A 72,089-nucleotide genomic window follows, 5' to 3' on the forward strand; every position below is an offset into this window, starting at 1 on the left:
CTTTTTGGAAAAAGTAACCCATCTGGCCTCACTATTCCAACTTCCTGACCTCAACTCATGTATGCTGGGTACAAGCTATCTTCCCCCTAATGCCTCCTAGATAAGTAATTAGTGACATCGTCGTCATGAATTTCAAGGGCCTTCTTTAGTCCCCTAAACACATTCTTAAATATATCTTCAGCACTTAACATTTGAACATCTTAACTTTCTTTTCTCTGGAATTTGGAGATCTGCACTACCCAAAGTCTCTTTCTAATCTCTTTTACTCTTTCTCTGGATCCTCATATTCTTTCCACTGCAAAGCTTACCCCTCCCCCCCACACACATCCACATAGAATATTTTGTGTTCTATCTCCACCACTTCTCCTCTGGCCAACTTATTCAACCTCACAGCTGCAGCTAGCATCTCCTCATCAGTGTTAGGTTTTTTAGGCACAATAAAAAGGCGAGAGAGACCGGTGCTCTGAAAAGAATTTTAACACGGTCTTCTCTCAGGGATAGGGGCTGGACCACTCCTGGAGACCTCCATCGCTGGAAAGAAAAATGCCCTTCCTTTTAAGGTTTACATCTTGTGGGTGGGGCTATGCGTGGAAACTCCACCCCTCTCGCGATATCACCTGTCTCTCCATATCGCCCAACAGAGTCTCCTCCTTTTCTAAGGTCCCGCCCCTGCGGGGAGGGACCCAACCTGTCAATCAGCAGACTCCCAGACCTACCTCTCTCATCCTGACCGCTCTCCCAATCTCCGTTTCTCTTCCCTAATGCTCTCAAGACTCCTTTACCTGGTGCTTCCACTATGCTTCCAAAGTAACATGTTAAAAAGGAAATTAATATTTTCTTCCAGACCCACGGCTTGCCTGGTGTTTTCTGGTTTTGTATATAGGAGCTCTATTATCTCAGCTCTTGAGAGTCAAATCTACAATATCATCTTTGACTGATTCCTCTTGCCAGCCTACAACCCAAACACACATCTAACCACCCAAATATATCCAACCAGTCTTCTCATTTCTCTTTATACTGCCAAACTATTGTTGCTATTATATTTCAAAAATGGGAGAAATGATATAGAAGACTATTCAGAGAAAAAAAAATTTTTTTTTTTTTTTTTGCGGTACTGGGGAGGGAACCCAGGGGCATTTTACCTCTGAGCTACGACCCTAGCCCTCTTTTTTTATTCTTTATTTTGAAACAGGGTCTCATTGAGTTGCAAAGGACCTCACTAAGTAACTGAGGCTGTCCTCGAACCGTGATCCTACTGTCTCAGCCTCCCAAATGCTGCAGTTACAAGCACGTGCCACCACACACGGTTGAAAATTTTTAAATGTTTAATATGAAGCTTGAACAATCCCTGAAGGACAGGTAGAGTTCAGGCAAGTCCAAAAGGAATGGGATGAAATCTGGCAGGAAAATCAAGAAAAAAAGGTCTTGATGCAGGAATAACCATAGCTGAGTGTGAATACAAGGAGAATTCATTTGATTGAAATCAAGTGTATAAATTACCCTCCAAACATTGCTCCTTGGTGAACCATGCTTCCGGGAAGTCACACCATATAAGCCAACTTATTGAATTATCAGTTGACATGGTGACACCCCCCCCCCTTTTTTTTTTTACAGAATATAATGGAAGCGACATTCCATAACTTCCAAGGCTCGGACAGAAGATGCCTCCCAGTTTCCTCTTCACTTCCCTGGAACACTGTCTCTGGAAGCTTAACAGAAAATCTGATTGCCTGGATGGAGATTTTCATAACTTGAATTAATCGCTCTCACATTGGCACATCCACTGTATGTTGTCACTCTTCAGTGATGCCACATAGCATTAAGTGGCCGACGTTGGTTTGTACCTTCACTAGTACTATACTCAGTGCCTCTGACTACCTGGTCCATAGTAGGGTCCTATTACATTTTTCCCCTTTAATTAACAGTAGAGATAGAAACATAAGAAGGCTTGAAACAAACAACTTCATAAAGGAAAACACACAGGCCTTTATGATTGACTAAGTTTGAAGAACAAAGACTATAGAAGGATCAAAATGAGATGCTGAAGTTTCACATGTGGGTGACCAGAAGAACATTAGTGTACTAAAAGACTCAACAAAAAAAATATCAGGATTCTGGACATAGTGGAAGAATTTTGGAAAGGGGAGATATGAATATATTGAATTGAAAAAATGGCAAGTCACCCAGATAGGAGTATCTAGAGTTAGATATGTATATAAGGCCAACATTGAGTTCACAAAACAGGAATCAACCTTTAGTTGTAGCACTTATATAAAAATGATAATAGTACCTCCGTGATTAAAAGGTCTTCTTGAGGGATGGTTCACAGAGAAAAGAGAAGGCTTATCTTTAGGGACTGAGTGTAAAGAGCTTGAATGAGAGTAGATAGAGAGAAGTTGAACTAGTCCTCAGAGTTAGTAAGATAACCACTAGTAAGCCCAGAGAAACCAACTACAGCTGCCGCAATGCCCTGCAAAATAATGCATGTACAAATCTAGGTTCAAATTTAAGAGTCTGCCTTTCTCCCCTGCTTTTCCCACCTCTATTAATAACACCATCATTCATTTAGCATTCCAGAAAAATTTGGGAGTCATTCCCAATACTTCTCTTAATCCTGATATTCTCACAATTTCTATAAAACTATCCCTAAAATAATTCTCATCCTTTTTCTCTTATTCAATCTACTGCTACACTGCCACATAGTATAACTGTTTTTTACCAACTGACTTCAATACCAGTTTCTAGGATCCATCCTTCCCCCTCTCAGAATAATTGTTCTAAAACACAAATCCAACCACAAGCATGCCCTACTGAAAATTCCTCCATAATTCTCTATTGCTTACCTTTGTCCTCTGTGATACGTTGTGCTTGCTTTTCACTACTTTTGCGACTCTTTACCATTCAGAAGCCCATGTTCAAATCATGGGAAATTATATGCGGGTATTTCAAACACAACATGCCTGAAAGAGAACTCACCATTTTTAGAAGCCATTGAATCCTCTTCTGCTAGGATTCTCTGTCTCAGAAATGTTGAGTACAGCAGAGGTGAACCCTGAAAGTCATATCTGACGCCTCCTTTGTCCTAATTCACACATCCCAAGCCCACCAAATTTTCTTTATCCCCAAGGTCATCGCTCTAAACCCTGCCACAGTTCATCTCTCCCCTGGAAGTCACTTAAGTTCCACTTGCCCACCTCCATATCATTATCTAGACCACAGACAAAATAATCTTTTCAAACACAAATCTGAACAGGGCTAGAGAGAGGGTGAGAGTTAATATTTGCGTTAGAATTTAACACACCTCGGTGAATTCTCATTGCTGTTAGGATAAATCCCTCGGCCTGCTTTTTAAAGCCTTCCCTGATTGTCCTCTAAGTGACCTGAAGCCCACCTCTAAGGGCCTGGCTGCCCTGTCTTCACCCAGCTCCCTTCCCTTTCCCAGTTAGCGCCCGTTTGTCATGGACTCAATGTTTGTGTTCCAAAATTCATATATTTAAGCACTAAAACCCCAATAGGATGGAATTTAGAAGTGAGATGTTTGAAAGGCAATTTGATACGGGCAAGGAAGGTAACTTAGAGGTAGAATACCCCTGTATGGTGGAGAGAGGGGTATGACTCCTCTTGGGGTACCACTTTCATATTCTCAGGCAAAGTGAGATGCCTAATTTCTATTTTCCCATGGAAAGATCTCAATTGCTAATCTTTTCCCATTGTTTATCTCTCATGCATCCCCACTAAATTATGAGCAACTTGAAAGCAATTATCATAAGCATCCTTCTATCCTCCGTGTCTATGATTCAATACATGTTTGCTGAAAAAATAAATAAACTATTCTTTTATTGAGGAGGACATACTCTGTTCCATGTTTGAGAAATGGCACTATTCTAACTATTCAGTGTTTTCAGATTTTCATTGGCATATTTGAAAGATATTATAAATACACAAGAAAAATATTTCATTTTAAAAAGAAATGTAAAAAATAAAAGTCTGAATATAGTCATTTTGCATTAGGAACATGCCTCAGTTAATTGTAAGACCATTCTGTTAGTTGCTTATTTTTCCCAAAGTACATATTTAGCCCATTCTTAAAAAAAAAAAAAAAGCCAGGTATAGTGGCACACACCAGTAATCCCAGTACTCTGGAAGCTAAAACAGGAGGATCACAGGTTCAAGGCCAGCCTCAATCACTTAGCAAGACCCTGTTTCAAAATAAAAAACGTTAAAGGGCTAAGGGCGTAGATTAGAGGTAGAATGCCTCTGGGTTCAACCCCCAGGATCCCTCTCTCACCTCACCCCCCAAAAACCCCACACCATAGGTAGTGGATATCCCTTAATATTCTTTGAGAAACCATCTAAAATATTAAAGACCATACAATTTTAAGTTGTGCCATGAGTCTGCACGATTCTCTTTTGAACAGTCTTTTCTTCTATTTGTAATTCTAATTATCACTGCCATTCTCTGGCTTCACTCTCTGCCAGTATTCTGGAGATGAAGACTATAGGAGGTAAATATTAAAGTTCCAAGAACTGGTGAACTCTTTTATTTCAGACTTCTGCCATTGACTGGTCACAAGACATTGATGGAACCACTTATGTCTCTGGAATAACTCCATTATGCCTCACATGAAGTGTGGCAATCAGGACTGTAAAAATAGAGTAAATGGTCTCTTAAATCCCTTCCCTCTTCCCGCTCCTGCCATGGGCTTTTATTGTTGCTGAAGCTTTATCCAGGCAATTCAGCTTTAAGAACATTTTATATTACTAGAGACAATTATAGATTGCTGACATTGATTTGCCATATTTTTACTAGTCTCTCTCATAGGTCGTGTGCTTCCTTTTATTAAAAAACTTTTTTCAAGTGAAATTTGCAAAACAGAAACTATTTTATATTAAGAATAGATCTCTCATGAACCATAGTGATTTACGTCATGTGAATTAGGTATCTTAGAGTGCAGCTGACCATCTAATGCCTAAATTTCAGTGGCCTTTTTTACATTTACACTATTGTACAGCCATCATTTTATCTAGGACCAGAACGTTTATATCATCCTAAAAGGAGACTGTGTGCCCGTTTAGCAGTCATTCCCCCATTGTCTTCTCCCCCTAGCACCTGACCACGTTTTTTTGTCTTTATAGATTTATCTGTTTCAGATATTTTATATAAGTGGAATTACTCAGTATCTTAGCTCTTGTGTCTAGCTTCCTTCACATAGCTTAATATTGTCAAGGTTAACCCATGTCCCCATGTCATGGCATGTACTCCTTCCTGTTTGTGGCTGGTGTATGACATCTACCACATTTCATCCATCCATTCACCTGTTGAGGGACATGGGTTGTTTCCACCTTTGTCTATTGTGAATAGTGCTATAGACGGCATGGCAACATGGCAGCTTAAGAATTGGGATCGTTCTTGAGATCCTCAGTGACTGGGCTCATCAAAAATCTGATGGGCATAATAATATAAATTAATGAATGTTTGAAGCTAAATTCATACACATTTACACACACACACACACACACACACACACACACACACACACCTGCTTCTCTTTCTGTCTTCTTCACCCCTAGTAATGATATCAACACCACTTAGTAGCCCAAGTCAAAATCTCACCTTCCTTTTTGGTACTTAACTCAGTCCTGTCAATTCTAACTTCGACCTATGTATCCCATAGGTCCCCTTCTCTCTTTTCACTGCTGGGGCCTGAGACTAGTCCTCCTCATCTTGAACCTACACTAGTTAAGTACCTTCCTAAGTGACTGGCCAGTCTCTGGGTTCTTTCCGCTGATGCTTGGTTATCTTAGTGAAGCATAAATCAGATAATATCGTTCTCCTTCATGAAACCCTCCAGTGGCCATCCAGGGACTATCCATTAAAGGAAGACTCCTTAATATGGCACAAGATACCCTTCACAATTTCTCTCTGTCACAATGAGAGCCTTGTTTTCCAACTGCTCTTTAATTAGACCTCAACTACTAACTGAATATGTATTGCTCTTCCCCAATTATACTTTTTTTCCTGCTGTTATTCAATAAAAAATGTGAAACGAGTGCCGACTTTTACTCCAAATGTACTAGATTCCAGAGACACAGTGGTTACTAAGCTAGACAAGGTCCCAGCCCTCATGAGGCTTACTTTATAGAGTAGTGGCTAAACTAATATTTGAAGTAGATAGTTCTTTGTTATGGGGTCTGTCCTATGTATTGTAGGTTGTATAATGGTATCCCTTGCCTCAGTTCCTGTGCCCAGTCATGACTATCAAGTGTCTCCAGATAGCCAGGTATGATGGTGCATGCTTGTCATCGTAGTATTTGAGAGCCTGAGACAGAATGATAGTAGGTTTGAGGACAGCCTCAGCAATGTAGAAAGATTCTCAGCAATGTAGCAAGACCCTGTTTAAAGACACAAAAAAAAATACAAAAGGGTTGGGGGGTGTATCTCAAATGTACCTAGTGGTGCATGCACACACACGTACGCACACGTGCGCACGCACACACACACACACGCACACGCACGCACACACACTCCAGATATTGCTAAATGTCCCCCAGGGGACAAAAGCACCTTAGGCTCAGAACCAGCGTTCTAGAGAGAGATTATTACCACATCAATTATTTAAGTACAAATTATGATAAACGTCACCTCCCTGCCACACATATGGTACCATCTTCCTAGAGTTTCCTTTTCCTTTCTGCCTCGTGAGCCTCCAGACTGAGTTCCAATATGCCCTATTCGTGGAAGCTTCCTCGACTTGCCCAAGCAGAACCAGGTAGTTCTTCCTCTTCTATCCTGCGCACAGACTTCTTTAGACATCATTAATACATTGTTCACTCACCATCATGAATACAAAAATCTCTTTGTTTCAAAAGGCTAATGCATTATTCTCTCAGGCAAAGTATTCCTCTCCATTAGTGAATCGCCCTGACTTCAAATTTTAGTAAACAAGGCATTGCAGCAGATGCAAATTTAGTTTCATACACTTTTTCCCAAACACAAGAATTTCGGTTCCAGTATATAAGAATTATGAGTCACTCCTGTTGGGGATAATTAGAAAGAGAGGAAATTGGGTGTTGGGAATAAAAAAGTGAAGTAAAGCAGATGGTGTAGCAGTAACTAAGGTTTTTGCCTTGAGGCTTTAGGAAACAAGGGGATCTGAGGAGACGTGAGTGAGGACCTGAAAATGGCACTCCCGCAGCTGCAAGAAGGGGAGTGGTGTTTGTGCAAGAGGAGCCCGATGGCATGTGCTGTGGGGAGCTGTCTCGGGGGACAGAAGATGCGGGAGTCCACAATCCCAAATCGTGAAATCCGAAAGGCATTGCACATTAGGATGGAGAAGCAGAAACAGGGGAAAGAGCGTCTCGTATGCATAGCATCTTCAGCAAGCAAAGTGAATTTATGGGGATTTCGTTGAAATAGCAGGAGAAAAAGACCCTGAGAAATGTCTATTGAACAAGAGGTGTTAAATGGAAAGCAATTGTGCCAAGGCCATTATTAGTCATTTAAGACATGAAAAATGTTACTGATGCTTTCTTTAGCATGCTGTCTTGGTGGCTCTATTTTAGAGATGATCCAAAAAAATTTGTATAAGAGTTTAAATTTAATCTCTTTATAACTTTATTTTCCTCCCTAAAAATCTTAAGTCTATCAAACTGCAGATGTCTCCTTATCCTCATAATTGGGAGAATCTACTACATGTGTAACAATCTCCTGCGATCGGAATCTCTATCTTATCTCCTTATTTATCCCCATTGTTATATCTGGCACATCATAAAAACTCCATCATTGTTCACTGAACATACGACTTAAGCCAAATGTAGGGAAGGGAACTGGCAAAACTCCTCCTTACCTCTCAGATGGAGATTCTGAAAGAAAATTGGAGATTGGGAGCAGGCATAGCAGAAATGAACTCAGCTGCAGGCAACAGCTGGAAGTTAGAAGCAGGGAAAGCAACTAGACAATAAGCCAGGATGCCATCAGAGGGACCTGCGACGACAGACGCAGGTGCTACAGCACGTGCTAGAATATGGAGCCCTGGAGAAGCCCTATTGGTGATCCAGGCAGGGGGGTCTGCATCAGCCATGGACATGAGCACAGAGGCATGGCACTGAGGTTTAGGGGATTACAGCTTCCAGGGTGTAAAGAATGCTCAGTAAAAGGAGGTTTGCTAACACTGGGCTTTGCACAGGCAATCGTAGGTTTGCTGACAGAATGAACAAACAAAGGAATGAATGAAAGGATTGGTTTTTACCAATCATAGAGGAATCAGGTGCATTTGCCAAGAGTGAAGCTCAACTGCAAGGAGACAAAGAGAAAATATGTTCAGAATAGGTGTATAATTTATTCTGGGGATCAAAAAATATGAAGCTCACACCAAAGAACAGGGCCACATAGTCAAATACGATAAATGATATTTAGAAAATGCTAGAACTAGAGCTTTTTAATTCACCCACGTACCACAGGGCCATTTCCAGAGTCCAGGCAGAGCTGTATGCAGGCACACATCAACGGCCACAGCTGTAAAACAAGGTCACTGTCAAAAAGTCAGCAGGGACTCGCGGGCATCAACAATGACTCCAGTGACTATTTTAGTGCAGCACCTTGCACATTCTGAAGTTCCAAATAGGAGGATCTTTTCTTTTATCCTCATGGGTGCTTCAGAATAAATTTATTTATTTATTTATTTATTTATTTATTTATTAGTTTGTTTATTAGTTTATTTGTTTATTTATTTATTTATTGTGGTACGGGGGATGGAACCCAAGGGCATTGTACCTCCAAGCTACACCCCAGCTCTGCTTTTTTCCTCTTTTTATTCTTGAAACAGGGTCTCACTGAGTCGCAAAGGGCCTCGCTAAGTAGCTGAGGCTGGCTTTGAACCTACACGATCCTCCTGTCTCAGCCTCCCAAGCACTGGGATCACAAGCGTGCGCCACCACGCCCGGCTGAAAGTCTTTTTTTAAGCTAGATGTTTTTGGTTTGGGCTTTGGTTTTTGCACTGAGGATTGAACCCAGGGTGTTGTGTAAAGTGAGCACTTTACCTCAGAGCTACATCCAAGCTCAGAAAGTCCATGTTTGAAGGTTCTGAAATGCCATTTTTATTCTTGTACCAAAACATGACATGAAAACTACAGGGAATAAAAGCACATGCCTGTGATGTCAAAATGTAAATAAAGTGTTTCAAAACATCATCTGTTCTTTCAGAGCATTTTTTTAGAATGAGTAATGAATTTGCAGTCAACCAATCTTTTCTTGCCTCCCCTGAGATGTTTAATTCCTGAGGTCCAAGGGACGGCCACAGGAAGAAGCTGATGGCCCCATAGAGGAACCGAGGCTCTGTCCAGATCCCACAAGTACCAGGTTCTAACCATCAGTCCAGTCATTCTTGGCTTTCTTTAAGAGTTAATACATGCTCTTTTGCATACATTTTCAAATAACTTTAAGTGTGTTATTCAAACAACTTTAAATAAAAGTTGAAATCAACAACAACAAAAAAGATTAAAATGGTCTTCCTCACATGTTATGAATATTGCTAGCAAAGAACAATAGACTTCCAGAATGTCCAGCTACCCATTCCTAAAGCCAAGGAGAATCCAGAAAAAAAGTTAGAGATGGGGAGAGAGGGAGAAAGGGAAAATATTAGCCAAAGGGTAGAAAGTTTCAGGTAGACAGGAAGAATATGTTCTAAAAATCCACTGCACAGCATAATTAATAATAATGTATTATCTATTTTTAAAATAACTAACAGAGAAGATTTGAAATGTACTCAACACACAGAAATGAAAAATATTCTAGATGATGGATATGTTAATTAGTCTGGCTTTTTACCCCATAAAATAAAATTCAGTGTGTGTGTGTGTGTGTGTGTGTGTGTGTGTGTGTGTGTGTGTGTTCTTACTGACGATTAAACCCAGGGACATCCTACCTCTGACTGATAACCTCCAAAATCTTTATATACTTTTTTGAAACAGGATCTTGCTATGCTGATAAGCATCTCATTACATTGCTAAGGCTTGTATTAAACCTGTGATCCTCCTGTCTCAGCCTGCCAAGTACTAGGATTCCAGGCATGCCCCACCATAGCCAGCTAGGAGTTGTGTGTGTGTGTGTGTGTGTGTGTGTGTGTGTGTGTGTGTGTGTTACTAGGGGTAGAACCCAGAGGCTTTTCTATCTCCAAGCTGTACTCCCAGACCAATTTATAGTTTATTTGGAAACAGGGTGTCACTAAGTTGCTGAGAGCCTCACTAAGTAGCTGAGGCTGGCTTTGAACCTGTGCGATCCTCCTGTCTCAGCCTCCCAAGTGCTGGGATTACAAGCATGCACCACCACGCCCGGCATTAGGAGTTATCTTAACTGGATTCTCCCACTTTCCATCTTTTCCTGCCAAATCTATTCTCCATGATGCTGTCAGAACCATTTATCTCACGTCAACTTTAGTCATAACAGTCACTCTAGAAGTTTTCAAGTAGACGGATCAGAATCACCTGATAATCTGGATGATATTTGAATTATCTTCCAACTCAAAAATTTTATGACTCTATAATGAATCAAATTGGCTTTTTCTTATTCTTCACACTTTGTTATTCATAAATTTTCTTTAATAAAATGTTTGTGAGATATAAGGAAATAATTAGAAGGTACTTTGGGGAGAACTGACTAAAATATATTCATATCATTCAGCTAAATTTTATGTATTGATTGTCACTCTATCAATACAATTTTTAATGCATTGGTTAAATAGTAAATCATTATTGAAGAAAAAACTAGTATCTACATTCACATTCTTCATTCTCCAGTTATGGCATGTCCAATTAGTCTTTGTTTATTGGGTAAATATTTTTTGAGCATCTTTTGCAGGATTTAGGAATAGAGGTGTGAATAAAATAGGCAATTTCTCGGCTATTAAAGGCCTCTAATTCAAGTGAAGTTAGCCAATAAACAATTAACCCCTTTAATTAATTAATTAGCAATTAGACTAGTGATAGATATTAAATATTAGGAGGAAGTCTACAGGATTTTTAAAGCATACAACAGAGAAACACCCCCATTCTAAGATATCTTCACCACAGATAGCCTTCACCTTTCTAAGCCCCAGTTTTTTTCCTTGTAAAACTGAAAATGATAAAGCATACCACTCTAAGAATTAGATAATGATCGTCATTGGTTTGAGATCATTTGTGTAAAATTTCTACCACAGTTCTTTGTCTCTATTGTAAGTAACTGTGATGTCACATTAACTAACAGGATAATTAGCCCTACAACTAGAGAATACCAAAGGCCAAAATTAAATGATAAACTTTAATGATTTCATTAGTAATATTACTAACTTAATTTTCTGGTTATTTTTAAATGAAATATAAAGTAGATTAACTCTACATGTGGTATCACATAGAACTGAGTCTATTAAACCTTCTTCTATATGTAAGCTATGAACCAAAAGGTGTGTACCTCAATTCACTCCCATAAGTGAATGACCAACACCCAGCCTTCTTCTTGCAACTAAAGTAAAAGTCTTACTTTTTTCAGCTGCTTGAAAAGAATTTTTAAAAAATACGAGTCTGGAAACCAAGCCAGGCAAAGTTCTAATAAGCCGGAGTGGACTTTTGGAATGCATCAGCATTCTGGAGCTCTTCCATTTGGATTGGGAACTGGCTGGAAAAAACACAATCAAGGTCTTCTCAAAGAAACAGGTGAAATTAATTGAAGGCTGAAATGTGTGCACACCCAATACATCCCTCTGAGTTATGGGGCTTGGAATAGTCAATAACAAGATGCCACAAAACAACCATTTCCATACCCTCTGTACACAAGAATACTCACAATCATGCATAAGTAAAGAAGTAGGTGTCTATTTCATATTTCTAAACTTGAAAAATGGGGCACTGAAGATTAATCGGGGATTCATAAAAGATGAGATAAATTGACTCTGTCTACACATTTTAAAGGGACCTTATGGAAAAAAATTGATCCTTCACTACCAAGTTGAAAAAAATCTATACACACTTAAATGTTCTTTGCCTCAATACTAAAAAGCAAATGAGGAGAGATATAGCATAAGCAAACTGAAGAATGTTTCCGTAGAAGGCTTTAAAATGTGGCTTAGTGTTAAGCAGCTGCTTTGTGTGATCTTGTTTACACCTGCACAGTTCTCTTGCATATTAATCCCAACATTATCCTTAAACTATACCCAGCTCTCCCCCAATTACCCTCTCCCCCTCTCCCTCTCCCTCTCCCTCTCCCTCTCCCTTTCTCTCTCTCTCTCTCTCTCTCTCTCTCTCTCTCTCTCTCTCTCTCTCTCTCTCTCTTTCTCTCTCTACTTTCTTACTCTTGGACTCCATTCCACTGACACCTCTCATGTCCCCAGGGTCCCCAGTGATCTCCAAGGTGCTAATTTATATAATCCTTTCAGCCCTTCCTTAACCTCCTAGAAAAAGATGAAACTTTTCAGCACTCAAAAATTTAAGCCCTCCTCTCCATCCAGTCTATCCTCTCTCTCACTGTTGATGTAGACACAATGGGGTTTACTTCCCTCTCTGGCTGCTCTCTCTCAGTCACCTTGAGGATTTCTCTTCTCTCCATTCTTTACATGCTGAATTTCATCAGGGTTTTGTCCTAAGCTTTATTTTTTATTATGTCCACACACATACACACATACACTCTGGGAAATTCATTCACTCCCATGACACCAGCAATCTGATTGATTCTTTTACCAATAAATCAAAACCAGATATAAATTGGGTTCTTCAGGTCTAAATAGTATCTGTGAGCCCTGTGCATTTGGATGATCCATAATCATAGGAAACTGCACAGGAAATCGACCTCTTTACCCTCCCTCCTCTTACCCCCTCCTCCAGTGTGCCCCAACTAAATGGATGGCACGTCCAGCCAGCCAATTGCCCAAGACAGAACCTGGGGCTATGCCTGGGGTCCTCCTTCTCCCTCAGCTTCCACAAGCAAACATCAGAGTATTTTTTTCACCTCTAAAATATTACTAAAGCTCTCTAACTTCTCAAGAACTCTCCCACCACTCTCTTAGCTCAGTCCACCATCATTTTCCCTTGGAATTACTATATAATTGCTTTCCCCATCTCTTCTGTGTTTTCTTGGTAATCATGGCTCCAGATTACAGCCAAAGCCATCTTTTAAAAAGCACTCTCTGATTGCATGCTCTCCCCACTTAAAATCATCCAAACAATCACATGGCCCAGTTGGGAAAACACAGACAGCAGAATCCTGCTTAAAAGGTGCTTTTTAATCTGGCCCCCACTAAATCCACCAGTGTTCTCTTTGTCTCCTGACATATATATACATATATATATATATATATATATATATATATATATATATATATATATATATATATATATGGTTCCATTTAAATCATCAATGTGGACTGAATATCTTGCTTGATATGATCTAGAACAGGCATCTGCATGCCTTTGAAACAAATGACAGAAAGGATTCAGCCCTTAAACTTGATCAGCTACCACCTTAACTATTAGAAAGTGCCTTTGTAGCCCCTGTTTGAGCAATAGCTCGACTAGGACTGGAACTGGACCCAGGTAGCATGGTATCGGTGCTATTCTCAGAGTGGATCCTCAAAGTGCATCCTCAGTGAAGGCTTAAAAGGAGACATCAGGCAGATGTGTAGCTTTGACCAAAGAAGGGAGGATAAGCAAGAGATGACATGACCTTCTCTGCATTCTTTATCAGACTTGGAACTATTTTCTTGTAATACCTACAAGGTATCATCCAGTTTGTTTTCTACAAACTGGTTGGAAACTGAAAAGATTGTCTTTTTTCTCATCAGAGAGGATGGGACTAGGAATCCAGGTCTTAACTGTCTAGTAGTAAAGTTGCTGAAGTCTTTGATGGCCTCTGCTTCCCTTCCTCCACCCGGCACACTCATCCCAGCCTCCTGCCCTCCCCCCCCACACCATTACTCCTCTGTCTTCCTACTCAGTTGCTGCTTCTTCTTCACTCCTCCCTCCTCCATACCATCCAGACCAGAGCCAGGATGCTCAGTTCAGGCTTCGGGTCAGCTCTCCACCCCCATCCACACAAACATGTCTTCTTATATTTGGAGACACGAAATATATAAGAGAGATCTAGATATAGGCAGTCAAGAATTATTCCTTTAAAACAAATACCTAATGAATAATCGTCTCAATAAGTAAGCAGCAAAGAAAGAGTCATACTTATATATAAAAGCAGTTGGCATTTGGAATCTATCTCCCACTTTAAAAAAGAAAAAATTCCCTTTCTGTTTTCTCTGGTTTCATTGTTCCATTTAGGTCCAGGGCCTCCCACCAAATGCTGACTACTGCCGGCTTCTAGCCCTGCCACATCAGCAGGGAGGGAGCATTTGGTATTTGCATCCATTTCCAGGAATGCTTTTCAACTTATCAGTTCACTCTGCTTTTAGAGATGGTTTGTTTCTCCGTTCATAGAAGTGTGCTTGAACTTCTATTTCTCTAATTTTCAAAAACTAGTGGAGGACATCTTTTTTCTCTTTCTTTTTTCTTTCTTTTACTAAAGGTAAAGTCACACTTTCAAAAAATGTTCTACATTTTAAACTATGTTGACATAAACAACAAAACCCACAATTAAACAGGTAAGATCTTAGGTAGCCTGTTACGAACCCATCTGGCCAACTTGTCTCCCAGAGCATTACCAGATAACGTCCCTGAAGGGCATTTGGAGGGCTTCTATCATAAATCCATTTTCTTACAGAGCTGAATCATTGTGTGCAGAATTAATCTCTGACTTTCAGCAATATAGGGCAAATGTACAAATAATGTTCTGCAAAAGCAATTCAGCACAGTGGCAAAAAATAATAACTCATCTTCTGATTAATGCAGAAAAAATATTTGGCTATGTAATACTGAAGTTTTGGGGCTTTTTTCCCCCCTGATAAAAGTGCTTTCCACTCTTAAGGTTTTGAGTTAGTTCCATAACAGCAGTACTTTGGGAAAAGGGTAAAAATGTTCTTAGAATATACAATTCAACCTCGGCTCTTTTGTTGATGCTGCTAGAACCTAAAAAACTTCAAACGCTGTTGCCTAGTTAGGGACAAATCTGATGTAGACTCCTTCTTGTAAAAACCCTCCTCGGACTGACCACACACCTTCAAATGCTCTCACTCCAAGTTATTTCAAAAGCTCTTCTTTCGTTGTATCCTAAGTCAGTGCCTTAAAGAATAAGTTTATTGTAGTTTTTAGTTGTTTTTTTTTTTATTTCTATTAGCCTTCATTTGTCTTCAGAGTTTAGAAAGAACAGAAAGAGTTTAAGAATAATCTCCAGGCCCTCTGCTCTACAGCAGTTGCTGATGGGGTTAACTTAAACAGAAATTCCTCCTTCCAGCAAAGCAAGAAGTGGGGGTGGTGACAGAAAGAAAAGAGAAGATTCCCAAGGAACCCACTGCTTTCTGTTTCGTGGAGACAGAATTGACCTAAAGATTCGCCTTTTATGATGACTTGGGAAACAGAAAAGACTCTGAACCCATTCATCGTTTTCTCATTAGGAATGCTTGACAGGCAGAGAAGCCCAAGAACCATCACCTACCACACCCCAGTCCTGCAATGACATCCCAGGAGGACCTGGAAGAGAGCCCTGTGCCTTTACAGTTCTCATGAGCCTTGGCCTCCCACCTGCAATGCCACCTGCAAGTGTCACGGTCTCTTCTCACCCTCTCCCTGGGGATCAGTAGAGAGATGTATAGATACAAGAGAAGGCTGAGAATCAGGGAGAGAGTTAGCATCCATCTCGGTGGTGGAGGGGATACAGCTTGGGGTGTTGCCAGGGGAGAATATGCATACCCCAATCTTCAACTGTCTTCTAGCCGGGCTAGGTGTTTTGAACTCCATAGGGAGAGGAGCCAGAATGAGGGTCGAGAAGGCTTGTGTGTTCGCTGTGTGAGAGGTGATGAGTGAATGGACCACCAGCCCAAGAGGGATGGTGGCTCCCTGGAGGGCATCTGGGCAAGGCTCACATCGGACCTGGTAAATCCAGAGTTCTCGGAGACACCTGGGAATCTGAAGAGGTCTGGGGAGAACGGGGATTCTCCAGAACAACCTCAGAACAGAGAGACTAAGGAAATGAGGCCCTTGGTCTCCACGTCAGCTGTGGGCGGGTTTTTTTTTTTTTTTTTTTTTTTCTTTTTTCAGAAGCAGATAATCGCCAAAGGTCCTGAATCAGCCTCAGAGGTTTAGAATTAACCTCAGCAAAGGCAAGCCAGGAGGCCCAAGGTCTTCCCAGATGGCTTGGTCCAGTCTAGGATGCGCAAAGCCCATCCTCCTTCATGCCACCCCTCGCCCGCTGCCCACGCCCCAGCAGTAGGCCCTTCCCCATCCTTTCATGCAGGAGAGAAAGACTGCTGGAAAACTGGGCACACAGGCGCCCCAAAGCCAGAAAAAAAAGCTGAATCGGGGAGGAGGTGGTGGGGCAGGGTGGAGGCGGCCCGAGGGCGTCCTCCAGCTGTGCCACGCTGTCGAGTCTCTCTGCCTCCTCCCCCACCCTCCGCTCCTGCCCAGCCCCCTTGGCCCTGCAGGTGGCCCTCGGGACACCAGGTGGGGCAGGACTGGACAGCTCCTGCCTTGATCTCCGGGCTTCGGTGCCTCTACTGCTACCTGGCTGCCCTGAGACCCGCAAACGCTTTACTAGGTCAGTGTCTGCAAAGAGCTCCGACGTGTTCAAAAGTGTTTCCAAACTTGGAAAGGGCGGGGAAAGGCCGGGGGGATGGGGAGGGCGGAGGTATGCAGACAGCGAGTCAGAGTTTCCCCTCGAAAGCCTCAAAAGTGTCCACGTCCTCAAAAAGAATGGAACCAATTTAAGAAGCCAGCCCCGTGGCCACGTCCCTCCACCACCCCACCCCCCGCGCTCCCTCCCCTGCGCCCCCGCAGTCTCCTCCCAGTGTGGCGGCCTGGGCCCCCAGCCCCAGCTCTCCCATTGGTGGAGACGCTTTTGGAGGCACTCTCGGGCCAGGGAAACTTTTGTCGTATAAATAGGGCAGATCCCGGCTTTATTATTTTAGCATCAAGGCGGCAGGAGGTTTCGGCTAAGTTGGAGGTACTAGCCGCGACTGCATGCCTGCTCTCGCCAGGTGAGACCTCCGCCGGTGACCCAGGGGTTCTGCAACGCAAGGAGTCTGCATGTCTAAGTGGTAGACATGCTCAGCTTTGTGGATACGCGGACTCTGTTGCTGCTTGCAGTGACTTCATGCCTAGCAACTTGTCAATGTAAGTGCTGTCGGTTGGTTCGGGGAGTTGGGGGAGAGAGGTTAGGTGGGTGGGCACTTCGGTCGGGAAAAGGAAAACCTAAACCCCAGACCCAGGCACAGAGGGACGGCTCTCTATCTTGTGGAGAGATGCTGGAATTGATGAGACTTGGAAAGTACTTTAAAAATGAAAACACGAAAGACTCAACTTTCGCCCAAAGTTAGGGAACTTTTTCTCTTAACAGAATGAGACAGTTAACTTAACCCGGATCCTCAGGTTAGTGGAGCTCCCCGGGAGCAGAAGGTCTTTTCCCTAGGGACGAGCTACTAACAACTGATTTGGTGAAAGAAGTCCAGGACCTCCACCCATCAGTCTTCAAAACCAAACTCACAGCCACCCTGTAAAACTAGAGCCTGCTTTAGAGAGCTTTTAAACTCAGCAATACGAAGGCACCCCCTAAAGTTTTATCCTCTGGGATTCCTGAGGTTGGTCTGGATGATGGTGGTGGTGGTGGTGGTGGTGGTGGTGGTCCTGCGGACGATGAGAAGGCGCCCTCTGGAGGGAGGACGAGGAATGCACAGGGGACTAGGCCTTAAGCTAATGGAATCCCAGTTAAGGACTCCACCAGATTTGTATAGAATGATGATTGACATTTCTGGTTGGAGACATTAACTATGGCTACTCAACCTACTCTGGGAAGGATGCTACTTGGGGAGGATACCTTCTGAAAAGCAAAATTAGTGAGGTCGCCATCTCGTTATCTGATGATGGAACTGATACCGTACTTCACTAAGGTCTTCCCTACCTTGGGTGGAGCCTTAGGGTTACCTCCTCAATATGTTCCCAGTGATAATCAGACATTGCGAACACAGCCCATTGGGAAATATCAACCTTGACCTGAGACTCAAGAGACAAGGTCTCTTCCCAGAAGTCTGTCAGTAGTAATACCGTGTGACCTGGGTTCGTCAAACTGGACCTTGCCTAAAGTGTGGGATGAAAATTAAGTGGACTCCAAGGCCACTTTACAGTTCTAGGTCTTATGACCAGACTTTCCTGTCATGATGAAATGATGGAAATTAGTCCATTTTCATCTTTAAAATGGCTGCCTAATTTACTAGATAAAGATGACTGAATGTGGGGGCGGGCATTAGGGGTGTTTGGCCACACCCAACACCTCAAAAACTTGCTCCACCTACATGCCACGGTGTCTACTGCTGCATAATTGCTGGATGTGTGCGTGTATTTTCCCTTCATCTACTTTCAGTACACGCACGGTGGATACTAAAGAGTGATTTCTTTGAACAAATTCATATTACCAAGTTTATATTTTATAAGATCTGAAAGTGGAAGGGGAGAGTTGACTCTTAAAGAAAAACATAGAATACAGACCTGAGGACATTTGAAGGTACAAATGGCAACTCACCTTCTGAACCGCCACCACAGTCTAGAATAAAGTTGACCAAGCCCACATCCCTCCAAAGGCTCACATCTGAGTAATTTAAAGGCAAGTTTCCAACTGCTCAAAGGGCTTCCATTAAGTCAGGTATAATTATTCTGCCTGCCGATGAACACAATGAAGTAAACATATCATTTTTCTAATTTAACAGTAATTCTCATAAATTGTCCCAAAATGCCATTGCTGGAGGTGGTCCACCCTACTGAATTGTGACTGTTACAACAGATGTTCTTATTCCAAATGACACACTTGTTGGCCACCCAATTAAAACAATTTTTAGGGGTGATTCATCCTATTGCAAGCTTGGCCACACTATCCCCTATGAACCTATAATTTTTATACTGTAGAAAAGAAAGTCGGTTTTTAAGGACTTACAGCAATTATGGCAAAGGGAAGGATATTGCTTTAGTTTTTTCCCATTATTTTCAAGATCTTTAATCCACAGTTTTTCCATTTATACAAAGCAATCCTTTCTCAGGAACAAAAGTGATACATGCTGGTAAAATGACCTTGCCTATTTTGAGCAAGCTAATTTCAAACAAAAATTCAGATGACTGAATTAATCTATTTTCTTAGTTACTAATGTGCAAATTAGACCTTTTGAAAAAAGGCATTAAGAATGGGACCCGCTCAGTGCACTAAGTAACTTGAGTGTTTTATTAAAAACAAAGTCTGCTTTAAGTAACATACTTTCCTGAATTTTCCCTGTTTTAGACTTTTAAGTATTAAAAATGATCTAAATCATAAATTATATTCTCATCAATCTACTGGTCTTGTCCTACAGTCAGTGATACATCTGTGCAATTTCCAGCTTAATTGCTAAGCATTAGAAATATCCTTCAGACACATTAATATTTCACAGCATTTATAAAACAGTAAATAATTAACAATTTAATTCAAAATATATTTACATATTAATACAGCAAACAAATCACCCTGCTGATCCCTGCCATATTTTTGACCTGCATAATTTCCAAGTCATTAGAATATTCTTAATAAAAATATATAATTGGTCCTTTAATTAGGCAACTCAATTTTATAAACCTGTGTATCTATTTAGTAATTACTATTATTGGTCAATGAAATTATACTAATAATTATTTCTTACTTTTCCCTTTCCTCTACAGCTATACAATCGGTAAGTAAAATTATTTTTTGAAAAAAAAATCTACACTTTGATTTCTTTGGTCTCAGTGATATCTTTTCTAGGAAAAGGAGAGTACATCAGTATTAACCAACCCGGCTCCCCCCCCCCCCAAAAAAAAATCAGGGAACATTATGGGAGTCAAGCTTTCTGGCTGCCAGAGAAAGTTTGCCCAACCCATTTTCCAAAATGGGTGGTGCTACAAATAGGTCTAGCCTCATAAAATACCCATAAGAAATAGTAAATAACCCAGTAGAAGTTTGGGTTTTAGCATCAGCTACTACAGAACACAAGACTTCCCTGAACCAGAGAATCATTTGCAAAAGTATTCTGAACAGATTCCTAGCTTGTAAATTGAACTTGCAGCTTGATTGCAGATAAGTGTATTATTTGGTTTTTTATATATTTAATTTATTGGTAAAATTAAGCATTGTATCTAGAGATATTAAATTTAAGATAATAGTAAGTGGGTAGTATAATGAAATCTGTAGGTATATTTGAGGGTTGTTTCTAATATATATATATATATATATATATATGCATATATAAATTCTCCTCATAATAATATTTTGCTTTTTTTCTAGGAAACTGCAAGAAAGGTAAGAATCCAACACTTCTCCCTAAGTATCTGAAATGATCAGAGATAACTTACACTTTAATTTAAACTAAAGAAAAAAAGACTCAAAATTTTGAGCACATGACTATGTATTAGTTAAATCATTAAATAAAGTAGCATTGATGCTTAAGGTAACACAGTTTTATTATCTTCCAAAATTATCTGTGTTATATATACTGGTGATTTACATTCTACAGGAAAAAGAAAGACTTGTTTTTTTCTGAATATAGGATGCATATTATGTGAATTATAGGTGAAAGATGAAAATTTAATTTAAAGGCCTTTGACTATATAAATATGCTCTTAAAGAAATAATGAAATGGTCATTTTATCTACAGTAATAATTTTACTAAAAATACCATGCATAATATTGGCTTAATGACTGGAGACTATAGCAGCCTCCGGTCTTCTAGTTTTAAAAAATTACATATAATTATATTAAATATAATATACTTTTATCTATTGTATTGTGCCAATCTTTTAGCTATTATTTAGTGCCAATCTTTTAGCTATTATTTAGCTATTATTATTTTAGCATTGTGTTTAGATCAATCTTGCCAAGTAATTAGCATCAAGAATGGTTGTTTGTTCGCTGGAAATTCTGTACTGCCTATCTTTCTTGTAGGGCCCAACCGGAGATAGAGGACCACGTGGAGAAAGGGTATGTAATTTTTGAACTGTTAAAAGGTTTTGGCCCATATTTGAATAACTACCTATCAAAAACTAAAGAAGACTAACAATTTGTAAGATTATTATGTTTCCAGATAATTGTACCACCCATCTTTTAAAGAGATAATGCCCTACGAAAGAGTTGAATGAGTATTATTACGTGTAATCAATATTTTTAGGCCAAGATTATCTTTTAAAAAGAAAAAAAATTATTATAGAGAGCCATATTCTTTGCATGGTCTTTCTTTGTTTTTAATTGACCTGTCTCACACACACACACACACACACACACACACACACACACACACAGTGGAAATGTATTACACATTATCATGCAGCCCTCTTTTTTTAAACATGTTTTGTTTGCTTCTTTAGTAAAATCTCTTGTATATCTTGGGAATAATAATGAAACAGTAGTCAATAGCATGTTTCTCTACCTGAATTTATACATGCACAAGCAAAGCTTACATTTTATTTGTGACATTCTTAGATCGCCCTGAATTGCTTATTAGACATTTTTATCTACATAGATTTGCCATACTTGAATTATATGACATATTTCTTGATATGTAAATATCTATATTTCATAGCTATCAGAAAGTGCAGATTTCTGTGTGTTTTACTCAAATACTTTATTAGGGGTAGAATTATATTAGTTGATACAACCTTTACAACTTACATAGTGTTCATGGTAGGAAATCTGCAGGATTTGTGATAAAATGACCTTATCGATTAATCTGCTATTCACATTTCACCTACCAAACTGACTGAATACTTTCATCAAAGTCAGAAACCAATCATCAACCAACCTGCTGGTCACGGGAGCATACATTTTAGCTATAATTTCTAGCTTTCTTTGAATCCTGGAGCTCCATTATGAACTAATATTCCATAGCTGAAACATTCCTCTAGGAAAACTGCCCTTTGAGGTCGTCATACATCAGTTGCTAAAGCTTCTTCTAAAATAGACCTGTGTCGCCGGGCGTGGTGGTGCACGCTTGTAATCCCCGCGCTTGGGAGGCAGAGACAGGAGGATCGCGCAGGTTGGAAGCCAGCCGCGCACGCTGGCTTAGGAGACCCTGTTTCCAAAAATGAAAATGTAAAAATAGGTCTGGGAATGTAGCCCGGAGGTAGAAGGGCTTCCAGGAACCCCAGTACCACCAAAATAAATAAATAAATAAATAAATAAATAAATAAATAAATAAATAAATAAATAAATAAAATAGACCTGTGTCATAAACGAGTTTCAATCAATGATAAGGATGGCATATTAAATTTCTACCCTTCGTGCACATCGAAAAGCCTGAAAAACTGATTTTACCAACATTTATTCTTAGGTCTCCTTTTCGCACACAGTATAGGTTTTTACAGGACTCTTATACCTCTTCCCTAATTCACTTTGTGCATGACAGGGTCCACCAGGCCCCCCAGGCAGAGATGGTGAAGATGGTCCCAATGGCCCTCCCGGTCCACCTGGCCCTCCTGGTCCCCCTGGCCTTGGTGGGGTAAGGTGTCTTAAGCATTTTTAATTTTTATCTAACTTTACTTTCTTCTGCCTCTGTTGAAGGAAGGCTCATTGTAAAATTTATTTTAGCAGTTAAGGAGAAAATCTTCTATTTGAAAATTAGTATATTTTACTTCATTTCTTTGGTTTCTTCGATCGAGTTTCTGCTTTGCCTTTTCTTTTTGTGAGCTCTTGTCAATTACAGACTGAGCCTTGTGTTCACTGAGGGTAGCTGTGGCCATCAGTACCATTATTTAATTTGGGGATTTAATATCTTTTATCAGTAAGGCACAAATAAGAGGTGTCGCTTTATTAAAGAGTTTGATTAGATTGAATTACATAAGTGAAATCCCTGATCTTCAGCAATTTCACAAACATCCTACCCTTTTCATTCTCCTTGGCTTGAAGTCTGCTGAACCAACATTCAAAAGTGGTTTTTAGGTTTAATTTGCTTGAAACTAATTTGAGAAAAGTACATTTCCCTTTTTCATTAATATCTTCTTTTAACTTTATGTCTTTAACAATGGTATGAGTGCCAAATGGCCTCACTGCAGGAAGGAAAACATATTTGCTTAATTGGTTAGCACTATGAATCAGAAGCCTGATTCTAATACCCAACTGTATGCCAGTAAAATAAAACCTTTCTCCCCCAAAGATCTTATTATGATTGCTTATCTACCGAGTGCATTAAAAAGCACCTTCTTTAATAGAGCTACCACTCTAAGAGAGATCTTTAACAGTAAAGTTATTACTGTGAACTATTTTATAAAAGTTTAATCTTCCAAGGGGCATTTTAATTTAATTTTCCTCTAAACTTGAAAACTCTTTATATCCTTTCTGAAACTCCAGAAAGAAAAAGGTCTCTTAGTCATTTTGTAGAGTTCTGTGGGCAAAGGCAACAGGTGAAAAGGCAAAGTTATCCCCTTGATCTCTGCTTACTTTATCAGAGGCTCTGGATGGCTTTAAACGTTTTGGAAGCTTCCCTTCCCTCCTGCAGAGGTGGGGATTGGAGGTGGAGGAACCAAGATTCAACAGGGTAGGAGAGTCTGAAAAGCAAGATAGGGAAGCTCTGCACTACAGGCTAGCTGTAGACTATATTCTAAACATATTTCTCCTGAATTTTTAGGAGTTTAGCTCAGTATTGAATTCTGAACTAACTATATCAAAACTCTGCTCTCTTTTAAATACAGTAGAAAAACCTTTACAAGAAGAGTGGGGAAATGGTCAGTAAAAATTCATAGATACATCTATATATGTGTGTGTGTGTGTGTGTGTGTGTATAATTTTCTGTGCTTTTTTTTTAAAACTCGTCTAGATCTTTGCTGCTCAGTATGATGGAAAAGGAGTTGGAGGTGGCCCTGGACCAATGGTATGCTTATCTCTTTTTATGTTAGACAAAATATATCTACATAGAGAATCTGTCATGTTAAATTTTATGATACCATTATTTAGCTACTTAAGTTAGCACTCACTACTTTATTTAGCTACTTAGGTTAGCACTCACTACTTAGCTCAGATAAAAAAAAAAGATCTCTTTCTGTATCCAAATGTATCAAAACCTAAGCCTAGATTATGAATTTTAATTTTCTCTACAGACATGCCTCTTTCAGATAGGCCAGACATTTATGTCCAAGAAACAATGTTTGACGTTAGTAACCATAACTTGGGTAAATCAGTGTCATCAAATCATTTAACATTGAACAGAATATTAAGCGACACTTAGAAATATACGACTTTTTTTTTTTTAAGTTCCCTGCACTTGTTGGAAAAGATCAACACATTCTAGGCCAAACCCTTCATTTTATAACTGGAGCGTTTAGGCCTTTTTCCCAAAGCCATGCAGGTAGTTAATGACTTGACTTGAACTACCAGGCAAGATGCCTGATATTCTACAACATCATGGTCCGCATATCTAATCCTTACACGAAATGTTCATTTAGTCACAAATATTTATCAGGTGCCTTCTGTATTACGTATTTGGAGAGATATCAGTGACTGAGTATGACACATTCGGACACTTTCTCAAGGGGTTAACAACATGATAAATGTTCCTAGCTGAATACAGTGATGTATGCCTATAACCCCAGTATTTGAGAGGCGGAGGCAGGAGGGTTGCAGGTTTGAGGCCAGCTTCAGCAACTCTGTGAGACCGTTTCAAAATGAAAAATAAAAAGGGCTGAGGGTATAGCTCAGTCGTAGAATGTCTTTAGGTTTAATCCCCAGCACCACACACATACAAAGAAACGTTGCTTTCTTTCCATTTTAATAAAAACTCCCTTTTTTAGTCTATTGGTTATAGACCAATATAGAAGAGAATTTGAGTAAGAATTAGCATTATCCCACTTGGCACAAATGTTCAGAAACATATCGTGTGAGTAACGATTTATAAAAATTCCCTATGTACTTATGATAATGATGCACAAATGAAGCCTCTACCAAACATTAGTGAGGTGTGCTAGGAAAAACACTGATGTGTTTGTGCAAAATGTAATATATATATATAAGAGGGGGACATTACCGGCAATAAAAACACTAAGTTGATGAAGCACTAGAGAATTTAATACACATCCGCATGCTATTTGGTGATTCTAATTACTTGTTTCTGAAGATATTTATGTACCCAAAGTCAACATGGTCTTTAAAATATAAATCTTACCTGGGCCGTGCATTCTGGGCTCTCTATTCAAAAGATATTCTACCAGAGCTAATGGTTCAAAATACACTCATGTACTATAAGGGCATGATAATATTTTCTCTAAATTAAAACTCTCACTTGAGAAATAATGTACCTTTAATTGATGATTTCCAATTTCCTGATTTTTCCCTGGTAATTTAAAATGTTCATATCTCAAATGAAAAAGTAGAGAGTTTCCTGTGGGTTTGTTTATATTGGATATTTGAAATTAGCTGTTTCTGCTAATGCTGGACATTAATTAATTCTAAATCAGTACCTATTTCTCAAAAAGAAACAAAATAAAGCTCTAGTGAATATCATTTTTAAAAAAAAGTACGTATAAGCTGGGATAATTAATTTTCCAGCTGGGATTTCAGACCACCCTGTCTTTGGAAAATATCTCTGTGGGGGTAAGGGAGGCATAAAGCTAAGTATTTTACTTTTAAATATCAGTAAAATATAATTTAATCTTACACATCCACACACACGCATAGACATACGTAATCAACAGATATGTATTTCACAAATAGGGAAGATAGGCAGCAATAAAGTATTAAAAAGAATTTTCTATGTTGGAAAATCAATAACTATGAAACCCCACAGGGTTCTTTTCTGAATTAATGAGTAATCATAGTTTGTCTCACAGCCTCCACAAAATAAACTACTTCTAATGTAAATGAAATTGTTTCAAATACATGGAGAAATGAATAAGTATAATTAAAAATTCATGGCATCGAAGGAAATTACTTTAATGTATACCTACAAGTTATTTTTGTTGAAAAGTGATAGCTTCTGTTAATGTTGAAGCAATTTCAAGAACCAAATAAATATTTTTTGCAGTTCAAATGATGTGCATTTCAAATTAGATCTCTAATATTTCACTATAGGTGTTAATTCAGTGGGGTAGACTTGACTGCATAGTCTCCATGTTGATGGGTCGTGACCAAATTATTTAAGACATGCACTAGGAATATTTTCAGCAGTATGAGGAGCAGGCTTCACAGATGAGCTTATGCACACACACATTGATCACTGCATAGGAGAGTCAAGAATGTATATTTAACTCACAAACCAAGCATACTGTTTCACCTTCCTTTTGTGTTACAGAATAAAAAATAAAAGGGAGAACATATGCTGTCATTAGGCCATTTTTCCAATAGTAATATCATGATAGACTCTTCCAGTAGGCTGTTTCAGTAATACTTCTCCTTTACCCTTCATTACATCTACTTTTGTTTGACATTTTCATCAGTCACCAACAGCCCTTAAAGGAGCTATAAGGTTAAACCCAACCTCCCTCTAATCAGTAAGAAGGACTTTTGATCCTTTTCAATTTATGCCCCTTGTGGCAACAAAAATATCAATTTCTTAGCTGAGTATGACATGAGAAAATGACATACAGTCAAAGGAATTCAAATGAAATACTTTGTCAGCTACATAGAAGGCAACCGCATATTCTGTGCTTGTGCAAAGACTGGTGCATTTTATTGCATTAAAACAATATCATTGTGCCCCACTATGCACAATTGGAAGGAAGTACTGATCATCAATCCAGTTCTCATTGAGTTTTGCTAATTTGAGTTGGAAGAAAAGGTGAATTAAAAGAGAGAAATAGTGGGAGGGGGTAACCTGGGCTCTTAAACGTGTCCTTGAGAAGGACAAAAACTATGAAATGCACCCAGGACAGCCCTATTCACCTGGCCATCACAAAATGTCTATGGCACAATAGTGCTGTATCTCACCCATCTTATATAAGCCCCAACAAAGTCCATGACAATTTACCAATACTAACCATGTCTGTCCTCTTTACAGGGCTTAATGGGACCAAGAGGCCCTCCAGGTGCAGCTGGAGCACCTGTAAGTACCAAATGCTTATCATTTATCTGATGTAAAGTGAAAAAAGAGAAAACGTAAATATAAGGGCTTGGAATGGGACATATATCTATTTGTTTCTCTATTAGGGCCCTCAAGGTTTCCAAGGACCTGCTGGTGAACCTGGCGAACCTGGCCAAACTGTGAGTATGTTTTTCTCCCTTTGTGATAAAAGCATCTTTAAGGAAGTTTATGAATATAGCCTTAACTAAATGGTGTGTCTTCCATTTTCTTAGGGTCCTGCAGGTGCTCGTGGTCCACCTGGTGCTCCTGGCAAGGCTGGTGAGGATGTAAGTGTCGACTCTTAAGCATTTCCACACAACCATTTAAATGCTCCTGCCTCTACACGAATTCTTAGATCCAACAGAAGTACTCTGCCCCAAGCTGGCATAACTCTCCCCATGTGGGAAATATTATTTTAATAAAATATTAATTAACTTGCTTGTATTTAGAGAAACATAATTGTTAATTAAATATGTATTTGAGCCCACATTTTTATGTGATATCCTCTCCCTTTCTGTGGTGAAAACCAAGGTGCCCTCACTTTTGTCTGACAGTTTACCAAGTCAAGGTTGACCCTGTGATACTTTCATGTTTTAGGGTCACCCTGGAAAACCTGGAAGACCTGGTGAGAGAGGAGTTGTTGGACCACAGGTGAGGCTTCTTAGAACCATGTAATGTTCTCAACGTCAGAGGGCTCTCAGAAGATAGTTGTCAAAGCAAGCATCCAAGCCTTTGTCTAAATGGCCCATAGATTTTACTCATACGTGTAACACGGTTAAGGAACCTAGCAAAGAATACCTATGTTTTTGCTAATGCATATAATGTAATATTAATGACAGCAAGCCTACTATAAGTAAACTGTTTTTTTACAAGTACCATAGTCTTACTTATTCACATTAAAGCACTTCATCTGTGGCTCTGTGCTTAAAAACATACAAGTCTTTGATTCCAAGCTTGAACTTTGATGAGGAGAACTACTTTGGGAGGAAGAAATGGTTTTTCTTTTATTTATGACCAAATGGAATTCACCTTCTTCTGTATGTCTTTCTAAGGGTGCTCGTGGTTTCCCTGGAACTCCTGGACTTCCTGGCTTCAAGGGGGTTAGGGTGAGTCCATTCTATTCATTCCCAGATGAGAGAAAATGCTGATTATCTTTTGGGGAAAAAATGCAACTGGATCTAAATGTCTTGCTTCTATATTCCTGGAGTTTGCTAAAGGGGAGGGAGAGTTGAATTGAGTTCAAAAGTAAGATTGCTTGGACGTAGAGTTGGTGTGGTTTTTTTCCAGCTTGTTCATCGTTCCCAAAAACAATATTGCTACAAAAAAATTTATAGAATATGTATTATTTTGTAGATATTTAAACCATCTGAAAAATCATAATATTATTAAAGATGGCAAGCATGTGAGGAGAGCATCTAGTCCAGTACCCTTCCCTTCTCAAGTGCAAAGAGGTCAGATGACATACCTGAGGCAGCTCACCTGGAGATAGGATGCTAGCATCCATGCTACCGAAGCCATCCCAGGATTTGCCCAGGAGATATCAATTACAAAGATAGAGAATTTTGATTTGACCAAGCACTAAAATGGAACAGCATTTTAATAATAAGAGTTGCCTTTCAGGGACACAACGGTATGGATGGATTGAAGGGACAGCCCGGTGCTCAAGGTGTGAAGGTAAATACTGACTTAGAAGCATAGTTTTTAAGCAACTGACTAAAACTCCCCATCACCTCGAAAGAAAAGTATTTTTAATAAAACTACCCATATTTTTAAAGCATTTTGCTTCCTCTTCTATATTTCAAATCCCTGAACATCACGGCCTATTAGATTCTGTGACAAAAGGCCAACTCTTAATATTTATTTAACTTAATGTCTATTCAACAATTGATACAAAAATGTCAATAGCTTCTACTTCCATTTCCTTTCCTCCTCTTATCTTCTTAATCAATCTCTGCAGCCAAAATAAAAGTAAATAAACATAGAATCAGATAGCAGAGCACTATGTGTTATTTTTAAACTGTAAATTCTCCTTTGCCATGCACTAATTAGATAGGTACATTCATGTCACAATACACTTTTCAACCTCTTTCCTGTGATTTATCTTTGCACACTCAAAAAAATTTTAATTAGGTAATTAAAGTCTCAGAAGTGTGTTATCTCTTGGCTAGGCTCTTCTCTGACAGCGTTTTCAACTATAAAATGTTCTCTTTCCTATTAAGGAGATAATGTGATATTAAAGTGAATACCAACGTAATTACAAATTAATGAGTAACGAATACTAGCGGGACTAGAAATGAACATGAATATGGAGAATCTGTTCTAACTTTCCAGCTGCCACACAAATGGATAAGGTCAAGCTCATTCTCCCAAGGGCCCAATATAACAGCTCAGACTACTGATCACAGCATCATAAAGCCATAGAGCTTCAAGGAGCTTTGTAGGCTTCCTAATTCTGCAGATGTGGGAAACTGAGGCTTCCCAAAAGCTGGTGACTTATCCAGAGTCACACATCTAGTGGTGAGAAGGGCATAGGCTAGAAATCCTGATGCCCATCCAGTGTTTATTCCCAAAGAATATACTTGACATAGAATCCTATGCAGGTCCTAAATGGTCTCAGAAACCATGTTTCTTCTATATCTCAATCAGATTATCTTGAAGAAAATGTCATTTATGTGGGCCGTGGTATTTAATCACCCCACTACTACAACTGCCGCCAGGGATATTACTCAGGATAGGAATATAGATTGGAAATAAAAATGACAGCTTCCCCCAAATATTATGAAGCTTCAAATTGTTATGCATGCTTTATGAAAATGATAAGTGAATGTTCAAAATAACTTTAAAGAGAGTAAATATGATTATACTGAAAGCAAATTTATCATTTGCCATCTCTTTTTATAATGTCATTTGTAACATATAAACCTAAGTGTTGTCCAGAATGGAGAGAGGAAATTGGAGACAGGAGATAGTCAAATAGCCATATCTCTGGAGTACCTTGACATATGGTATATTTAAGTAAAAGATCTTATTTTAGTAAATTTTTAAAATTTGTGTGTGTGGAATAATTGAGAAACTATATATAAGAAATACTATGAAATATATGAATGCTTCAAAATGAAATGATGGGTAAAATGCACAATCAGAAAATATTGCCTGTGTATATAATACTACATGTATGTATGTATAGCCAAAATTTCAATCTTTCTTCTGCATTTAGGGTGAACCTGGTGCCCCAGGTGAAAATGGAACTCCAGGTCAAGCAGTAAGTATTGATTATTGTAAATCTCAATGGGTACACTCTTTGCAAGCTAGAACTTCATTGATGTGTTTGCTAATTACTATTTCCCTTGGCATTGTATTCTTTGATATTTCTCTAATAGCTTTCTGCATACTTAATTAAAATCCACTGCCTTTTAGTTGGTATTAGAACAAGACCTATTTATTTTTAGTGCATTCTTGCGCATGTTGGAAATTGGATACAGAAAATGATGCCTGTGCCTTTTTAAAATTAGCTTTCTGGATTTGATTGAAAATGTTCCCGCTTCTAGGGTGCCCGTGGGCTTCCTGGTGAGAGAGGACGTGTCGGTTCCCCTGGCCCAGCTGTAAGTGTCCCATGTTTGTTTTTGTAGTTCCCACAAGTCTTCTACTGACTGCTGTTGACTTCCCACTTGACTCTCCCCCTTTATGTTATTTGCAGGGTGCCCGTGGCAGTGACGGCAGTGTCGGTCCCGTGGGTCCTGCTGTAAGTTTTATTTAGCACTGGAAAATTTGGAACGGTTGTGAGTGTGGGGTGAGAGATAACTTCCTCCTGACTTTCCTATGAAATAACTTCATTTCAGATGCTTTACTCTTTGTTCTGTGAGGTCTTTTGAAAGTTCCACATGTAAGTCATACAGGCTACTTATAAGTACCTGAGGCTAGTGATAATTCAGGAAAATCGACCCTATCACTGGACACCTTGAATGTCTTCCCTGGATAAGAACCTAATATCAATAGACTAGTAGCAGTTTTGTTGTGGTGGTGGTTTTGGTTTTGGCTTTAGTTTGCCAGGATCAAATAAGATCAAGACGCTTCTGTTATTCTGTTGTTGCTTTTCTAAGTGGAGGAAATTTCTTACCCCCTTCTGCTTTGATTCCAGGGTCCCATTGGGTCTGCTGGCCCTCCAGGCTTCCCAGGTGCCCCCGGTCCTAAGGTAAAAACACTAGTGACAGTGTCAGCTACTTTATAAACTTTTTACTATGATGTGAAAGATTAGAACTGTGTTTGTTTGCAGAGAGATCACTACAGAACAGTTACCTGAATTTGTCCCTCCCTTCAAAATGGGCATAAGATGATGAGCTTTCTCACTGCAAATGTCAAATTGTTCATTTTTCTACACTTGCACACTAGATGCTAGCAATATGCAAATTCACACCATGGGGCTGCTATGTGATATACTCCCAGACCAATCAGAACTGACTGGAAATCAAAGCCCACCACAGAGTCAGAGGTAGAGAGACAGAAGGGAGGAATAACATTTAAAGTAGCAGAACTAGGCTAAGAAAGCTGGAAATAAATCCTGGTTTTTGTGGCAACCACACAGATAAGGAAAATAGTTGCAATTCTGTACATATTTCCTAAACCTTGGAAACTTCTAATAACAGAAATACGCTCTTTCATTCTGTGCCGGCTAATGATTCAGCGCCATCTTCTCTTTTAGGGTGAACTTGGACCTGTGGGTAACCCTGGTCCTTCCGGTCCCGCGGGTCCTCGTGGTGAAGTGGGTCTCCCAGGTCTTTCTGGCCCTGTTGGACCTCCTGTAAGTAGCCGATGTCATTAATCTTATCGAATAGAAGAATGCAAGGGGGGAAAATTAAAAAGAAGAAGAACAGAAATATTCCAATTAAAGAATATTCTTCTCCTTTCCTTTCCTTACAGGGTAACCCTGGAGCCAACGGCCTGGCTGGTGCCAAGGGCGCTGCTGTGAGTAATCCCCTGGAGTCCAAATGTGTTGCTGTGATTTTATGGATGTTTAGTGAGGGCCATCTATGCGGCCCATCCCCTCCTGATGGACCCTTTGTTCTTCCCAGGGCCTACCCGGTGTTGCTGGGGCTCCCGGCCTCCCTGGCCCCCGAGGCCTCCCTGGCCCTGTCGGCGCTGCTGGTGCTAGCGGTGCCAGAGGCCTTGTCGTAAGTGCTCATAACTGTGTTTTCCTCATCCTGCAATACTAGTTCTTTTGTCATTTCATCACTTTCTAGACTTTTCCTTGTAGTTTTATTTCCCCTTTTTTTCTTCATTAGAAATTTCAGTTTGTAGTTTTCATGTCACTATAACTATAACTATATATATATATACATATACATATATGTTAGTAGTTCTCATATGTATATATGTGAGAACTATGTGTGTGTATATATAACACTCAGTTATACACACACACACACACACACACACACACACATTCCTTTCTTCTTACAGGCACACATTCCTCCTGCTGAGAAACATATGCAAAAATAAATGAGGCAAAGTTCTACATTCTCAATCTTATCCTTTTACCCTTGCCTGTATGCCTTTTAAATATACAGTGGGAGCATTCCTTAGATAACTGGAGCTTCTCTTTACCTCAACCCATAAATACTCCAAGACATTCATCTGCTAGAGAGTTTTGACAAATGTTTGCATCTGACCACTGTTTTGATTTGGATCCTAGGGTGAGCCTGGCCCCGCTGGCTCCAAGGGAGAGAGCGGTAACAAGGGTGAGCCTGTAAGTCGTTTTTATCATCACAATTTGGTCAAGTTATTATCTTTGTGATTCATTTCTATAGCTGGATATGCTTTTTTAATATTCTTTTTCTACTCCCTTTTCTCGTTCTTTTCATTACACAGGGCTCTGCTGGGGCCCAAGGTCCTCCTGGTCCTAGCGGTGAAGAAGGAAAGAGAGGCTCCAATGGTGAACCTGGATCTGCTGGCCCCGCCGGACCTCCTGGCCTGAGAGTAAGTTCCACGTGATCCAGACACCCGACACACCAGAGGCAGATGATCACACCCCGTCACTGGGAATCGGTCAGAATTACTGAGTGCATTTTCTAGACGAAAGAAGCATGTGCTTTCCATCTGTTTTATTAAATCAGTGACTCTAAATTTGGTATGTTATGAAATTGGTCTGGAAACACTGTTGACCTACTTTTGCAGGAGGCTTATGCACACATTCCTTTGGGGTCTGGGTAAAGCTATTTGGCTGGGTTTGTGTCGAGACTTCCCCCCATGGTACCATGTTTTTATAAACTCTGCTTTATCAGATTTAAGGGCTTTCTCTAATTCCTTTCTATTGCCTGCACTTTCTTGTAGGGAAGCCCTGGTTCTCGTGGTCTTCCTGGCGCTGACGGAAGAGCTGGAGTCATGGTAAGTTGTCTGTCACTCAATTCCTGGGAAGGAATCCGTGCTTCTGTTGGTAAGTGTGTCACCAGGTCTAGCTCCTCCCTCACCCTTTCTTCTTAACAGGGCCCTCCGGGTAATCGTGGTGCAAGTGGCCCTGCTGGTGTGCGAGGCCCCAACGGAGATTCTGGTCGCCCTGGAGAGCCTGGTCTCATGGGACCTCGAGTAAGTTTCAGAATGATTCTGAACAGGTCGCTCCTGGAATTGCCTTCTTCTCTAAAGGGTTGGTTAATGTTGAAGATAACAATAAAACCATCTAAAGTAAATTGGTTGGCAGATGTGCTGACAGGTGCCTTTTTAATTTAACTTTATCAATGCCCTGTAGATATGTTTATGTATTTAGTTAGTTCATAAATTTCCTATTTATTAATTGATGCAATGGCTTGATCTATTCTTTGGAAGAATAGATCTACTTTAATTTATCCAAATTAGGTTGGTTCTCCTATCAGCATGAATCTTTTATCTTAATTTGTAAGTTTTATATAAGGTGTTCATGAAATGTATTAGGGCTATACATTATTAGTTTATTAGATTCATAAGTGAGATCATTTTTCCAGCAATCACAAAGTACTTTAATGTATTCAGCATCACACTGGCTATGGACAAATGACCTTTAGATCTGTAGACACTCTAATCCATAGCAATAGAGTAATTTTTTTGGCTCCATTATGTCTTATGGTTGAATATCAACTGTGATTGTACCATAAACAAGTAATAGGAACACCAAATATAGCAATAAAAAAATTCACTTTGAAAATTGCTTCAAAGTATTAGTTTTCCTGTTATGAGGTAAATAGCATGATACATTTTGCCCATATAGCCTGTTGCTTAACAGTTTCTTGTGGTATCTGTAAAAAGATTGTCCTACTAAAATTCAACAAAGGAAAAGGGCACACACAAAAAAATAGAAATTTCAGAGCTCTTTTCGCATGTCCCAGCTATTGGCTAACATCCCTAAAGACTTTCCATAGACAACAAAGAAAACGTGGGGTGAAAAGTGCTTTCGTGAATCTTCAGTTAATTTGAGCCTCAAGTATGTGACTTAAAGTGCCAACGTGAAAGCACCCTCATTTGTATTGTAGGGTCTTCCGGGTTCCCCTGGAAATGTTGGCCCAGCTGGCAAAGAAGGTCCTGTGGTACGTACTGCTCATCTTCCATTCTGTTTTCAAGGACACTTACTGCACCCTTATCAAGTCTATTTTGTGGCTTATTTATACATTGAAAAAATATCAGCCGCCTACCTCATCTGGGAATGCAAAGCAATACTTTGTAATTATGGAGTCCAAATGAATGCAGGGCTTAAAGCAGAGAAAGAGACAAGGAAAATATGACAGGAAAATTGGAAAAGGTGATAAGGGGATGGAAAGAGAGGGGAGAGGACAATGGGATACATAGGAGACTGAATTGGCTTTGTGTGTACCAACATCCTATTTAGCAAAGGAAAATGGACTCCTAACTTTTTGACGCCTTATACAAGAAGCTCTGCACAAACCAAAAACTATTGTTTCATCCCAGGCAGCACCATAAGCTTCAGATTTGGAGGCCACGTTGATGCTGAGTAAACTTTAAATAATCTCTGGTTTCAGGGCCTCCCTGGTATCGACGGCAGGCCTGGACCAATTGGCCCAGCTGGAGCAAGAGGTGAAGCTGGTAACATCGGCTTCCCTGGACCCAAAGGCCCCACCGTAAGATCACAATTTCTTCCACAATACTGTTTTGCTACATTTCACCAAAACTCGAGTATCTCCTGCTCATCGATTTAGATAACCTAAGCGGGAGGGGGTCTTTGCACCTTGGAAAACTTCAGGGCCCTTGCCACAGTCAGAGTGTACCCTAGTGTGACCTCACGTGCACCCCTCTCTGAGTCACTGCCTCTGCACACACAGGTGCCCTTTACTGTATGCAGAGCTGCGTGATGATAGGTTATGCCTTGAATAAAAGAATTCAAGGACCGGGAATCTCAGAAACACACATGAGAAAGCAAAAAAAAACTAACATTAAACATATAACTTGACTGTTTTTTTGTTTTGTTTTTCATTGTTATCATAGGGTGACCCTGGCAAAAACGGCGATAAAGGTCATCCTGGTCTTGCTGGTAATCGGGTAGGTGCTAACTTCTGTACAGATCTATTCACGTAGAATTCACCCAAGAAGCATGCACCCTTTGAGGTGATCTGATATCTTTCTGTCATCCTCTTTCCAAGATGGCATTTCCCAAGGGTTTATTTTACCATGGTGACATGTCTCTTTGTCTCTAACTATACATATGAGGCAATGAGTTATTACAAATTAGAATATATGTTAAGTCAAAGATACTTACAGAAGCATTTGGTCTTTATTTTATTCATGTTGTGATTAAGAATGTGAATATTGAGCAGTATTCTCTGTCCTTTATAAATTGCCTTCCGTCTATGGACTTCCATTGAACCATATCAAAAGCTTGTAGGAAGCAGTCAGGCCTTGGCAAAATACCCAAAGTGAGTTTAGTTCATGCTAAAATGGCAAATTTGGTTTGGGGAACTAACTTTAAAGATGCTCTGAGGCATTTTAAAGTGCCTGGCTTACACGTAACCATCAACCTTTCTGTTGAACATTTTTAGGGTGCTCCAGGTCCTGATGGAAACAATGGTGCTCAGGGACCTCCCGGGCCACAGGTGAGTATTTCTCCCAGTCCTGTGCTTTTCTGTACTAGAGTGTTCCTTCCAGAACGAACATCTTCATTTTCTAGTCCACAAGTTAGATAGCTAGACTGCAATTGTGGCAGGTATTTCTATTTATGCTGTCCATCTTGTTACTCTTAGGGTGTCCAAGGTGGCAAAGGTGAACAAGGTCCTGCCGGTCCTCCAGGCTTCCAGGTGAGTCAACAAAATCATTCAGTGTTCTTCCTTTGACCAGAAATATCCACTCTGACTCAGTGTCCCCATCACCCCACCACACAGAACATGGCTTTAAAGCAAATACTTCATTGTTTCAAAACAATTTGTGTGGAATGCTTGGGTAACATGTAGCATTAGTGCTCTTGTTAATATTAGGTAGTCTTTCCCCAACCCAGTTATTAGCAAATTTCCTGAATATTAACATTAAATTGAGATTTGCATTTCTCTTCGTTTAGGGTCTGCCTGGCCCCTCCGGTACAGCTGGTGAAGTTGGAAAACCAGGAGAAAGGGTGAGTAAAATAAGTGAGGGCAAATGCAGCCTAAACTCGAGAGTTTCCTTCTGCTTAATGCCCCACTGTAGCACAATTACAATATGTAAAAGGAAATTTCATATATCATCTGTTAATGACAGTGTTCTGCCTACGTTGCTACTGAGGGAGAGAATGAAACAAGTTACTGATATTAGCTCAAATTACTTTGTTTTATGGATTGAATGAAACATCACATTATGAAAGTAAAATCGATCAAGTGAATATTTCATGTAATAGCCTCACTTTTTGTTTTGTTCTTGGTAATGTTAAAATACAAATTATTTCCTTCCCCATAGTGAGAACATAAATGCACTGATTTTTCATCAAACTAGACCCTGAAAAATTGCTTTTAATGTTTTTCTTGGCATTCAGACATGACGCTGCTATCCACAATCAGAGCATGAGTTCTGAGTCATTTTCTCTGTAATTGTGATGAATGCGCCTCAATTTAGTTACATTCTGTGGCCCGGTCTCCTTTGTCAACAGTGGGGCACATTAAGGAGACAGCTGGTCAGTAATAAAAGAGATACACTTGGGTATACAATTAACTAGGTAATGTACAGAATATGATAATTTCTATTAAGAAGGCAGTCTGTTACATAGCTAAAAATAGGTGGTGTCTGATAGTTGTTCATTATTATTTATTGTATTATCAAAGGAGATAGTGTGCTTTCTTACCTTTTAAAGACAATAAAGTAAATTGTAGAAAATTTAAATGTTCCAATACCAGATCCTATCCTGGGATAGATGCATCTTTGATATCAGTGGAATTCTCTTCTGTATTTTTCCATAGACCACTGAGCGTTCTGTTGTACTTATCAGCCGGTACACTTAAGCTTTCATATAGGTGGAGCCTGCACGGCTTTAGTCTGCTCTTTCAGACTTGAAATGCCATCATCACACATGAGCTTAGAACTCAAACATGCATTCCGTGCTTTACTTATCCCTGTGTTTTTCCTAGGGTCTCCCTGGTGAATTTGGTCTCCCTGGTCCTGCTGGTCCAAGAGTAAGTGTTACTTGATAACTCTCATAAACTTCTGGCAAGGCCTTTTTGAAAAGAAAAAGTACTTTCTTTTAAAGCCACAGATGACCTTCCTTACAGCCATCTTCTGTTGTCAAACGTGGTCTGTAGAGAACACTAGATCTCTAAGTTGACAGTGGGGTGTTTTTGTAAATCTAGTTCATATTTTCTATTTAATAAGCACATGGTTATAAGAAACAAATGAACTAATATGCATATTAGAGTCAGTGATTTATATAGACAAGCATGATATATTTATAATAGTAGCTCAAGCTGAGCCAAGGAAAAGTAATACCTCACTAAGATCTAACATCAGTTTTTCCAACATGTGTTGGACATGTGTTAATGTTTAAAACCCAAAGCTGAAGTTATGAACTAATTTCATACAGAAAAATACAAGATTGAGTTTTTCTTTGTTATTAGCATAAGTGAAATGATTATTTTGCCACTGAGGTATTTCATTATGTTGGTAGTTATCATATACCTAGGAAGACCAAAGTTGGTGTCAAAAAATCATAGTACCATAGAACCAAAATATAACAAGGTCATTGAATATGGTTGCAATGTGTATCTGTGTGGTAAATATTCTGAGCCATAAAATCCAGTGTTATCCTGATACTTAGATGCAAATTAGGAGATATTATATAGATACTAATACACACATATACACATATGTCCTCTGTTTAAAATTATAACTGCTACATTATTATTTCATGAGGTTGTAAAAAGGGCAACAGAGATATAAGAATACAATCTTATCTCTACCTAACATTACTCTCCAACTAAAATGTCACCATGTTTCCTTTGACTTCTTTGCATAACTGGCATCTTTTTTTTAACCTATGGATCTATCACAGAATAAGCCAAAACATAGGAATTAACCCCAAAAGTTGATTACTCTATTCTAGAAGCAGTAAACCTTGAAATTGTAGTCCCAGGACTTAGAACCAAAGGTGACTTTAGAAATTATCTCATCACATCCCTTTATTTTACTAGTGGGGAAATTAGAAACAAAATTTTTAAATTTGTTTAAAAGTAACAAAATGAATGTGGGTTGCGGTGTGCAAAGCCACATCTCTGAGAGTGACATCTTGCAATTGCTGTTTTCCAGGGAGAGCGCGGTCCCCCAGGCGAGAGCGGTGCTGTTGGTCCTGCTGGTCCTATTGGAAGCCGTGGTCCTTCCGGACCCCCAGGGCCTGATGGAAACAAGGTAAAGTTTCATGTTTTAGAGATATATAGACATGGCCCAGAGTATTCAAGAATTAAATAGGCCCTTTATAATAGAAGAATAATCTTTTCAGATTTTTACTTATTTCCAGTTCTGCGATGATTTCTACCTCAGTAAAAAAAAAAAAAAAAAAAAATAAGAATCTGATTACAGTGGGCCCAAATTATTCCAAAAGAAAAATGAGGTGGGGATTTATGCTTGTGTTTGAATCTAGAACCATCCTCTATATTTGGACATTGTTTTCAGAAAACAAGCTTTCATCTTTTCAACATCCCACCCATAAATAAAAATTTTGAAAAGTGGTTGAATTGTATTAAGAGAACGTATAATGAGGAATATTAGCTGGAAACCACATTCACCACCAACAAAAGTTTTGAAAATTTGTGTTTCAACGTAGAATCTGTAGTTTAGATTTTAAAATAGATGAAATTAGACATGTTTGGAAACAGATTATTTTAAACAGATTAAGAAGAATGTAGCTCACATTGCTTCTGATTCTTATCTTGAGGGGAAAACGTTTAGAGTAGTTGCAGAAAGCTATTTTCATATGCAGAAAGATAATATAGGGGAAATGAAAACACGGTAAGAGGGAGAGGAAGAAATAAGAAAGGAAATACAGTTGTGTAAGATGATACTTTTACAGGGATCTATTCTTGTCAGAAGCTAGTCAACAGGATTTAAGTGCGTAGACTTGTAGGATTTTATACAAAAATGAAAGCTATAGTCTCCACTCTTTAGGAGAGTAAAGTACAAACACCTCCCCCAGTTGATGAGCTCTCTTTTCATGTTTCCTGCCTGGGCTAAGACACTTATCTTTGAAAAAGGTTTGTGGACAAACCTTTTTCCCCGCCTGCTTCCCATTGTTCTATCCTCTCCTTTCCCATGCCCATCTTCCTAAGAGGATTGGGAGCAGGTTACAGAAGAATCGCAGCCACCCACTCCCAACCACTCTCTTCTCTGTAGTCATTGTGTCATTAATAGCATCTCCCTGTTATCCTCTCCCTCCTTTCAATAGCCCTCCTTTGTGTCTCTAAGCAGGCAAGAATACTATCTATTAAATGTTTAAATTGGAATTCTTCAAGAGTTTGATGCTTCATTTTCTTCTGTTGCCCCTGCAGTAATTGATTTCACATGTGTTTGATTCAAGGGTGAAGCCGGCGCAGTGGGTGCTCCCGGCTCCGCTGGTGCATCTGGTCCTGGTGGACTCCCAGGAGAGAGGGGTGCTGCTGGCATACCTGGAGGCAAAGGAGAAAAGGTACCCTCTCAACCCTGGACCTTATTACGTACTATTGGATGAACTCTGGCGAAGAAGGTGGCACAAGGGTGCCCAATTTGTTACAATTCTTGGCAGGCGGTCTGGTAGCATTTTGGTATCTATCTATATACATTTCCCTCTGCCACCTAGCACCTACTCATTTCTAAACTCACTAATCTGGCAAAATTCCTTGCTACCATGGAATTTCCGCAAACAGATGGTGTTGAGTAATACATGAGGCTCATTTTAATGCCACTAACAATAATGCCTCATCCTGCCCTAATTAATGGGAAGAAGCTCTATTGAACAGCTGTCAACCGTGCTGCTGAATTAGTTATGCCATAAGAGTGATCAGGCCCCGCAGCCCATTGTGATGTTGTCTTACGATGCTGTCCACATGAATTTGTACCTTGCTTGATTATGCGTCAAAAGGGTGTATGGAAATTAGGGGAAAAAATGTTCAACAATAATCTGAAAAGGGTTTTAAATTGTGTTCTTTTTTTCCCCTTGTTCAACATCCTAATCAATGATAGGGAAATAAAAAATTACTAAAAATTTTAAATAATGCAAGGTATCCGAGTATATTAAAAAAAAACTTTGGATTAATTTTGATTCAAAAATTCAGTCAAAAACAAAAAAAAAAATTGTTCTTGCTTTGTATTTTCAGGGTGAAACCGGTCTCAGAGGTGAAATTGGTAACCCTGGCAGAGATGGTGCTCGTGTGAGTAGAAGTTTGTTTGTGTGTCTGTACTTAGATTTTTGTTCTTTAACATTTCACTCCATTTGATTTGAGAAAGCTTCCAAAATAGCCCTACCAAAAGGGGGGATTCGAGTTTAACAAAATTTTATTCCATTCCTTCCCAGATCCATCACTGAAAATATAATTTTACATGTTCCCAAAGAAAAATTCAATAGGACATACTCCTTTGAAAATCACATCCTGAGTTTTCTTTCTTAGAGTTAAATATACCAACCTCAAACTACAGACCAAAATCTCTAGGCTCAATAGAATGTTAAATGGGTGTTAGAAGTGATAACAGGGATTTAAAAAATAATTCTCTTACATTTTAAAAACCAGAACCCTTAACAATATCTTACAGTTATTCACATGTGCCCTAGGACTTTAGCTAAGAACAACCCCAAAGAGTTGTTGCTAAATCCATTGGATACCAAAGACAATCGAATAAAGGCATAAATACCCAGTCTAGGGTATCAGCATTATGGCAGTTCCAAACCATGGTCTGCCTTGGTTGTTTTTGTTTTGGTTTTTTTGTTTTTCCACCTGTCTCTAGAAGCTTATAGCTCAGTGGAGCAGATTCCATTGTCAGCTTCCCCTTGAACGATAGGGTTCTGAAAGTTTCAAACAAGACTATTCCTCTGCTACTCTCCAGGAATTTTACAAGAGCAGAGTTCAGAGCTCCCAAATCCCTAGCCTGCCCTTGACCCCCACATTTGTATAACCTATGTTACTGGAGTTGTCTCCTCCTGAGAGTGACTTCTAAGTATCCTTGTAACTGAAATGTGTCAGAGGCCCTCTGGATGCCCAGCCAGAGCATTCAATAGACGTGTTCAGTCTCTGTACAGACACAGCAGCAGGAATGACACATTCACTTTGGATGATGCAGTGTTATTAATAGGACATGCTTCCTTTTGGTCCTAGGGTGCTCCTGGTGCTGTAGGTGCCCCTGGTCCTGCTGGAGCCACCGGTGACAGGGTAAGCATGCAATTTCACTGACTTGTAACTCTCTGAGCTGACAGCACTATCTAAAATGTCCTGTTGGCCCTCATCCCAAAGAGCACCAGCAATTCATTTTTATGGTTTGGTATAAAGCCCACTTATTTAAAAACTTAGCTATCTGTTGTGACAGGGCAACAGGAAACAAATGCTGTGTATTTAAAGTTCTTTTTCCCTTTCTATGGATGTGCCAGCTATCTGATCTATATTTTAATCCCTATCATTTGGCTTAAAGACTTTCCTTGTTGCCCATTAACAATATCCTAATGCACTAAACCTTCTCAAAGCCTTCAATTGTAAAAAAAAATCAATAAAATACATATCATGCCCATTTCATATCGAACAGTCCACTTAAAATAAACCTTATTTATTGTATTGCAAAGATTGCAGCAAATAGATCAGCCTCATGTCCATCTAAAAATTAAAATGTTCTCCTGGTATTGTGGGTTCTGATTTATTGTGTTTTTGCAAGTGTACAACCAATACCACTTCAGCCCTTAAAATGTATACAGCATTAAGTAGAGTAAGACTCCACTTCATTTTACTCTGCGAGATGTATGTCAGTTCTCTCTCCCAAGGCAACTGTAAACTCTGACCATAGCCCACCATCTACTGCTGTCCTCTTTCCTGCCCTCTTCTTGAAGCATTCATAAGATGTACTTTAACAAACGCACATTTGGTCTCATTACAGGGCGAAGCTGGTTCTGCTGGTCCTGCTGGCCCAACTGGCCCTCGGGGTAGCCCTGTAAGTAGAAATCTGGGTCCTTTGGACACTCACACCTCACAACTTTTAGACATTTATAAAACTAGGATTGCTAAGATATCTTTAAATTCCTCTTCCCAACTAGGGTGAACGTGGAGAGGTTGGTCCTGCTGGGCCCAATGGATTCGCTGGTCCTGCTGTGAGTATCATATCATGAAGGTTAATCAAGAAATATCCCAAATTGGGAGGTAGAGTGAATCAGATACCAGAGCTGTAACTGTTTCTTTCCAACAGGGTGCTGCTGGTCAACCTGGTGCTAAAGGAGAGAGAGGAACCAAAGGGCCTAAGGGTGAAAACGGTGTTGTTGGCCCCTCTGGCCCTGTGGGAGCTGCTGGCCCATCTGTAAGTTGAATTCACTTTTAGCAAACACAGCCTATGCAGTCACCCATGAAATGTTATAGTTCAACATACATCAAGTGCCAACTATACACCAGGGAATATACCAGAATTTAAAAAGAAAAAGAGTTAGCTTTTATAAAGTTTTGTCAATATTGTCTTCTTTTTATCCTTTGATAACCCGAGGGTAGCAATTACTGCAGTAAGAACATTTATTCACATGACATAGATAATCATATTTTAATTTATGAATTTTCATCTAAAGATATGGAAAAGATCCTTTTGGGGGGAAAAGATGAACATATATGAGAATTTTGTGATTTCATTCAATCTTTTTGTTTGCATTTAGGGTCCAAATGGTCCCCCTGGTCCTGCAGGAAGCCGTGGAGATGGAGGCCCCCCTGTGAGTATCTACAGTAGACTCTGATGACTTTTCTTCTTCAGAACTTCTTGGGGATAACTAAAAAATTTTAGCATTTTTGGCAAATATGAACTCTGATGAGGAGACGCTTGCAACTCAACTGCATTCTAGCCAGAACAAGTCTGATAGTGAAGTTAAGATCAGTTCCTTGGGACATTAACCACACCTGGAACTCAGTACAGGATATGTTATGACCACCTTACTGGAAGAAGTAACCAACGTTATGGTGAAGGGGGAGGAATATTTCTTTAACATCCTTTATCCTTTTGTTGAGATCTCCCTTCTTCTGCCTGGCCAAGTCCTTCCCCTTTGCATCCAGTATTATCACACTGGCCTTCTAGAGACCCAGACCTCCTACAAGTGAACTCTTCAGACTCTTTCTCTCCCTAGACAATGCTAAAGGCTGTTGTACCTTCCTCTATAAATAAGATCCCTTATTAAGGTCCATTTCCTTAGCACCTAGCCAGGTGGTTATGACAGTTGCTAACGTCTACCCATTGATGTATAATAATGACAGACTGTCTTATATTCTTGCTCTTGCAATCATTAGATAAGATGTTAGTATTTCAAAACAGATGATCAAAACCCCATGCAAAGTATGAGCATTGCAACTTGTGGCCTGCTTAAAAGGAAGATCCACAAAGGGGGGCTTTCAGGGTTAAATCAGACCATCTGAGGCCACCTACTACCTAATCTTTGGGCCATCCCTAGTGGCATCAACATCTTCCAAAGGAAAAGTTCATCCAATCCAAATTTCTGGATTTGTTTTGACTGTGAAATTTTAATATGCTTGGTTTATAGGGTATGACTGGTTTCCCTGGTGCTGCTGGACGAACTGGTCCCCCTGGACCCTCTGTAAGTAAATCACCCCAAGCAGGTGTCTTCATTTATACTCACTAAATACCTGGTATCTGGTAGAAAACTTGAAGAAACTCCATAAAAACATATTACTAATATTTGCTATTACTTTCCTGATGCAAAAATCAGTTTTTCTGAACCATTAAAGCAAAACTGTCACAAATTATATTTTTTAATGTCAGTTTAAAAGGTTTTTATTCATGCAAACACCAGTCCCCTTTTGGGGGCATGATCTCTTTGTTAAAAAAAATAAAAAAGAACACTTTTAGTCACATATCAGATATTTCTATATCTAATTACCCTTTATGGCTAACATTCTGCCTCCGTTGTTAAGGTATAATTGTTCCTGAATTTAAAGGTGATTTGGCCTCTAATTTAATTCTGATTCAGACTCTCCTGTCAGGACTCAAGAGAATTTAATTAATTACTGAGGATTAAGTCTTCCAGTTAAGGTTTCAGGGGGAAAAATAGCAAAGATGTTGATTTCTTGGAATCTTTTTACAGGTTCATAACAGAAAAATCTTCATTCCCTGTAGGCATTTAATTAAACCAGAGTTGAGAGCATATGTGATTCCTCCATTATGAACAGAATGCCCATATTGGGTTTCCCCAAAAAGAAGTAGCCTTAATTTTCCAAAAACCTCAAGACCCATTCATTTATGACTAACTCTTATCACTCCACATAATTCTGATCCCAATATGCTGCGATACCAGTGGTGTGACCTTGTGTTTTCTCACAGATATTTTCCATATACTCTGCCTCAATTATTTGCTTTGTTACACCTTAAGATAGGAGTTGCTTCTTTATACAACAAGGTTAAAAAGTCTAAACCTTTCCTCCCCCTCCCCCCCAAAAAAAATCACCAGGGTAGTAGTTTGCTGCATCTCACCATTCATACATATCGCCATGTAGAAACTCTTTTCCAGGTCTGTGATATAATGCGCTACTCTTTCCAGGTCTGTGATATGCAAAAGAAACTAAATGACCTTATACATTTGCTCACAGGGTATCACTGGCCCCCCTGGTCCCCCTGGTGCTGCTGGTAAAGAAGGGGTTCGTGGTCCCCGTGGTGACCAAGGTCCAGTTGGCCGAACTGGAGAGACAGGTGCATCTGGCCCCCCTGGTTTTACTGGTGAAAAGGGTCCCTCTGGAGAGCCTGGTTCTGCCGTAAGTGATTTCAAACTCCTTTTTTTTTTTTAATACTTTATGTTGAGCTAAAACAGAACCCCTATGGGAATCCTGAAGTGTCATGTTTGTTGAGGAGTATTTCAGTTCCCAAGTTGAGCTCAGTGGAGTCAGGAAATGTATCCAGCACACATGAAGGTGCTATGGCCTTAGCAGCCATTCAGAAAGCACACAATGGGATGGCTGCAAATGAGGAACCCCACAGTTCTATCCCAACAACTCTTAAAGCTGTCAAGGGCACGTAGGATACCAGGATTAGAAGAGAATCCCATTACCATAGTAGCTACTGACTCCTTCAACATTCACCATCTAGGATTATTGCTGCTTTGAAAAGACCTTTATGAGAGCTTCAAGGCCAAGGTCAAAATTTGTTTCTCTCCATAAAGTTTATAAAATATCTGTGCTACCACCCCAAAATGGCTTAATTCATCTCAACCACTTATTTTTAAATGTGTACTATTGGTCTCAAGAAGGAACCGGATTACAAAAAAAAATAAAATAAAATAAAATAAAATAAACTGCATGTCAAGATGTAAGCTCATTGTCATCACTAGAGAAAAAGATAGAGCCAGGGATATGTCCTTGCAGTCTTCAAGCCAACCTGTGTTATTAGCTAGGATTCTGCCAGTAATGTCAGATTTTCTCTTCTTGTCCAGGGCCCTCCTGGTAGCGCTGGTCCTCAGGGTATTCTTGGTGCTCCTGGCATCCTGGGTCTCCCTGGCTCTAGGGGCGAACGTGGTCTGCCAGGTATTGCTGGTGCTTTGGTGAGTGTTTGACACCATTCTCGTTCTCATTAACATCATAAAAGATTTTAAAAGCTGCCACTTCAAGTGTGACAGATTGATCACTGAATAACTCCACTTAAGATTTTTATTCATGGCATTTTCTTTATACAGATCACATGTCACTTATCTGAGAAGCTTTAATACCACCTTACTTAGACACACACTCTAAAGACGTAGCTTAACATTATGCAGAATGATTTTGTTCTTTCCACACACTTAAGAACGGTGTAAGCTCTAATTGCATTTACTCCTCTGCGATATGAAATGCTGGCATCATTTATCCTGCGGGAAGAATGAAACTCCCCAAGTTCTGAATCATTCCGTTTAACCTTATATGTGACAGCAACTAGGAATCATCTTATCTCCATAAACTCCATGAACTATATGAATACATTTCATTTGGAGTATGAAACCTTGGAGAGGCGCCCCTGGCACAAAGCAACATTCCTTAACTACACAAAGCTGACCCTCTAAATGTTCAGAAGGAGGGCCAGGCTGCCCCTAGAATACTTCTCCCCATGTTATGGCCCATTCAATTTGGCATCTCCTGCCCAAGGTTGTTTCTGGAGGGTGTGGTCGGCATTCCAGGCAATGAGAGTGATGCTGTTTTATTTTCTTGACCTCTTTAGGGTGAACCTGGTCCTCTGGGCATTGCAGGCCCTCCTGGGGCCCGTGGTCCCCCTGGTGCTGTGGGCAGTCCCGGTGTCAATGGAGCTCCTGGTGAAGCTGGTCGTGATGTGAGTCCAACACTTGTTTTGTAAAATAAAACCGAGCAGGATTTCATTGTGGATAACCTCACCTGCTGAGCTCAGGTTCTCTTGTTCCAAGTTTCTGAACTAGATATCTGAACCATAATATCTACATGTAAGGACCTCTGCTAGTATTGGAGATATGAAAGTTACTTGGGCTAGGAAATGGCCTTTAATGATCGCACTTTAAATTTGGGTCTAAATATTTTAAATTACCCTAAAAATATAGCTCGGTACTCTTTCTATTGGCAGTCTAAAAGGGGTTCCCTCTTGAGCACTTGGGATGATGAAGCCAGAGGATCCAAAACAAAGGGACTGGTGGGCCACACAGTCTCACCAAGAGCTTTAATTTGTATGTTGTCTCCACAGGGCAACCCTGGGAGCGATGGCGCTCCAGGTCGCGATGGACAACCTGGTCACAAGGTCAGTACACTTTTTCATCTTGCTCTCACTAAAAGTAATGAGAACACAGGCCAGATGGATACTAAGCTTTATGTCACCTTTGGTAGGGAGAACGTGGTTACCCTGGCAACATCGGTCCCACTGGCGCTGCAGGTGCACCTGGTCCTCATGGTTCTGTAGGTCCTGCTGGCAAACATGGAAACCGTGGTGAACCTGTAAGTTTGTAAATACAGATCCCTCCTGGCCTTCACATTTGACATCACTCTTGGGGCAGTGGGGGATATGGTAAAGGATCCTGGGCCTTAGCTGATGAGCTGTGTTTTTCTTTTCTAATTTATAGGGTCCTGCTGGTTCTGTTGGTCCTGTTGGTGCTACCGGTCCAAGAGGTCCTAGTGTAAGTACATGGTGAAAATATTTTACAAATTTATGTTTAAGAGATAAAAAATCCAACCATCTATTAAGAAATAAATAAGCCAGGTAGGGTGGCACATGCCTGTAATCCCAGTACTTAGGAGGCCGATACAAGGGGATTTCAGGTTCAAGGCCAGCCTCAAAAATACATTGAGACCCTGTTTCAAAACAAAAAATATTATAAAATTATAAAAGATTATAAAATAAGGCTGGAAGTGTAACTCAGGGCTAGAGTTCCCTGGGATTCAATCCCCAGTACCACAAAGAAAAAAGAAACAGATGATATGTACAGATATAGACTAGACTTCATCATATTTTTATAACATTTTAGTCTTTCTGAAAATTGATGCCAATAACTTGATCTACTTTGTCTTTCCTGCTTGTTTTTATTAAATAATCATAAGGCTATAGCCCTTTTACAAACAGCTTAACTAAAGCAGATTAGCAGAAGAGATGAGAACCTATTTAGACCCTTGCATGTCTCAAGTTACCTTTGTAAACAGATTAAATAGTATTTTGGGAAAAACGAGTGCCATCTTTTTTAAAAAAGTAAAAGTCCTCTCTGTCTTTCCTCACAGGGCCCACAAGGCATTCGGGGTGACAAGGGAGAGCCTGGCAACAAAGGGCCCAGAGGTCTCGCTGGCTTAAAAGGACACAACGGCTTGCAGGGTCTTCCCGGTCTTGCTGTAAGTAAAACGTGGCCATCCCACATGTAGGCTGACCTCAGAGGCCTTCTGCTCAAAAGCACCTCTTGCAGACCATCACTGCTATTGTTCCAACACACCCGCCTCACATCTATTTCCTACTGCTTGTCAACCTCCATCTCTCTCAGAGATGATGAAATTTCATCCCAACATGAAAAGGTGAGGGTTAAAGGAGACAGAAATATACATATATTAAAATCTCCTGGCAACAGTGTCCTTCAACTCCACTTAAAATAAATATAATTAGAGGAATGACTAATATTGTGCTGTTGAAATAGCCTGTGGGGGGAACAATGATTGAATATAATAGACATGATAGGAGAAAAGAGCCCCACTTTACATTTTCAATTTTCTCAAACCAGAGTCTATTGAAACTAAAAATTTCCATTCGCTCTGGAGGGGGATCTGTCTATGGGCACATGTTCTGAATGCGTGATTTTCTCCTGTTCTCTCTTCAAAGGGTCCACATGGTGATCAAGGTGTTCCTGGCTCCGTGGGTCCTGCTGGTCCCAGGGTAGGTGAATCTGAGAGACAGTTTAGCTCTGAAATTGAGGCTGATGTAAGTAGAGGCCCAGGCTGCAACTGCCTGGTGGATTTCTCCACTCAAGTGCACTTGTTCTTTTTCTTAGGGTCCTGCTGGTCCTTCTGGCCCTGTTGGCAAAGATGGCCGCTCTGGACATCCTGGTGTAGTTGGACCTGCTGGTGTTCGAGGCTCTCAGGGTAGCCAAGGACCTGCTGTAAGTATGATATGGAGGCATAATAAAGGATATCACTGCCTAGAGGCATAAACTAAACCAAGTTCTTCAGACTAAACCAAGCCAATGTGGGCAACACATTAAAGTAGCTCCATTTCAGTATATGTTCTAAAGTGATGCACAATTAAAAATCTGCTGACAAAATGATGTCTCACCTACTGTAACAAAATTAACATAAAACTTCTCCCTTTTCACTTTACCTTCACAGGGCCCTCCAGGTCCCCCTGGGCCCCCTGGACCTCCTGGCATTAGTGGTGGTGGCTATGACTTTGGCTATGATGGAGACTTCTACAGGGCTGACCAGCCTCGCTCACCACCTTCTCTCAGACCCAAGGATTATGAGGTAGATGCCACCCTGAAGTCTCTCAACAACCAGATTGAGACCCTCCTCACCCCTGAAGGCTCCAGGAAGAACCCAGCTCGCACATGCCGTGACTTGCGGCTCAGCCACCCAGAGTGGAGCAGTGGTAGGTCAAAAGGCCCAAACCAGACTGGCCCTCCTCACAAATCTGGCTCATCAAAAGCAGTTGCCACTCATAGTTAGAAGGAAAATATATCCGAGCAAAATCACATTCTATGAAACTAATGAGGCATCATTTTACTTCTTATCTTTCAGCTTCTTTTAACAAATATTTTTGCCCTGTTTGTGGTAGTAAATGTCCTGATCTGAATTTTTCATGAAGGCAAGATGAGAAGGAACTTTCCAGTCTTAAAAACAGACATCTCTCATCGCCAGACATGATAGCACATCCCTAGAATCCCAGTATTTGAGAGGCAAAGACAGGAGGATTGCAGGTTGAAGCCAGCCTCAGAAACTTAGTGAGACCCTGTTTCAAAATTTAAAAACTTTAAAGGGCTGAGGGTATGGCTTAGAGGTGGAATACTCTTGGGTTCAATCCCCAGGACAAAAATAAATAAAAAAATAAAAAATAGCCACCTCTCTCTTCCTGTTAATTAGGGAGTAGACAATATAACAGTAGATTCAAAACACATTACTTACAAGAACCAATATCTTTAACTAATTATTACTAAAATCTGTATTCTGCTCAGTGAAAAGTTGAATGATCAGAGTCTTATTTTCTGGAAAGGTTACTACTGGATCGACCCTAACCAGGGATGCACTGTGGATGCTATCAAAGTATACTGTGATTTCTCTACTGGTGAAACCTGCATCCGGGCCCAACCTGAAAACATCCCAGCCAAGAACTGGTACAGCAGCTCCAAGGCCAAGAAGCACATTTGGCTAGGAGAAACTATCAATGGTGGTAGTCAGGTAAGGTATCCTGCAAACAATCCTCTTTCTGCTCAATATCATTTTCTTGGTCTCACTTGCTTTTTAGTTATTTGTGTTGTAACCCCCAATCAAATGGGCTTAAAGAACCTGCTTAATTCCTGGACTCTAGCTCTGTCCTTGACTGCACATTAAAAGATGGATTAGTTGGACCCCACCATATACTTCCAAGTTATTATTCAAATGTGACTTAATTGACATCATGGGAGAAGCAGGCCATGCCATTTCGTGTAAAGGTGTGCTGGCCAGCAGAGAGTCATGCATATGCACTTTCAGAATGTGAGCAACTCTTCTGAATTTTCAGTAGAAACTTTTCACCAATTTTATTGAATGCCTAGTAGAATTTAGTAAATTACGGAATTATAGAAGAAGAAAGAGGTTTGAACCTCTATCTCATTGCTCTTGTTCTCACGAAGCCACATACACATTAGTGCCATATTAAATAACCTTGCCTGAACCCGGGAGATCTTACAAAGATGCTTTCTTTACAAAGCATCTTCTTCCCAGGGCTTGACTATGAATCCATTATTCCTTATGTCATTAGGCTTTCTTCTTACTTGATTCCTAGTATCTGAGTCTTCCACATAACTGGGATCCCCATCTTTTGTTGTATTCTCTGTAGTTTGAATATAACATGGAAGGAGTGACCTCCAAGGAAATGGCTACTCAGCTTGCCTTCATGCGCCTGCTGGCCAACCACGCCTCTCAGAACATCACCTACCACTGCAAGAACAGCATCGCTTACCTGGATGAGGAGACTGGCAGCCTGAATAAGGCAGTCCTTCTGCAGGGCTCCAATGATGTCGAATTTGTTGCTGAGGGCAACAGCAGGTTCACTTACACTGTCCTGGTAGATGGCTGCTCTGTAAGTAACAGTAAAATGTGGGCATTGCATTTATGACAGGAAGTGAGGTGGGGTGGGGGGAGTTCTAGCTTAGATCATTAAGTGAACGGATGAATGAGAAGCCTAACGTATCCAATCTCTTCTCCTAAAGATATTTATTTAAGTTCAGATGGCAAATCCAGAGAATTTTTTTTTATCATCTGTTGCCTTCTAAAGTACTTAAATACTGATTTGATTGCTATGATCAGGCAATTGCTATTTTTCCCTTAATATGAGATTCTTAAATGGTAATGGATGCCAAGAACTTAGTTTTTTTTTTTGTTTTTTTTTTTTTTGTTTTTTTTTTTTTTTTTTTGGTGGTACTGGGGTTCCCGGAAGCCCTTCTACCTTCGGGCTACACTCCCAGACCTATTTTTACATTTTTTTATTTGGAAACAGGGTCTCCTAAGCCAGCACGCGCGGCTGGCTTCGAACCTGCGCGATCCTCCTGTCTCCGCCTCCCAAGCGCGGGGATGACAAGCGTGCCACCACGCCCGGCAAGAACTTAGTTTTTTAAGGTTTAAAGGGCATTAGCCAGGCACCACAGTACTCACCTGTAATCCCGGTATTTGGAGGTCGAGTCAGAGAGATCACAGGCCTGAGGCCACGCTCGGCAACTTAGCAAGACCCCTAGCAATTTAGGGAGACTCTGTTTCAAAATAAAAAATAAAAGGGACTGAGTGGGTGTGGTGGCTCACGCTGTAATCTCAGCATTTGGGAGGCTGAGACAGGAGGATCATGGTTCATGGCCAGCCTCAACTACTACTTAGTGAGGCCCTTTGTAACTCAGTGAGACCCTGTTTCAAAATAAGAATAAAAAAAAATAGGGCTGAGGGTGTAGCTCGGAGGTAAAATGCCCCTGGATTCCATCCCCAGTACCAAAACAAATAAATAAATAAATAAATAAATAAATAAATAAATAAATAGGAATGGGGGTGCAGCTTGGAGTTAGAATGCCCCTGGAATCAATCTTCAGTACCAAAGAAAAAATAAAAAGTACCCAGGGACTGGACTTGAGCAACAATTTTTAGTTGTATATATCTCATCTTATTTATTTAATATGGCCTATGTTTATTTTTTCTTTATAACAGAAAAAAATATGTAGCATATTCTCTACAGTATGCTATAAACAGAATAAAATTTAAAATCTACAAATGGCAATACCGCATACCCACCAAGCTACTTCTTTCCAAACACACTCACATATACACTCCAATGCTGAAAATGATACTGTAGAAATAAGCCACTTGGAATGTGTGCTTAAATACATTTGAAGCCGGGCGTGGTGGCGCACGCTTGTAATCCCCGCGCTTGGGAGGCGGAGACAGGAGGATCGCGCAGGTTCGAAGCCAGCCTCGCTGGCTTAAGAGACCCTGTTTCCAAATAAAAATATAAAGTAGGTCTGGGAGTGTAGCCCGGAGGTAGAAGGGTTTCCAGGAAAAGGGTTTCCAGTACCACCAAAAAAAAAAGTAATAATAATACATTTGAAACTTAAACTGGATAGCAATTTCTCACCCTGTAGAGATGCTTGGTGCTGGAGTTTCAAAGATAAACTCATTGATATGGGACACATATCTTTAGAATGGTACCAACAAGCCAAAAAGTGGTTCTTCTAAAATCTAAGGCTCAGATGTTATCAGATGCAGAAATAGTGCTACTTTATACATTTTTTTCTTTTTATTTTTTTTCACACAGAAAAAGACAAATGAATGGGGAAAGACAATCATCGAATACAAAACAAATAAGCCATCTCGCCTGCCCTTCCTTGACATTGCTCCTTTGGACATCGGCGGTGCTGACCAAGAATTCAGGGTGGACGTGGGCCCAGTCTGTTTCAAATAAATGAACTTGACCTAAATTAAAAACCAAAAAAAAAAAAAGAAATCTGGAAAAAAAAAACTTCTTCTTTGCCATTTCTTCTTCTTCCTCTCCTTCTTTTTAACTGAAAGCTGAATCCTTCCATTTCTTCTGCACAGCTACTTTCTTAAATTGTGGGCAAAAGAGAAGGACTAATGAGAGCATTGTGCAATATGGTTTCAATAACTCCCCTCCCCCCCGCCCCAAAAGAATTGCAGTTTTTCCAACACTTTTACACCTGTTGTGGAAAATGTCAACCTTTGTAAAAAAAAAAACAAAATAAAAATTGAAAAAATGAAATAAAAAACCATGAACATTCGCACCACTTGTGGCTTCTGAATATCTTCCACAGAGGGAAGTTTAAAATCCGAACTTCCAAAGGTTTAAAACTACCTCAAAACACTTTCCTGGGAGTGTGACCCACCTCCTTAGGTGCTGACCTGGACAGACAAGAACTGAGGTACTTGTTTTGTTTTGCTCATAATACAAAGGTGCTAATTAATAGTGTTTCAGATACTTGAAGAATGTTGATGGTGCTAGAAGAATCTGAGATGAAATACTCCTCTGTATTGAGCTGTATTGTGTGGGTTATTTTTTTCAATTTGATTTAGCATTCATATTTTCCATCTTATCCCCAAGGAAAGATGTGCAGACCCTTGGCCCAAAGTTGTCCTCTTGGGATTCAGCACTTGCCCTTTGCCAGTCTTCTTTCCATTCTCTTCCATGGTTCCAAAGAAGCCTTGTTTCTTGGACTAGTGGGGGAAAAAATTGTACCTATTTTGTATATGTGAGATGTTTAAATAAATTGTGAAAAAATGAAATAAAGCATGTTTGGTTTTCCAGAAGAAAATATTGAGTAAAATTCCTTGCTTCGATGCTCTTTGCAATGTAAATATGCATCTCTACCAGCCATTAGACCAAGTGCCTCTCAGTAGAAACTGTGCAATACAAGGTGGTTTGGTAGGATGCTAAGAGCAGAGAACGAGGACCCAGGACACCCAAGCTCCAGCTCTAGCGCTGCTTCGTGAGACTGGCCCGGAGCCTCAGAGCCCTGTGGCTCCAGTGTTTTTATCTATAAATATGGGCAAGAGTTCTTCTCTGTATTGTTAAACATTTGCCCTACTCAGAATACACAACGCTCAAACAACACGATATTGTTGCTCTAAGCTTAGGATGAGCAAAGGCCCATTGAAATGTTGGGCTTATTATCCATTAAAACTTAGTAACCGTGGCTGAAAGTTGGTCTATGCACAATTAATGTTATTAACTAAAACAGTTTCAAATATTCTGTAAAAATATAAAAAGCCATACATTTACATCTGATGCAACAGAGTACAATGCCTGTTAAGAGGTAATGTGTGTGCTGTCAATCAGCAAAGACAGTTGTGGATAATAGTACCATGAACACCTACCTGCCAAATCAAGTTCATTTTCCTCCCCTGCACCTTTCAGTGACATCTTTAATACACTGAAACATAGTAATGTGTCAAGTCAAATGTTAAGATTCATTTAGAACTTATTTCCTATTGCAGAACATAATTGTGATTGTAATATTTGCCTCCTGTTATAAGTCATCTTGAGATTCAATTAGTTTTAAAAGACTGAACATGTTGGAAATATAGCATGAACCCTAAAAAGTTAACAGTGTCTAATAACCACATGGTAACTTCAAATTACGGTCTTTTCACCACCAGCATCAGAACTCTGGGATACTGGTTAAGACACAAATACACAGCCCTCATCCACCAAATTCACATTTCCTAAGGCATCAGTATTCATAAGCACCATGTGAAATTCCGAGGTGCACCCATGGGGGAAACCCTGGTCAGGGTATCTCCACTGTCATCCTTTGCTCTAATACTCTGTTTTTGGCAAGAATGAATCCACACACCTGACCAAACAATATGAAGAAAACAAAAGCCCTGGGTACAAAATGTTAGTGCTCCCTACAAATTAGTCATTGAAATTACCAAAGCAAACTTTCATAATAAATCAGAAATCTCTGGATTAAATATAAACTATGTCCTCAGGCTTATAGTACAAAGAAGAAAATCATCATTTATTGAGTACCAACAGAAGGCCAAACACGACTAGAATAAAAAATAACCTTTGTCAAACTGCATCTGATTCAGCAGATTCTCAGCCCAACAGTCTCTTAATAATCAGTCATCAGTGTGATACAACAGAAATATAATTACGTAAATAAAGGTATATCTAAGAGACAACAGTAAGGACATATATTATGAGATGTTGGGCAGCTATCAATAGGATAAGTAGTAAAGTAAACTGTTAGTCTCCTAATAACATTTGTGAGGATAATTGAACAAAAGAAAAACTGCTTAGAATGGAATGTTCAGTCTTTAAAATATAATAGCCAATGCCAGGCATGGTGGTGCACACTTGCAATCCCAGTACTTGGAGGCTTAGACAGGAGGAGCACCGGTTCACGGCCAGCCTCAGCTACTTAGTGAGACCCTCTATAACTTAGGGAGATCGTGTTTCAAAATAAAGAATAAAAAATAGGGCTGGGGGTGTAGCTCAGAATGTCCCTGGGTTCAATCCCCAGTACCACAAATACACACACACACACACACACACACACACACACACACATCAAGGGCAGATCCACTGGAAACATATTAAATCATCCATGTATAATGCTAAGAGTAGGTCTTCTAATGCAGTAAGGTTAGGAATGATTTTTAGGCCTAAATCTTCTAAATTTGTTATAATGTACTTTTGTTGCTTGTATAATATATAACCAACTAACTCAAAATCATCTGAAAAGAAATTAGTAGTCAACAAGTGAAAACAATCTTGCAGGAGGAGTGGCAATGGGGGACCATCTGCCCACCTACCTAGTTCCTGAAAGAGAAAACCCAGAAAAATCTGCCCTGCTAGTTTTGGGGGAGAATTTACAAAATAGCACCAGGCAGCAGCTTCCTCAGACCTCACAGTTCAGTTGCAAAGACAGAACAAACTGATGTGTGAATAGAATCTTAAACAAAGCATCCTCCCAGGATAGCAGAGGACACTGTTAATTAATTAGGGGGACGCTCAGCCAATTAACCTTCATCTGGTGCAATACAGTGATATTCAGGGATTGAACTGGCCTCTCAAACCAGCAATCTCATCTCACGTCCAAGCCTTCTGTGTAGGTAAAGGCTTCGGCTGGGGAAGCCACTTGTTAGGGCAGTATGGTACTATGGTGTGTACAAACCAAGAGGCCCACCAGGTCCTGCGCTCCCCAATGGCCACAGAGCAATGTCCAGAAGGTTTAACCCTTCCATAATCAGTCTCCTCTTCTGGCTAATCACCAGGCTCCAGGGGGACTTCTGGGACATTCCCTGACCCTTGGCTGAGCACAGGTCGACCACCTCCCACCTGTGCGAGTGTGAGAAGGAAAAGGGCTCGCAAGGGGGGGAGGAGCAGGTAGCCAAGATCTGAGGAGGGGCATTAATCAAGGCTGGTAAAAAGGGTCATTTAAAATTCTAAAATCAATACAGCTAATGCACTGGCAAGGAGCAAAGACACCTGAGCAATGCTGAACACATTCATTATCTTTAATGCCAAAAGACTTTTTTATGCTACTCTGCTTAATATCACTGAAAAGGAAGTTCAGAAATTGGATTATAGATAAGAAAAGTTGGAAATGTCATCCTGGGTCAGAACAATAATCCATCTGGATGAGTACTCGGCCTTTGACGGTGGCACCGAGGGAAATTTGGGAGAAAGAGTGGTTGGCACTTCTTGTGCTGCCAGCCTCAGAACTTCCGTTTAATAACCCATTGTAAATCTTCTTGGTACACAGACATATCTAAACCCTTCCAGAGCCCTCTCTCTGTTTTGAAATATGTTGGCATTACAGTATCAACAGGAGAGAGCTAATGCTGAATTGTTAGTTCAGCTTCATAGTTCTCTGATCATGGAGCTAAAATATGTTTCCGAGCCCCGTGCCTGGTACAGCCAGAGATTCCGCAGCTAGGAGTCCTCGGGGAGCACCAGAAACTGCCACAAGGGGGCCTTACAGACAGCCCCTGAGGATCCACTTAGCCCAGGAGTCGGATGAAATGAGCCCATGATTTGTGGTCAGCAGCACCAGCTCCACCACCGACCAGCCAGAGACCCTTGGGGAAGTCTCTTAAGTTGTCTGAGTACTGGATTGGCATACCTGCTCTCAGGGGTTTTCATCAGTGTGTGTCCCTACTTGACATATCTCCCAGAACGGTGGGGGACAACTGAGGCAGGAGTGAAAGCACTGAGTAGGGTGCAGACAATGTTCCTTGTTGTTATTAAGTCCAAAACAATGTCCAGTCACTGGCAGTAACCTCTTGACTTATCATAACTGGCCCTCCTCAAATGAACTAAATAGACACTTCACAAAAGAAGATATACAAAGGGCCAATAGATATATGAAAGATGTTCTACATCATTGGCCATCAGGGAGATGCAAATCAAAACTACACTGAGATTCCATCTAACCCCAGTCAGAGTGGCAAGCATAAAGAAATCAAATAACAACAAATGCTGGCGAGGATGTGGGGAAAGAGAAACTCTTTTACACTGTTGGTGGGAGTGCAAACTAGTTCAGCCACTATGGAGATCTGTGTGGAGATTCCTAAGAAAGCTAGGAATAGATCCACCATATGATCCAGCTCTACCACTCCTGGGTATTTTTCCAAAAGGGTTGAATTCAGAGAACTATAGCAACATTCGTAATAGCCAAAATATGGAAACAACTCAGGTCTCCATCAACAGATGAATAGATTGCAAAACTCTGGGAAATACACACAATGGAATTCCACTCAGCCATAAAGAACAAAATCACACCATTTGCAAGAAGATGGAAAGTCCTGGAGAGCATTATGTTAAGTGAGACCAGCCAAGCACAGAAGGAGAAGGTACATATGTTTCCTCTAATATGCCCAAACTAGGGAACCTAGAGGATACCAGTGGTACTCCAGATAATGGAGGAGAAATACCAGCAAAGCTAGAATGGAAAGATAGAGGAGGAGGAAGGCTGAACTTAATTAATGAGGGTCCACATCCGAATATGTGTAAAATTATGAATATGGCAGGTTACCTGGGATAATCATTGTTGGAAGGGGGGAAGGAAAAACAGGGGTAGGAGGGGGGAGAGGGCATTGAGTATAGTTTAAATGTATACCATTTATGTTCAATAAAAAATTAAAAATAAGTAAATAAATAAAAATAACTGGCCCTCCTGTTTAGGAAGAAGAGAGTCTAGAATTTAAGTAGAATTAGCATTACTCTCTAAGTTGGTCATCCATCAATTTTGAGTTGTTGCTTCCCATTAATAAAAATTTGAGCTTTTATAACTAATTTTGTCTATCTATCCATATAGGAGCATGATACATGTATTACGGTACTAGTATATTATATGCAATATAAAACTTCTACAGAAAAAAAATGTAGAAAGATAGAAAATGAATAGGCCAGTCCAGACTTTAGTGGATCATTTTGCAAACCCAGCCACCCCATCTGCCATCTCAGAGGATATTGCTCTAAAGGATCAGGATGGACTTCAAGGGGACTTATCAATGAACTCCTGAAATAGCATGCAACACATTACCTATATATGCATTTTTTTTCTTGGAGGAAGGTCCACAAGTTTCTTCAGAGACACCCAAGGTGTTCATAACCTAAAAAGGTGTTTTGATGCACTGCACAAGAAACATTCATTAAATTATCATACTCATAACATGCTGCTTCTCCTAAGATCTAAGAGAACCAACCAGCACCACATCAAAGTAAAACCAAGGTACGTCTTGAATTCTTCCCCTTCCCGGTGATGAGCCCTATGTTCCAAGCCTTACCAGGCTTGATAGACACCTGACACTTAAGGTGTCCTTAAGACCCATCCTTACACTTTGCAACATCAAAATACACCTGTCCATAGGAGCTTTTTCAAGAAGAGCCAATGGGCTAAATAATGGAGACCGATTAATGAGCTTTTTGTTTTAAGAAAAATATAAATTTGTAAGTTATTTAATTAAAAAATAAAGAGTGATGGGTTTAGCCCCAAAGGGATTGCAGTTCCTGACACCATAAAAGGCTGCACGGACAATAATTATTTTCCAGGGGCCTTCAAATCTCCTCATAGAACCAAGTCTCCTCATATCACCGCTCCTATGCAGACATTTGTCTGAACCAAAGGTATAAGAGTAATTTTGGCCAGAATAACGATCCCACTGGAATCTAGAAAGATAAACTTAAAACTGCAATTCGCCACATATTAAAAGATATTCATAAACACAAGATGCATTTTGCCACCAAAGTGAGCAGTTTTTTTTTTCCCAGTGCAATATTACTCATGGTGTCCCGTGGCTTAATTAACCATAAACAGAATGGGGCAAGGGGACCCAGAAACAATCTTTTTAAAATAGAATCTGTTATACCAAGCTGGATAAGAACACCAATTCATATGTTACTCAGCCAAGTGGATGACCTCTCTCCCCCTACTGGATGTCACTTCAAGTTCACTGCGCCCCCTGCTGGTAGGACAATAGAATACCCTAGTCCTTTCAGCGTGGCATGTACACAACAGACAATGAAAATACACTTAGGAGAACAAAATAGAACAGCTTTCTGTCCCAGACACACAGCCTTCTCTCCAGCTTCCAGAGTGGTCTGCTTTTTTTTGTACTCAGTGCCCCCTTTTTTATTCATCCTTGCCGATCTATCTTTAATGATCTCTCCCATAGAGCTGATAAGTGGAAGTCACAAAGAGGCTAACATAAGCGTCACACACAGGGGGTGGCCTTTGGGATGAGTAGAGGTGTTTAGCTCAAATGTGGCTCCAAGATGTGGTGAGTAGACCTTGAGGATATCAACAAAGGGTGGGTAGGCGCCTCTTCAAGAGTTTTTGGAACAGAGATTTAAAAAAAAAATGTGAAGACGTGGGCACAGAAGTATCTGAATTTCAGTCCTGTCTTCAATTTCCTCTCCTGTAGGATAGGGATAAGGGTGACACTCCTAATAGCATCAGGGTCAGAGACAGGAGTGCACAGCAGCTCATGAGGTCCGTGAAGATAGACACTCATTACTGTCACTGTCCTCACAAGGCTGGATGCTCCTTAAGAAATGAAAGATAATCATCTTTCCACAAGTACTATCTTCTCAGGCAACAGAAATGGCCTAAAATGGTAGATATCACATCTGCAATTCGATTACATTTCAATTTCTCCTGCCACAGAGAAATACCAGTCAACTTGCAAACCCTCACAAAGTGAGTGGGCCCCTCTCCAGCACCAATAAAAATGAACGCAGCTCTCGTGAAAATATTTTCAAGTTTTTACAAAAGCAAACTAATAATCTACCTTCACAGCAAGAAAAAAAGTAAAGAGAAAGGAAGGGAAAAGTAAAATTGCTGACAAAAGAGTGAATTGCATTGAACCAGTCACTGCCAAACGCCCATTAGGTGCATTCAATTTGGGAAAGAAAGGTTCCTGGGCTTCGAGATGGCTCCTCTGCTTATTTGGAACAAGCCTTTCTACACAAATGGACTATAACTCATGTATGTTGAATCTGCCAAACTTCTGACACTTAATTTTACAATTTGATTTTCTAAAACTTTGTCTCTGGCAGTGAAAATCCTAACTCAAGAGTTATCAGCACAAGGAATGATTATAATTATTAAATTCATGTCCTCAGAGAAATTTCTTGGCCTATATGAATTTACTCAAGGGCTTTAAAGATCACTAAATCACCTATTATTGCCAGGGCTTTGAGTGTCTATATGAGTAATGTTATAAGTAGGTCCTCTTCAAAGAAACATAGAAGAAGCTTTGATTACAGTTATTTCCAATATAGTTTGTCTATTGCTGATTATAGACCTACTTTCCCTTATAATAAAGAAGTCTGAAATAATTTCTAAAACTTTATCAATGTAACGAAATTAAAGTTTCCATGTACTACCTTGATCATCACGATAAGTTTTGTTCCTAATCAAAATAATTTTTTAAAATATGTCTTTGCACCGGGCGTGGTGGCACACACTTGTAATCCCCGCACTTGGGAGGATGAGACAGGAAGATCACGCAGGTTCGAAGCCAGCCTCCTCTGGCTTAAGAGACCCTGTTTCCAAATAAAAAATATAAAATAGGTCTGGAAGTGTAGCCTGGAGGTAGAAGGCCCCCGGGTTCCATCCCAAGTACCACATATACACACACACACACACACACACACACACACACACACACACACAAAATGTGTCTTTGACAACATCTAGAAAAATTGCCCATTTAGTAAATTTCTCTGGGTTATTTATAAAAAATATATTTTTTCTTTAAGTTACCACTCAGCATGCAATTATAACATAGTGAACTTATGGTCAATTTTAGGCTCCACATGTCTTTTTAGACTTTCTTCAACTAAAATATCACCCACCCACCACACCCATACACACACACAGAAACACACACATGCACACAAACACACACACACACACACACACACACACACACACACACAGTCAGTCACCTGGACACTATAAATTATAAAAGAAAAAAGTCTTGCTTTTTTTCTCTCAAACTGGGGAGGGTTATCTATCAAACACAGTAAAAATCCACTAAATCCTTTGAACTTTTGGAGAAAGAATGATAAATTAATGTGAAGAATGATGTGCTTTCTCGTCAATACACAAATTAAACTGTGTATTTTTTAGATTTATAAGGGTACTAGGCTTCTTTTTGCTATAGTTTTTTTGAGGTATCTGCCACATGAGTCTAATTCAGTAAAATAGGTTAATACATTGAGGAAAGAAATCTCTAATCTCCATTCCAGGTTCAAAAAAGCCAGATAGATGGTTTAATCACCTGTAGCACTGCACCAACCATATTATGATTTAATTGGTCTGAAATATTGTTTTGTTGTGGTACTGGGATTTAAACCCAGGGGCATTCTACCTCTAGCCCTTTTTAGTTTTTTCTTTTGAAACAGGGTCTTGTTAGGTTGCTGAGGCTGCCTTGAACTTGCCTATACTCTTGCCTCGGCCTCCCAAGCACTAGGATTACAGGCAGGCACCACCATACTCAGCTTGGTCTGAAATCATGTTTAATACGTCCTTAGCAGTATATAATTTGCAGAGTGTCTTAAGAAAATTTGTACCAATCCTAGACTAAAGGCACACAGTTTTAAAACCCTCACTTCAAACCTCTGGCAAAGGCGGAAATAAAGACATAAGTGCCTTTTTCCAGGAAGACAGTTTACAGGTGTGTGTGTGTGTGTGTGTGTGTGTGTGTGTGTGTGTGTGTGTGTTGCTAGGGATAGAACCCAGGGGGCATTCTACCTCCAAGCCACATGCCCAGCCCAATATTTTATTCTTTATTTTGAAACAGCATCTCACTAATTTGCAGAGGACCTCACTAAGTAGCTGAGACTGGCTGCAATCCTCCTGTCTCAGTCTCCCAAATATTGGGATTACAAGTGTGTGCCACCACACCTGGCTTTTACAGTATTTTTTGAAAAATTTCAGACTCTGCAGAATAGCTATCAAACCATAAATGCTGTGGGCGGGGCCAAGCTATCTGCATTTTTTATTAGCACACCAAGATGATTCTCCTGTGCTTTCAAAATTCCGGCACTGCTGTTTCGTCATTGTCATCAAGTTCTTGGGTGATTCTGTGCCATTCACCCAAAATGTTTAGGACCATGGCTCTTGAATTGTGGGCTCTCTAAGCAGCTTTAAAAGAGAACACGTAATGGCTCATTGAACACGTGAGCAATTAATTTGGGAACAGTTGCAGTATTACAAATGTGATTACTTATTGCAAACCCAATTAATCCAGTCAGGAGGAATGTTAATTACAAAGGAGTATGGAAATTAGCATGAGTGCATGACTAAATGCCTAACTTCTGGCCTATTATGTCATCTGTCTAGTCATTTACTTTAAAAAGACTTCCTTGGGAGGTCTCATGTAGTATGTGCATGTGGGCAATAAGGTATCATCAATGCCCACTGAAGAACTGACTAAGTAACCTTGGAAATACCACAGTTGGGGAAACCCACAGCTTTAGAGATAGCTACTCTGGCCTTTCAGGTAACATTGCTGAAATCTATGCCAGAGGTTGTGCTCATTAGCATTAAAATGTTTTAAAGAATTGTGCATTGTTGAAACAATGGCCTTGAAGATATATGCCTAGCTGATATTTTATATTAGCCAACTTGGGGCTTAATCTTGCTGTACTTGTAGCACTCAGCTCAGTAGCAAGACTGACAAGAAAAGTCATTTAGTCCTAACCATCTTCCATCCACAGAGGCTACTTATATTTACCAATACCTCTTGAATCACTAAATTAGCTAAGATCAGCTCACAAAATGACTTCTTCCCCCCCAAAAAAAAAATTGGGAAATGGCAGAAGATGGGCAAGAAAGTGACATTCAAAGTGAAACTATGCTTAATCAAATTTTTAAAAAATGAAAGAATGTTTAGAACAATAATTATATCCCTCTTGTGAGCAATGCAAGATTAATCTAAATGAATAATCTAAAGAAATTGGGAAGGCCTGCAAAGATCCCAAGAAGCCAGCCCTCCTGCAAGAGCAGACAAGATTGACCAGTTCTGATCACCTATGACCCTTCTTTCCTTGGCGTATGTAAAGGCTAGAGAAGGAGGTGTAACCAAGGAGGGGCGGCTCGAATTCTCTTTTTTGAGAATTTAAAACTTGGAGTGGAGAATGGCAGAGAGCAATCAGGGCCACTGATGTGAAGGCGGGCTCACAACGGCACTCTAGAGAAGACCCTTAATTTCCACCATTGCGGTCCCAGAACAGTGATGCGTTCTTGGCTGTTCTTTGTATCATGACATAATCCATTACCCTTCCTTAAATTTTCCTCTTTGCTTTAAGTAAGAAAAAGTTAACTTCTGTTAAGTAAAACTAATCATTTCCACTTACACACCTACTAAACAGGATCTGGCAAAAAATGGAGGAAGGCAGGACAATCTTAAAGGCAGAAGATACTTAGAGAAAGTAGAAAGAAGAGTGCAAATTTTGAATGGTATAAAAAAGCACCCAGCTGGGCGTGGTGGTACATGCTTGTAATCCCTGCGCTTGGGAGGCTGAGACAGGAGGATCGCACAGGTTCAAAGCTAGCCTCAGCTACTTAGTGAGGCTCTGAGCAACTTAGTGAGACCCTGTTTCCAAATAAAAATATAAAATAGGTCTGGGAGTATAGCCCAGAGGTAAGCCTCTGAGTTCCACCCCCCAGTACCACCGGGAAAAAAAAAAGAAAAGAAAAGAAAAGAAAAAATAAAAGAAAAGAAGCACCCAGATAGCCAGGTGTGGTGGCACTCACTTATAATCCCAGCATTTGGGAGGCTGAGACAGGAGGATAGTGCAGGTTCGAAGCCAGCCTCATCTACTTAGTGAGGCTCTCAGCAACTTAGTGAGACCCTGTTTCCAAATAAAAATATAAAATAGGTCTGGGAATATAGCCCAGAGGTAGAAAGCCTCTGAGTTCCACCCCCAGTACCACCAAAAAAAAAAAAAAGAAAGAAAGAAAGAAAAGAAAGAAAGAGAGAAAGAAAGAAAGAAAGAAAAGAAAAGAAAAGAAAAGAAAAGAAAAGAAAAGAAAAGAAAAGAAAAGAAGCACCCAGATAGCCGGGCATTGTGGCACTCACTTGTAATCCCAGCATTTGGGAGGCTGAGACAGAAGGATCATGCAGGTTTGAAACTAGCCTCAGCTACTTAGTGAGGCCCTTTGCAACTCAGTGAGACCCTGTTTCAAAATAAAGAATAAAAAATAGGGCCGGGGGTGTCGCTTGGAGGTAGAATGCCCCTGGGTTCCATCCCCAGTACCACACACAAAAAAATAAATAAATAAATAAGCACCCAGATAAAGAACGTCATTGGGAGATAATTGTCTGTGGCATTTCTTCATTTCTTACAAGCAGAGTCACCAACAACATTTGGTCCGGGACTGTCTGTTCAAGGATGTTTGTATAACGATAGTGAACAACCTTGGAAGACAGGAGGAGTGTTTCCTTCCAGAGCAGAGGGCAAGCAACTGTCCAGTATAATAAAGATAATGTCTTCCTGCAGGGCAAGTGTCAGGCAGGTTCGCTGGCAGCACATTGTAAAAAATTTGGTTTCCCTATGCATGGCGTTACTCAGCTGTGACAGGTCCACTACGATTGCTCTTCATTGCCCCCATGGGATCCGGGGGCCAGGGAGCCTAAAACAAACATAAAGCTTATGCTCCTTGCCCTGCTGTAATAAAGTCCTTTGTCTCCATGACCCAGAAGTCACATGTCTTGTGCCAGCATCTATTAAACTGTGGCAGACGAGCATCTTAGCTTGAGAGTAGAGAAAATTTCAGATCCTTCACAGTTCTTGACAAACATTTCAAAGAAGAATTCATAACCCAGCAAAGCTGCATCCGTTCTGCCTGCCTGTCTTCCGAGTTGCCTAGCAACCAGCTGGTCACCATTGATCTGACAATCTACGGTAATGAACGACCATGCTATGTAGAGAAGTGTGAACGCACCATATGCTAGTGGAGATTGTCTGATTCATCTCCGCATCTCCACCACCTCTCCTGACAACTAGGACAGACTTGGAGACTCAGCGATTTGATGGTGAACAATTGTTAAATGAAAGAACTCTTCACACGACTCTGCCGATGCAGGGATAGAGTTCTAAAGCCCTGTCATAAGTGCTTTTCCATAAAGCCATACTGTTTTTTCAGGTTCCTTGAACTGTAAACAACCAGAGATTCACTCAGGGAAGCTCGGGTGAAAGGGACACGGGTAGAAAAACAAGACCAGGAAAGATAGCAGCCACTGGAGCTTGGTGTAGCTGGGCCTGTGCTTAAGGTGGCTCCTGTGGTCTCAGCAGCAGGAATTTGTGGCCATTTCAACACTTTCGTCCACCAACATCACCACTAGTCTGATTTGTTCACTCTTTGCTAGCTTATGTGTCTTCTTTCAGATCAGCTATTAATTGGCAATCCCCCTACCATTCCAATACCTGTGGGAAAAATTCTGGCAGAGTTCATAAATCCCTAGGCAGCCTATTAACTGGTGACCTTGGGTGGACATTCCATCCTGAGAGTCATGTGGTGTAAAATGTGGCCACCTTACAGGGAGAGCCATGGGTGGGGCTGTTCTCAAAGGAGATGAGGGGAAGAGACACAAGTAACATCCCTTTGACAAGCTACATCGCAAAAGTCACAATATTCCAGATAAAGCAGAAACTTGACTTAAATCGAATACTTTGTATTTGAGTGTCTGCTGCTTTCTCATGCTCTATCACTTCTATGAAAAATGTGTATCTTCCTTCACAGGGTTTGAACATTATCTTTAGATAAAGACTAAAACAAAGGGTTCTTAGAATCAATTTTTTAAAAAAGGCTTGGTGGGGGAGAGGACAAAGAAAATGAACAAAATGCAAAAGAAAAATGTTTAACTCCTTTGGTTTATGGCTGTGCTTCTTTTCTTCTTTCTATTTATTTATTTATTTATTTATTTATTTATTTATTTATTGCGGGTCTGGGGATAGAATCCAGGGGTGTTCTACCTCCGAGCTACACCCCAGCCCTACTTTTTTATTCTTTATTTTGAAACAGGGTCTCACTGAGTTGCAGAGGACCTCACTAGGTAGCTGGGGTGGTCCACAAACTGTGGTAGTCCTGTCTCAGCCTCCCAAATGCTGGGATTACCAGTGTACTCCACTCCACCTGGCTAAAGTGTTTTACTTCTCCACCTGGCTAAAATTTTTTACTTTTGACCAGTTATTATTCTAAACCTAGCAATATATCCTTGGGAATGAACTCTTGATTTTCCTAAGGACTTTGGATCAAGGAGAGTCCTTAAAAAGAGCTTCTCACAAAGCTGTGAGACTAGTTTTTCCTCCTCTTCTCAAATCAGGACAGCATATAGCTGTCCCCCAGGGCAGCTGTCCAGGGAGCCTAAACTTGGAGAGAGAGCTATGCAGGTCTGAAGAACAAGCATAGAATCACAGACGTCTTCTAACTTTGGGAGATGCCTTTGCTATTTGTAGCACAAAGCCCACAGAAAGAACTAGAACACTCCTGTTCTCAAAAAGCCTTTGAACTGGCTCACATGACTAAGTGCTGATCTAACCCTCCAAACAAGTGTCATGGCCAGGAGTGTAGAAAATAGCACCAACAGGCTCTATACAAAATCTATGTTTTGTTTTGTTTTGCGGGTGTGGGGATGGAACCCAGGGCCATTCGACCTCCAAGCAACATCCCCTGCTCTATTTTTTATTCTTTATTTTGAAGCAGGGTCTCACTGAGTTGCAGAGGGCCTCACTAAGCAGCTGAGGTTGTCCACAAACCACAATTCTCCCATCTCAGCCTCCCGAATGCTGGGATTACAAGCGTGCGCCACCATGCCCGGCTTAAAATCTATGTTTTATTGCTTCTGTTTCCATGGTAGGCACCCCAACAGGTTATTGCAAAGTCGCTGCACTCTCCATCCTATAGCTTTCCAGCAAAGAAAGATGCCAACACACCACCAACTACACGCACAAATATAAGGACTGACCTGCGTGTCATGAGTGACTCAGGTACAACCATTGTCACAGCCTTAATTACAGCAAAACACTGGAAATTAACCAAATGTCTAATAATAGTGAATTGGTTAAAGTAGATGGGGACAACCATATGGCTGATTGCAATACAGTTATTTTAAGTGTTCTAAAAGTATATTGGATGCTATGGGAAAATAATGCCTACAAACTAAAACAAGGAGAATATGTTGGACTTGCATTCTATCCAGAAGTTAAGCTTTAAAACTAGCACATGATAGGAAGAAAAAAATTTTGGATAATCATCACTACCCTTGAACATCTCCAGACTGAATGCCCTAACTTCAACATAAATTCCTCCCCCCTTTCTTTTCTTTTCTTTTCTTTTCCTTTTCCTTTTCTTTTTTTTTTTTTTTTTTTTATTGGCACTGGGGATTGAACCCAGAAGCATTCTACCTCCAAGGTTCACCCCAGCTGTTTTTTATTTTGAAACAGGTTCTCACTAGATTGTTCCTTTGCCTCAGAATATGTAGCTGATTCTGTGAATGAACTATTTTTTTTAATGTTGAATTGAATTTAGACCATGTTGTAAGGGAAGAATATATATATATATATATATATATATATATATATATATATATATATATATATTTCCATCAGAATCATAGTCACCATAGCAAGATGCACATATTATGCATATTATAAGAGACAGGCAGAAACTGGAACTGACTGAGGAAACAGCAAATTCCTATCCCCTATCTCGTACGTATTCTAGAGTATAAACTCATTAGCAAAACTGAAGGGGAAATCTTTAGAAATCTATTTAAATTGCTATCTCGCACACAGAGTAAAATTTACTAACTTTAAGTTGTGTTGTTATTATCTACACAAACCAATTCATGCAATATAAGTCCTAGGCTGTTTAAAGCATTTCATTTCATACAGCTATGCATAAAAATCCAGAAAAGATGCATGCAAGAGTATATATAGCCATTACTAATAACATGATGGGCATTGTCAATTTTTTTAATCTTTTTGTATTTTCCAAAAAATATAAGTGAATGAACATATGACTTTCATTATAAGTAAAAAAAAAATACTATTTTAAATGGCTCTCACAAAACATGGATATCTCTATAAACTAAGCTTTGTTTATTACACATACCTAACAATATATAGTTTGGAGTGTATCATTTCTGTATCAAGAGAAAACGTACTTGGTTAAACAAGTCACGGCTAAACAATGACAAAAACATCAGACAATAATATCTATGGTGCATGCTATCTCAATGAGCTGGATTCTTTTTGTCTGCTCTGGCAAGCAATGCTATTAGTGACTATTAAACAGGACACAGAACAGCCAGCTTGTATTAAACTAGACATTAAAGTGTACTAGTCATGGGGGAAAAAAAGATTCTAACTAGATATGGATTTTACAAGTTTACATACAAAATCTATGGGGGGAAATGCTTTAGGGGTGCTTACTGAATTCCTATAAATCTCTACCTTAATTTAGGTTGGTTCCCTGAAATGTTGTCAGAAATCCATATTACAGTAATACTTTCCCTCATTCATTCATAAAAGATGCATAAATGCATTCGGGTAAAGAAGGAAATTTCCTACTGAAACATATCTATCACTCTAGTGCTTCTGTTTTAATGATTGAAAAAATTAAATGTCTCGTAGGAGAAGGATTTCAAAGACAGGTCAGTTGAAATAGTTCTTTGATTATGTAAAATTACTGGTGATTGAGCCACTGTGTCGCATGCAAAATGAGATTAAATGGTTAAGAGTGAGTTTTAAATTCTCCGCATTACGCTGAATTAATAAATGGAGGAAAGACATGGTTCCAGTAGGATTGAAAGGCTCTGCTGAAACCAGGCTGTTTGGATCCATTATCTACACAGCTACAAAGAAAGAGTTTCTTATCAGAAGGCAGTGTAGGCTGAGGAAAATTAATAGACAGTGCTAGACCCGATCTCGGTGTAGAATTACATGGAAAGGATTAGGAAGTGAGGGGAAGGTAATTAAGTAGAAAGAACAGCCGGAAAGAACTGAAAAGCAAAATATCAGATGGTCCTGAAGTTGAGCCCCTCGCCATATGTTGGCAATCATCAAAATTTATTTGATCTTATTGCATATTTACTTTGGAAAAGAAAACAAAACGCTAAAACACCTCATTCTGGTGAGTGAATAGGTGAGCTGGAAGGGGAAGGCCCATTCGAATACAGCTCATTAGTGGTCCCGTGAAGCCATTTCTGTTGCAGCATCACAAATACAATTAATACAATCTAATTGTTCTGTCTTTGTCCGGCTCTAAAACAGCAGCTTCACCAAAGGGTTCTCTTCATTGTCCTGGCCTTTTGTGATTGTGTTGGAGGGCTCTGTCTGTAATTTTACTTCATTGTTTATTGTATGTTTTGTGCATACAATTTGCTCTTGTAGATTTCTCGGCCTCTGCGTGTATCCATTAGGAAAGTGGGTCAATCTGCCACTTAGGTCCCTCTTTGAATCAGCATCAGCACCTGCGATTTCTCTGTCGGTGAAGGGGGCTCCTACCTCCGCAGCCTCACCAAGCAGAACGCTCAGCTCTTCCCTCTCCTTCGCCTCTGGCCTACATAGCCCATCGGTTGCTGGAAACCCAAATGTTTTCCTGATGCGCTTCACTTTGTACATATCCTGGGGCTTCCTCCCTTCTCTCTGACCTGGCCTGCAACTTCTTGCTGCAGGGCATTAGGGTCTTAACTACTACCTGCAGCTTTGCTAGCCTCCTTCAAATTCATCTTCCATTATCCAAAGAAAACACAAATCTAACCTTTCAGTCTCCTGCTAAAAGATTTCTATTTCCCCAGTACTTACAGGAGAAAGCACAAGGAGCGTGTGTGTGTGTGTAGTGGGAAAACCCTAAACCACAGGCTCCCCTGCCTACTCACCTCTCTAGCTCCCCACCCCATGCTCTTTGCCCCCCCCCAGCAAAACCAGAGTGCGTAATTTACAAAGCAACTTCTAATAAATAATTAAGCAATTTTGTTATAATCGACTCCTGACATGCCTCAGGGATGAATATTTCCATTCATTCTTGAAGTCTGTGCGATACATTCGTATATAAAAATTAGCTGCTGAGATTTCAGCTGTGGGTCTTGCAGGAACAGCAGAATAGACGGTGCAGACAGCTGTCACCATGGAGCATCTGGGCAAGAGGTCTCTGCACGGCCCGGCGAGACAAGCAGCCACATCGTCCTCTCTCTGGACACATATTAATATTGCCCGCCCGTCGAGCAGGGTGCAGCTGCAACAGAGCAGCATAGATTTTCCTTTATTAAAAAATGATTGAGGCCATATCATTCTTTGTCTAGCATCATCTTTCATGTACCTAGCAGCTCACTTTTAACATGCCGGATATTTGAAAGCTTTATCAGAAAAGGCTGGCTGCCTCCAATCAAAAGGTTTTTATTTAATTTAGTTCTGAAGTTGCTTGGGGGAAAATAAACTGATGTTTTTAATTTTACAGTTACATTTGCATTGCAGATGGACTATTTAACAGTTCACATAATCAATAAAATTACTGCTGAAGCACAGGGTGTGTTAATGAGAGACTCTAACGTCTGAGTAAGTTGTCTCCTTCTGAAAATTCACAACATGCTCATTTGCCTGTTTAAGTTTGTAAAGAACAAGAAATGACCATCTTTTGCTGAAAAAATAAATAATTGAATGTTTACACAAAGTAGCTGGCTCTTGGGACATGACTATTTCTTTTTAGGGATTTACATCTCTTTTTTGTGTTACTGGAGATTGAACCCAGGGGCATTCTACCTCCAAGCTACACTCGAACACCCCCCCTTTTTTGAGGGGGTTGGTTGTTGTTTTGTTTTGTTTTCAAACAATATTTTGCTAAGTTGCTGAGAGTGTTGCACCTATGATCTTCCTGTCTCAGCTTCCAGAGTACTTAGGTAACTTGATAAGTAGAAATAGTCTATGTACCTCCACTCTTGCAAAGAATGTGCAGATCCAGATTTGTGCAAACTGGTTTTAAATGCTTATTCATTAGATTATAAAATTGTGGGATGGGATATGCACACCATGGCTTCTACTGAACAATAAACAACAACAACAACAACAACAACAACATTCTATCATTTTGAGGAAAATGGATGGACCCGGAGAACACTATGTGAAGTGAGA

At 40.1% G+C, this 72,089-nt stretch overlaps 1 protein-coding gene across 1 annotated transcript; it reads left to right on the plus strand.

Annotated features, from left to right (window-relative positions):
- Positions 1–17,165: 17,165 nt before the first annotated feature.
- COL1A2 (collagen type I alpha 2 chain) lies at positions 17,166–53,702 on the plus strand (the record flags this gene model as incomplete). Its single annotated transcript, XM_080702011.1, has 50 exons — positions 17,166–17,261; positions 21,056–21,091; positions 22,512–22,604; positions 23,919–23,972; positions 27,090–27,134; positions 27,239–27,292; positions 27,386–27,439; positions 27,750–27,803; positions 28,205–28,258; positions 28,773–28,826; positions 30,370–30,414; positions 30,701–30,754; positions 30,850–30,894; positions 31,291–31,344; positions 31,852–31,950; positions 32,070–32,114; positions 32,222–32,320; positions 32,842–32,895; positions 33,018–33,125; positions 33,480–33,533; positions 33,633–33,731; positions 34,649–34,702; positions 35,153–35,251; positions 35,616–35,669; positions 36,167–36,220; positions 36,368–36,421; positions 36,679–36,732; positions 37,715–37,759; positions 38,886–38,984; positions 40,150–40,257; positions 40,925–40,978; positions 41,918–41,971; positions 42,684–42,737; positions 42,841–42,894; positions 42,990–43,097; positions 43,441–43,494; positions 44,314–44,367; positions 45,377–45,538; positions 46,213–46,320; positions 46,971–47,078; positions 47,460–47,513; positions 47,600–47,707; positions 47,833–47,886; positions 48,482–48,589; positions 49,068–49,121; positions 49,237–49,344; positions 49,571–49,829; positions 50,451–50,635; positions 51,276–51,518; positions 53,232–53,702. The coding sequence occupies 50 exons, from the start codon at positions 17,166–17,168 to the stop codon at positions 53,376–53,378; spliced, it is 4,101 nt and encodes a 1,366-aa protein (XP_080558137.1). The 3' UTR covers positions 53,379–53,702.
- Positions 53,703–72,089: the final 18,387 nt, after the last annotated feature.

Source organism: Muscardinus avellanarius, assembly GCF_963383645.1.
Source record: "Muscardinus avellanarius genome assembly, chromosome: 9".
Classification (NCBI taxonomy): domain Eukaryota; kingdom Metazoa; phylum Chordata; class Mammalia; order Rodentia; family Gliridae; genus Muscardinus; species Muscardinus avellanarius.